Source organism: Dermacentor andersoni, chromosome 8 (assembly GCF_023375885.2).
Source record: "Dermacentor andersoni chromosome 8, qqDerAnde1_hic_scaffold, whole genome shotgun sequence".
Taxonomy (NCBI): domain Eukaryota; kingdom Metazoa; phylum Arthropoda; class Arachnida; order Ixodida; family Ixodidae; genus Dermacentor; species Dermacentor andersoni.
The window spans coordinates 20,981,132-21,042,079 of record NC_092821.1 but is presented as its reverse complement, the minus strand read 5'-3'; the positions used below and the strand labels follow the sequence as shown (position 1 = coordinate 21,042,079).

The window sequence follows — 60,948 nt, the reverse complement described above, 5'->3', positions numbered from 1 at the left end:
TAGATCAAGGGGAGAGGGTACAGCGAAGGCCTTACGTTCTCTAGATGGTGTTGGTACAATGCGGTCTCGGGGGCAGGAGGAGCGCTCGCAAAACGCTTTCCTGCCCTTTCCCTCCCCGGCGGAAGCGAAACGGCTTCGACTGGTTATGCGTGTGGCGTCAGCACGCGCCTATGCAGCCCTAATCCTTGCTAATGACTCACGCTCCGGCACCGGCGCAGCTTCCAACCCATCAAACCGCCCTTTCCCGAAGCTCATTTGCTCTGGGAGCAAACTGAGTTCTCTCTTTTTTTTTTGCGTCCCCACGATAACGCCACCGAAGAGATAGGACTTCAACAAGAGGGGAAACTCGGCAAAAACTGGCAACAAGAAATACGTCACGCTAGTATTAACGACAACCGTTTACTGAGGCGAGTATCGAAACAAAAAAAAATAATGTGAAATGAAGTTAACAAACATTGTTTCATTTTTTTTATTCTTTCCCGGCACAACTGAATATATCTGCGTATAAATTAAATTATACTTCGGGGCTTACTTTTATTCCGTTGCCTAGCAACAGGCGAATGACACGCCAGATGCATGCGTCATTCGTCAGACACGCCGGAGAAGCGAGCGAGACCGGCTGCGCATCTGAGCGTTGGCCTGCTCGGCGACCTGTCTGCCTGTTTTTCTATTCTTGGAATAAGCCTGGTCTGTCGGGCTCCCGGTGAATTCTCGCATTCGTTCTGAGCTTCGACACGGCACCACTGCACTATTGGACTACGGCAAGGTGAGAAATTTTGTTCGACAGTCTACTACGCATTCCAATGACTTCGGCTTACTGCACGGATCTATACTTGTGACGCAGTTAGCGAAAAACAGCTCGGCCATCGTGGCCCAGTTAAGTTGACTTAATGACTCATACTGGGAGAAGCTTGCGACGTTTTTTATGAGCCCCAACATTATTTTAATGTATTTGGATAGTTTTTGGGCACGCTGCGTGGTCGCATAGGGTGCTGTGACGCAGTTTCGCGTGCACTGAATCTTGGTAGGACAAGTTTCGCCGCTTTCACTAACCCCCAACGTTATTGTAACTAATTTCATTGCCTGTTGGGGTACTTTTCAAATGCAGCGGCCGCGCCTGGCGTTGTGGGGCGGTTATCGAAAAGCAGCTCGGGTATGGTGACAAAGATATTTTGGCGCGCACTGAATCTTACTGCGACAAGATTTTGACAATTTTTATGGCCCCGCAACAACTTAAACCTTCTTTCGGTACTCACACTTGTCGAAGACGCCATTGAGCAGTTGCACAGAGTGGTAACACGGGAGTGTGTTGCGCCGGTAGAACGTGCAAAACAACGCCAAGGAGCTGAAACACCAGGAACTTGTAACTCGAAAATTATGTCTTCTGAGCGGCTGAAGACAGGCTTTGCGCTCACGTATTTGTCTTGATTCCGAGTAGAAGGAATTCTGCGAGCGCCCAGCATGGTCTGGTTGAGGGCCTCTGTTGTGGCCACCTCTGTGTATTCGTATCGTACTATCCCGTCGATTGTAGCCAAGTTCATTTGGAAACGCGCAGTAGCCCATGTATTCGTGCTCTTAGAGTGCAGGAAATAATTCCTCGGAAGAGGGGAATGCTTGGAAATGGGATGTTTTCGTTGTATGTATGGTATTGTTTGGGATGAGTCGGGGATTTTCTACGCCATGTATGTAAAAGCGAACTGTCTTTTTTTTTTTTTTTGTAATGTCGCTCATTCGCCACTTTCGCACGTTTCGCCACTACACGCGTTATTCGTATGTGTTATTACCAAAATTACACATTCTTGTAATTTACTTTTTTCAGCTTACATCATCCGGTGGAGATTCGTACGGGAACTACTGCTGCTTACCTGGTGTCACAACGTTAGATGAATGCACAAAAAGCCCGCAAGGGTATTTTATATAGAATAAAATAAACATTTCCTCATTTCACAAGGCGCCTTGCGTCTTTATGAAATTCCACGTGGCACATATTCTATGGAGGCTAGTAAAGATCCTTCGCGATCATTTGTACGTAATGAAATGAGTTCGCACGAAAACCGCGTGCGGTTGAGCTGTAGAAGCAAAAATAACAGAAACGCGTCGGTCAGCGCAGCCGGCGTGACGCGCACCAGCTAGCATTCAAAACGCGCGCGCACAAAACCGAAACCGGAAGTGTGGCGCAGGTGTTAATGCCGGCGGCTTGGTGCGCTGCAGTTGATTCGGCCGCTGAGCTCTATGGGAGTGTCTGCTCTTGTGGAATCCTTTCTCTACGACGCCACTTGTGAGCTAAGATAAGCTTCGCTAGGACATCAGATTGGGACACGTGCGACTGAACCGATTTTCGTCGCTCCAGTTGCAGCACGCGAAACCGGCTTCACGCGCAAGCGTACGGACCCCGCGAACATGCACAGCGAGCATCGCCACGTCGAAGCACAAATAGTAAGAGCGAGCACGCGGACCCTACACGATCTGGATGGTGCAACCCCTGGTGTGCCATAGAGAAAGCACGGCGTATGCCAAGAAGAGACGCCACGAACATGCACAGCGAGCATCGAAGCACACAATGAAAGGACGCCAACGCGGCGATTCTCTTCTCCACCTCGATGCACCTTCCTTCTACGGCGTTCGCTGCTCTCGTGGTCACAAACACAATTTCGCTTAGCGAAAAAATATTTCTGCTGGTAGTCGGTCAATTTGCCACAATACTTTTTTGTCCGTGGTGTGGCAGCAGTGCGTTCGTGATCCCGGAAAACTTTTCCTGCGTTTTTGACAGTCAGGTTATCCAAGCAAAAAGAAGTGTTATGCACTATGGTATCATAAAGCATATGCTATGGATGTATTGAGATATTAGGAAGGTGCGCCACCGGCCTAGCTCATGTCTGTAGCTTCCTTGAACTACAAGGAAGCTACAGACATAAGCTAGGCCTGTAGCAATAACATATACTTATGAAATGTTCTTAGTCTACTGCAGGACTAGTGGCAGCTGGAGAGTTCTATATATTTATAGGCCATCGTAACTTGCGTTATTGCTGAGCATTTCACCGGCAGTATGTTGGGAACTGTGTTTCTAAACATGCAAAGTAGCAGGCTTGAGCGCGCTAGCTCAGGCCAACCTCAGCCTTCATTCAAATATATCCTTACTCTCTCTTCGTTTGCCAACATAAAAGGTGTCTGAAAAAGCGCCCTTCATGACACGTCTTCCTGCGCACGTGACTAGGCTTTACTTTCCAAGCTACCCATTCATTCTTCTGGATATCGCTTGCGTTTATAGCGTCAATTGGTCTCGATCAAGTGATATTGTGATCTTGAGCTAATAATTAGAAATTTATAGACACACTTTTTACACGCTTCGACGGTTCTTCACATCTCTACCGATTTTTTGTATATAAAGAGCTTTGTATCTAAAGAGCCCCTTATAGATCTCCAGGTGGTCAAAATTAATCCGGAGTCCCCAACTACGGCATGCCTCATATTAAAATCGTGCTTTTGGTACGTAGAACTCCAAAATTCATTATTGATGCGATGCATCCTTTGTAATGTAAGAAAATAAATTTCTTTTCATTTGGTGCAAAGCCTGCCACAATAAGCCACTGTCCTCTTATGTTGGTTCTCTTTAATTCTCCCGGCTTCTGCAATCTCGAATATAGTATATATACGGAAGTCCCCGAGTAAAACATTCTGAACACTAACCTAATGTATTTGAAATGTGTCTAAATAGCAACTACCAGCTTTTCAGTGCCCGGTTACCTTCAGTTCGCACGGAAGTCGGCTGCTTGCTCGTGTCCCGAGCGGTGACGTAGTCGCTAGACATCCAGGCCTCCGGTGCGGCCAGTGCTGGCCTCGTCACTACGCGGTTGTCCCGCGCTGAGCCACAGAACCCATTCACCTGCACCGGGATTCTTGCTGCTGTTGATGTCGGTACAACGGGATGCTGGTGACCGCTTTGGTAGCCCAGGTTTGAGGTTCGGCGCTCGTAGTCCTTCATGCTGTTCCCTTCAGCATAACGGAGCTGGTCGTCTGACGACGTGTTGGCAGTGTACGCATGTGTATCTTCATCGGTCGACGACATCGGAACTTGTGTCTGTCTTCTTCTTCATCTACCAGTGAGATGCTTGCAAACTTGACGGCTGGCCATTGTGTAAAAAGTGCGAAATAGATGATTATGAACAATGGTACAATGCAACAAATCAAAATCATATAATTCACAGTCATCATTGGTTACCATAGAAGAAAAGATGAATGATGGACACGGAGAAAGTGAAAAAGAAAACTATAGGCCCGCAATCACCACCGTTTAGAAGGGGCAACTACGGGCCGCTAGATTCAGCCATTCTTTCGTTTGTTTAGCGAGCTCTTTATAGTGACACAACAGAACGACTGGCGACATCTTAGAGACTTGCAAATTTAAGAAGCTGTTTCGCAATTAACTTTCTAGAAGACACCGTGTTATTAAAACGCTACAAAATGGGTGGCCGAAATTCGCTTTACGGAGCTTTAGCTCCCTGACGATTATGAAGCAACGGTGGGCATCACTCTCAGAAGCGATACGTCACGTTTATTTCCGCGGTGGCAAGCATGCTTCGTATTGTGCTCTCAGAAAACGCATGTTCTTCCTTTCTTTATGAAACCATTAGAATAAGCCAACACAGGGGGTGTTGCGGTTAATAGAATATGTAAATCGATGGGCAAGCCTATCGGTAAATTAAATTAACAGAACCTATTGGAATAGATCTTGTAGTGAGGTTTAAAAGGCAGCACGTGAATGTTAGGCCAGGTCAACCCTAGAAACGTGTACATATTGGAGTGACTAAGCACATTTAGGCGAAACAGAACGCAACGCCTTGGTTTCTAAATCTTACTGCACGCAACATCCAAGGTAGATAAAGGGCAGACAACTTAGCATTTGACCTGCATAAGTCTGCGAGCATAACGCGTACGATGCACGCCTCAATGACAGAAAAACCGACCCGTGTTTAACTTTTTTATTATACAGGGAGTTTCACGTAACTTGAGCCAAATAATTTTAAAAAGTGGTTAACCGCAATTGAATGAAACCAACGACTTATGGTGTGCTGTCATTGTGGCGCTTCTCAGGGTACTTTTTATATTGCGCTTAATTAGTTAAGATAAATTATGCGAATTTCCTAAGTATAAACCCCATGCAAGCGATTTTCCACGCGACAGCGGCAAGCGACGCGATGGAGATGGCTGTCGCATTTGCTCGTCGCCTACAAGTCGTACCCAATGCGAGCGATGACTTCGAGCGACGTCTCCCCAGTGTTGGTGATATAAGGGCAGCAATATAGGCGCCGAAACTAGCGTGGCGTGTGCTTTATTAACTTAAGTTGATGTGTTTTACCGTAAAAAGCAGCATAAAATATTTCTGGAGGTCTTCCAGTAGGTTCTTATCTCTGCACTATAAAGATTCAATCGGTAGTAGTTGAGTGATGTGCATCTAGTTCCGGCTTGGCGCTATTGGCTAGTCGCTCATAGCATTTGCGGGAGACAAGCGACGGATTCCAGATTTGCAAAACCGAGCGATCGCGCGACAAGACTGAGCGATCTGTTCAAGCGACGGCCCGATCCGTCGCTCGAAGCCGTCGCTCGTCGCTGTCGCGTACAAAATCGCGCTCATGTGGCAGCATTCATGCGGCAGCATCATGTGGCAGCATCATGTGGCAGCCTCTAATATTCACTGTAGGGCCAAGTGCGTTTCATTACTGTTTTAGGCTTGTAGCGCAGCTCAGGAAGAGCAAAAAAGGAAGGAGGTAGGGGTAGTCAAAGGGAACGGAAAACAGAGTGAGTGCTACTCTGTTTTCCGTTCCCTTTGATTACCCCTACCTCCTTCCTTTTTTGCTCTTCCTGAGCTGCGCTACAAGCCTAAAACAGTCATGACATACCAACTCGCCCAAACTGCTACGCTTTTGACGTTTCATTACGTTGTAGAGGGCATTCAAAAACGACCGATTCAATTTTTTGTGGCAACGTACATGCTTCGCAGCAATTTATTTCCGGCGTTTAAAGAAACCCGCGAAATATGAAACAAAGCCACGTGACTGCGCTCATGCGCTACCGTATTGCAGCGCTCTAAACCGCGCTTCCTACGAAAGAACCATGCGCTTAGACCGTGGCGAAGTGAGCCGCCGCGGCTCTGGACATCGGCTGCGCAGTTCGTCAGCATCTTGGGCGGTGGCTCACGGAAAGGAAGCACCGTCGTTCCTGATAAGCGATAGGCTAGGCGCCCGGTTGAGCGTTTTGCTAAACCGCTTCATTTTTAATCCTTGGTTCAAGTTACGTGAAACGCCCTGTAATACAGCGTATTTTTTTTTTTTGGTTAGCTGTACCAAGTATATAAAATTATAAAGATATAAATCACCGTAACGTTATGTTTATCATTACAGTGTACGGATTGACAGCCTCTACATACAGACCAATTTCCGCCATTCCGTGCGTAATTACCGAAGTTACGGTAATTCACTTTCCAATTATCAACGATACGTGGCTACAGCAAATGAGTACTTTGGGGCCGCCGTCGGCACTACTTATCTACCAACGATTAAATTTTGAATCGCAAATTTCATGTAGAAGCTACGCGAACAATTAGTTTCCCTTGGCAGGCTCCTGGAAACCGAAACTGGCTGGAAAAAGAGCGTATGCATCGTCAATGTCACCGCCCCCCACCCCTCCCCTTCTTCACCGCCTTTCGTCATGTCTCCGAGGTGACCGCCGGTCGCGCCCGCGAGCAGCTTGCGTTATCTCCTTGCTGTGTACGGAGTTGACCTAGCGCTTCAATGCCGGCAGTCCGCCAAGTTTACTTCGTCATTCCGTTGGGCGCCACGTGCCCACTTCCACCGACCAAATGCTGCTTCAGGGGCCCAAGCGAATGACGAAGTAGATTTGGCGGCAGCACAGGCACAAATTCGAGATAATTTTACTAAACTGGTAAATACGTGTAGGAAACGAATTATAGCCGGCAAAAGAAAGAAAAACGACGACGAGAAACCGGCCCGCCGATGCCGCCTCTGTGGAGAGAACCTCAGAGTATGCCACATGCCAGCAGCACTGTGATATGCTGTGGGCAAACGACAGTGCGGTTGTCAGACGCATCGGACGATGAAAACCTGCCCACTTTGTTGCACGCCGGGCGTCCGATGCGGCCCTTCGGCACGGCAAAACACTTCGATTCCGGCTGGCGTTAAGGGCCGTTTATAGTCCGACGTAACGTCCGCGCGCGCGCGCGCGCGCGCACGCTACGTCACGTTGGCGAAAACGACCCCTCTATAGACGTCAGACTCTGCCCAGGCGGCGCTGCGGAAAAACCCGTCATCAGTGCCCCCATCGCAGCCTTGGCGCTGAGTAGTGCAAGGAGAGCTGTCCGCAAGCGAAGGTGCATAGGCCACAATAGACCCTTCTCTTTCGTTTGTGTTGATCGATGCACGGTTTCCTAAATATCAAGGACCTGGAAAGCTTCTTCTGCCCATCCACGCTTCGGAAAGGAAGCTCAGCAGGACGAAGTACGTGTACAAATAAAATAAAGTCTCAAGTGTTATTTCGGCGTGCTGCAACTCGCAAGTACAGAGAGCATCAGGTTTGTCTATAGGCAAATCAGCTTAAAAATTTAAGCATTTCAAATTGGTTCATATTGAATATGTCCTGAACACAAGACTTAAGTGTCTCCTAAATTTTTATGTATTTTATCGTAATGTTTTATCTCGCAATTATTTACAGAGAGTAAATCCTTTCATAGCCTTTTCCAGGGCAGCAAACAGAAAACGTTTTCCAAGGCAGCAAACAGCGTGCCATCATAACGAAAGTAAGCTTCCTACAGTGCCTACGCGCTGCATCTTTCTTTCTCGCAGGCGCTACAGCATCGCCCAGTACCTTAACTTGAACTTTTCGCAGACGCTTCGAGCAACAAGCGCGCACAAATGAATGTAAATAAACGCGACATTTTTTTCTTTCCACACGTGCGTTACTTCGCAATTACTCATCCAGTGCTTCTACCGCAACTTTATTGCTCACATTTGAAAAACACAGTCGAGCAGGCTCAGCACATCGCGAAGCGTGCTTGTTGTATCGGCGCAGGACATACAATATACCGAAAGTAGAAATGAGCTCGCGATACAACGATGCTCTAGAACAGGATTTTGAATTCATAAACGAACCAAAATGTTTTGTTAAGCTGACCTGCCAAATCTCTCCGTTCCACTTGTTGAGTCAAGCGGAGGCGACGTTTGTTAAAAGGTGGATATATCGATGGCACATAAGCAGGATGGTTCGCAACGTTGTTTTTTCTGTTACCAACGAATTCGTGGCTGCAGATTCTTGAGTTCTCGCTTGGTTACCACGGTCCTCCGTCAGGGCTACGCGACACAATTACAGAAGAACAAAAGTGTCGCACTTTCTCATGCGAGCCGCTGTGTTGTGGGGAATGCAAGTAATCCAATTACCCAACAGGTTGAACAGCCCGTATCCAGCGCTCTCTCCTTTCCCCTTCATACGATCGTGATGGAAATCGGTAAAACTGAACGTTGTTGTTCCGTCCTTCACGTTCACGACAATTTACAACACAACAGTAGCGTCGATTGCGGCGTTTTTTCGTAGCGCGACGAGCTATCGCGGTTGCCGTCATTTCCGCCATCAGTCTGAAGAGTGAGCCAGCAAGCGCTTTATGGCAGTTCAGCGGCGCGTCTGACTAGCGTAGAAATGCATAGCTCTCTGTCTGGGTGTTAAATGCGCAAAACACTCGCAATATGTACCAAACTCTAGTTAAGTCGTTGTTTCGCAGTCGCTAGCTGCATAGGCAACTTAGAAAGGGAGTCGGGCTTCGCACTACTCAATTACTGCCTCTTCGCAACGGCAGGTGGCGCCACGCGTCTTGCAAAACTCCAGAGTCTGACGTCCATAGTCGTGCGCACCGGCGCAGCCAACGTAACCGGCGGCTTCCGACGCGCCCCGAGGGGCCCGGCGCCGATATGGCTCCGGAGCCATTCGCGCGTCGAAGTCGGCGGAAATCTGGCACCACAATGCATTGCGCGCGAAGAAAAAGGCGCCAACACAACTCCGCAGACGGCTTTTGCGGACGGCGCGCGACTTGGCGAACCTTCTGCGCATGCTCCGAAGGTAGCAGCCTACGGCGCGCGCGTTGAAGTATAGAGGGGATGGCATCTCGGCTGGCGCAGCGCAACCGACGTAGCGTGACAGACCGCGAACGACGCTCGCCCGCGCGCCGATAACGTCGGACTATAAACGGGCCTTTACGGTGCGTCGGACGCCGGATCGGACACTGAATCGTACCATGTGTCCCTAGCTTTACTCATGGCCGCCTGCCTCGCCCGTTGCAGAGCAGTGACGCCCGTCACATACGCTGGTACCGCGGACTCACCTCAGCAGCTGACGCCGCAGACCACCGCTGCCCTCCACACCCTCCCCTCCGAAACATAGATGACATCACCCACAAGGCGGCGGATGCTGTGTTCGTTGGGAACTCCGCGCACGCGCAGACTCTTAAACTTCGTAAAGTCGCGCCACGCTTTGAAGAATGCCGCGTCCTCCTCGCGCGCTCTGGCCGAGGCCTACGCCGCGTCACTATTGGCCTAATGGCATCCCGTGGGCCCTCGCACCGGCTTCGTTTGTTTACAGTCACGCTTCAGCGCCATTTTCGCTTAGGAAGCGTCTACGCAGAGGCGAGGAGCGCATTATGGCGTCGTTACTGTTCCGGGTTGTTTTGGTTTGCGAACGCCTTGAACTATCTTTTGTGGCAAGTGCGACGTCGCTTCACGACATTTTCTATCACCATAACCTGCTGCGCATTCCTATGCGAATATTTTTTCAGCAAAACCAAGAAGCTCTTCTCGATACCGTTCGGTAAGCGCTACAGGTTAAGAAGAAAGACATGGACGCATTGAAGTGAGAGGGAGAACTTCAGACCAACATTCTTCACACGAGGTAGTTGCGAGTCCCTCATAGTATAGTATGCGTCAGGCCTGCGTAATTTGTTGTGGGCCATAACACCGCGCAGTTCACTGAGGAAGTTGCCATTTGTATACACACTTTAACACGATTCCTACGTAACGTGCACTATATTTATTTAAGCAGTATGTGGCTGCCTTTGGTGCGCTGAATCGTATTGTGCGCCAGCAGGCTTGAATTCACGGACACGCGTGGTTGCCGGCGAAAAGGTGATTACGAACTCTTTAGGATTCAGCGCATTCATTTTGATAAAATTTGAGACTCGAGCATGAAAACTAATCTCAGGAAAGCGAGTCTTCTGCATTTTGTCGTTACTCACCAGCGTTCTTTAGAGCGAGTAGCTTTATTCGACTCTTTTGTTCGTGTTCCTCATTGGCGGTCTCCCGGCGAATTTGCAATACAAAGGAACATTGTGCGCGCTCTCCCGAAATGCGTTCGTCGCCGAATGATGGCATCATAAGTCTTTGAGACGTACGTGCTTTTTCTTAGCTTTAAAGTGTGTGTAGGTTAAGATGCGGCGGTGGAGCACTCGCAAAAAAAAAAAAAAAAAAAAGAAAGAAAGGTGCGGCCGCTCGCTCGTCAACTGACTGGTTGTCGTTCGCTGGTTAGTCGCTTGCTTACTGGTTCGTTCAACTCGTTACCACTAACGTTAGCTCGTTCAACCACTATGCCTCTGAGACACACGTAATGCGACAACGAATGGTGCCTCAGTATCAACGACTGCATCATTTCGCCATATCACAATTTCGGCAGCGTCATAGCGCGGCAATTCTTTTCGCGGTAATTACTTCACTAAAGTCATATCTCAAAAATGTTATTTCGGAGCGAGTGCAACCGTCCTCAGTGCATGCACCTTAGTGCAACTCGTTTCGCGACAAGTACGTCACTTTCTGAACGGACGAGCTAACGCACGATGAAATGTTATTCGTGATGAGTCACTAACCTGAAAAAACAATGCACTTGATTGAGCCTGAACAAAGGGCTCTTCCCGCATTCCCGCATCGCGAACGAATACTGAAAAAAAAACTGATTTCATTTTCTGTACACGTAGAATCCCGACTGGATGATGGGCCGTGCGTATTTCTGTTGACTTTGAGGCGCGAGAAACATATACACCAGCGCCCACTTCTGAGATTTGGCGCATGCTTAGAAGATTGGCAAGCAAGCACGTTGGCGGAACTGTAGCTTATAATAATCTTTCGAACCTCCAGAGCAGCGTTCGTTCGTGCCCCCTGTCGTCCTTCGTACGTCATAGCTGGTACGCGCCGCGAATTCACATGCTAAGGACGCGGATTATTTAGGCTAAAGAGGGCTTGCTGGAGGTCAGGATGTTGGCATTCGATCGTAAATGTGTTATTTACAACCATTCGCAGCAAGATTTTGCGACACGCGCTTGACAAATGTTACGTACTTAATTGTAGCGCACGCGGTACATTCAAAGTCGTCACGGCACAGCGTCTGTGCTAATTAAGGTACTTTAAAAAATAGTTATCAAAACAGGAAAGAAGAAGCTGCCATAACTGGATTTGTATAACCGTCCGTACACAAATTCCTGTACACGAAGTTACTTGGAGCTAGAAAGCCAACGCGAACGCTTAAAGCGCACCGCCTTGCTATGCATGCATTAACTCTACGAAAGGTCGTCGAGCGGTGCAGGCGGCGCTACGGTCTAGGAGGGAGCATAAAAGAGAGGAGAAACGAGGAGGAGTGAAGGCGAAGGAAGAGAGTGTCGCTACTGTATGAAGTTTAAGGGGTTTTAGCGCAGACCGCTTCTCTTCCACTCCTCCTTCACTTTCCGCCTCATGCTTTCACTGTACCCTCCTCCTACCTGCGGTACATTAGTGTGCGGGTCGAGGTACCCTCTCACACTTGCTGTACCCTCCTCCTCCACATTGTTCCTCGCCTGCTCTTCTTTCATTTCCACGCTGCGCTCTGCGTTCACTTTCATATTTTGATGTGCTCGTTCGCTCGGTTACGCTGAGGAACGACGCCGACGATCAACGCAGGGACGTGCGCGTAAGAGCTGCGTTCTAAAAGCTTTCATCTGGCTACATAGCAGCATCTCAACGAAGATTCCCCAATGGAGAAAATGGCTATCGAATGTAATAATAGCAGTCTGATTTGCCTACCCAGACACATGAGAAACCTAACGCTACGGTTATCATTATCATCGTAACCGTAATTGCCCTACTTCAGCAATATTATTGCAGCCAGTACAACGCCAAAAAGAACGGCATCACGGACAACAGACGCAACGTTCGTGACAGAAGTTGTGCATTATGATGACCACCAGCTATCTCAACGCCAAGTTGCGCCTGCACGCTTGTTGTTGACCAGCGTACATCCCTCATACCCACTGTTCCGAAATGGCCAAGAAACAGTTGGCACATTTCTTGCTATAATTTTGTTCGCGTGAGCGCATGTGAATTAGCGAACCAGCGAAGAAGAAGAAATCGACCTTTCCGTGAAATGCGCAGCTGCCCCGCTTTCTTGAAGTCTCCGTATTGCTCTCGACGGCGACCCCCAGTCATCGCAATAACAGCGTGCTTTCGTGCTGGACCGACAAGGCAAGCCTTGAAGAATTCCCCATCCTCCCGAATCGTACGAACGACCGCTTAACCACAGCAAGTGAAATGAGCAACGACGAACGTCTCGTGGACCTATCAAGCAGTGCACGTAGTGGCTCCCCTGCCAAGAAGTCCTCGGAGGTACCAGCCATGACTACAGGCCATACTCTCTACGAGTATAACACGCCGCCTACAAAACCAAAGAAGCACATAGGAAACAAGCGACCGGACCTTGCTGAGCATAGCAAGAGTGCGTTACTGGGCGATCCTTCGATGTCAAAAGCGTTGCCCGAATCCAGGCCCAACTTGGTCGTCTCTAAAAGCGTAGTCTCCGACCAGCGAGGTTTTATAGCCGTCGACCATGAGACGAACCATGCTCTGTCAAAGTCTATTGACCAGACCAAGCCTGCGAATTCGGGCTTGCAGGTAACCCGCGGAACCAAACGAAGCTCTGCAGCAGGTAAGCTCGCGGAGCCCGTTGGAGACAAGCCACTGGCCCTCGGAGATCCTGTCAAGAGGATGCAGCCGGACGGCCTTTCCCGGTGCTACGAACTACCGAGGCCAATATTTTCTACAGGCATTGCCAAGGATGATTCTGCTGACCTTCAAGACATCCTAGCCGGCAAGAAGAAGGGCTTCGTTTGTCCGGCATCTGTCGACCTAGTAGCGCCAATGACTAGTGCTACGCAAGAGTTGCGCGGGACTCAAAGAGATTTGCAAGATCCCGAGTTGTTAGAGCCTGCCACTGACATGTCGCCTGTCCTAGGAGAGCCACTCAAGAATGCGTCGCGGAGCTCTATCTACGGGGACAACGGACTACCAAAGCCCAAGTGTTCTTCCGACATTACCATAAACAATTCTCACCGGCAATCTTTCCTTGACGCCAAAGAGAAGGCCTTAGTTACGCCGGGGTCCATCGACCTCGTGACAACGGCGATCAGTGGCACTCAGCTTTACGGGGGTGAACAAGGCTCGAAAATTCCGATGTTGCAGCCAACTATGGGAGTGCCACCGATAGGAGGGTCTGCCAAGGCCATATCTCCGGTCAGTCTTTTCCAGGGCAAGGGAATACTCAAGCCGGGACGCTCGTCGGGGTTCGCGAAGAACGAGATTCTCCACCATAAGGAGTTCGTGACTTTCACCCAGGACAACGCTGGGTCCTGTGTGAAGCCCGCCAACAATGCCGAACCGGCGCTCCGCGGAAAGCATCAGGTACGCAGCAAAAATGCTACGCCCGTCAAACTAAACCAGAAGGCTAAACAAAACCAAGGCATGCGTTGCCTGCTTTCTCTGAAATGATACGAGAAATATGTTATGCGGGTTACTCGCAACTATTTATCGTGGCTGCTATTGCACAATAACGGACGTCGGAGGCTGACAAATGTGCGAATTGACTAACATCATCGTCTTTGGTTCGCAGCGTAAAGTGTGGAAAACAACTTGCGTTAAAAGATATTTGGAGCCTGTTTGCTGATTTCAGGCTGGTTGTCGAGGTCAGCGAGTTAGTATCTTGCCCGCTAAGTCGCTTTCCAAAGGCGGTGAGAATCAATGTTTGGCTACCTGAAAGATTGGTCGATGCTAATGTTTAAGCACATTGGCTCGGCAACAAGCAAAGGCATGGAAGATTTTTAACTTAAATGTTATGCTAGATTGTGTTTTGAGTAAGTGTTATTTTCAATCGAAAAATGAAAAACATCAGTCATCAACTATGACTGCTGTTGCGTGAACCGTATCTTTCGATTGTCTAAAGTTTATCAAATTAAAGTTCACAAAATATTTTCGTTGTGTTTGCATAGCCTCTGCGTGATTTTCCTTCACGCAACGCTTAACAGAAATCTAACATGAATTTATCCGCTGTGTCCTAAGGGATGTCATATAGAGAACTGTGGCATGCATGTTTTTTTCTCTGTGAAGCTACGGTTAAGAACATAATAATTAGCTCATTTACCTTTTCTATTAGCGCCGTACGTTTTAGAGATACATACAGCAAAATGAGGATATTACTCAGCTGTGAATTCAACTATTCCACCTATTTTATTAGAGACTCCACTGGTAAGACATGTGGCATTAATACTCTTATAAAACAGTGTGTGGTCTGGAGTCGACTGCATATGGGTAGTTATATGTCTATGTTAGGGTGTACAGCATTGAACTTTCCGGCTTTTCAAGCATACGTTTTCACGTCTTTATTCTTGCAATAGCGGCATGTCCTGCTATTTAGTATGCCGTGGCTTTCAATACGATGAGCAATGGGGCCTACTTCAGACATTTTGAATCGATCTATCGATCTATCTGCCTACCTGTCTATCTATCTAGCCTATCACGACAACACAGTGGCCTAACTTATCCACCATCTTGGGCCACTACATGTGTACTCGTGGTCGTGATGCCGTCGTGGTCGTGCCATCATTTCTGATGGTCGTGCCATCATTTTCTGACCCTCGTCATGCTGTCATCGTCATACTTTTTATGCCGGCCTAGTAGAATAAGTTGTCTAATAACTTGATGCGCTATGTAACCATGGGCGTGATGCAATCGAGGCCGCTGCACTGTCTTCCTTCCAGTTTTATCATCTGATGCTCATTATGCTTTCGTCCTCACGTCTTTTACGCCAACCAAATGGCCGATGTTGTCCAATAACTAGGGCCACTAGGTGTGTGCTCGTGGTCGTGATGCAATCATTGTCTTTGCATCGTGGTCATTCTACCTTTGTCATGCGACTCCCTCCATGCTTTCATCGTCACCCTATCGTCGTCATATATTCATATTCTCGTCAGGATGGCGAGGATATGAATCGTATTCAACATGTATTCTTCGTATTCATATTCAATATGAATATGAATATGAAACGACTCATCATCTTCACTCCAGCTCCTTCATCCGACTCTTGTCATGCAGCTGTCGTCACACCATCGTCGTCGCCATGCCTTCTTGCACTTCCCATTGTCCTGTTACCATTGCCATGGCGTCGTAGTCATTGCGTACTCGTCACATACCTGTCACGCATTCGTTGCTATGCACTCGTCCTGAAGGTGTCGTAGCCCTTGCATCGCCACCACTTTAACTTCGTCATTCGACTCCTGTCATGCGGTTGTCGTCACGCCATAGTCGTCATACAGCATGTAGAGGCGCCGACAAAAGTGGTATACTCCACGCAGATCGCTACTGCAGCGGCGTCGCTCGGACTTTTGGCGAGCTGAAGCACGAAACATTAACACGAGTCAAGCGACATGCTTGCAGGTAATAAAGGACACCCATTGGCTGTCTCGATCCCAGATGCTGCCTGTAGATGGCGTTGCGATGCAGTTTGCCGTAGAGTCCCTGGAAAAAATTTCAGAGTACCGCATTGGTTTTCCCCGCGCCGCCGACGCGTTCATTGGCCCAACCGTACCACGTGACTTTGGAGTGCCATATACCTTCCAAGCGCCGGGCGGGCCGGCTGAGTCAGAGCGCAGGCAGCGCAGGTTCCCAACGGTTTTTTTTGTTTTTTTTTGTTTGTGTGTGTGCGTTCCAATTGTCGCGCTCGCGTTTGACTTCAAGGAAATCATGCCTGGCTACTGCGCCTTCGGATGCAGCAACGGAACCGAGTCTGGAAAGACTTTTTACTCGATTCCGACCGGGAAAAATGACCGAGAGCGTCGTTCTGCGTGGTTACATAGAACCGGCCGGGAGAACTTCGAGCCTACAAAAAACACCCGCTTGTGCGAGGTATAAGTACACCTTGCTTGTGCTTTTCAGCACTGTTTTAGAAGATATTTAAGCGAAGTGCACGCGGTGTTAGCGATGCTACGAAAATAGGAGTTCATTGCAGGGATCGTTCGCGTCTTGCACGCTTGACGCAGGTACAAGTGTACGCGTTTGTTGTTCAACACACGCGGTTATTCCGTGGTCGTGGCACGCGAAGGCACATTTTTCGCGCGAGAATTCCGCGTCCTCACGTGCATCAGGTACTCGCATGATTTCTCCGCGCACGTGAGCGCGCTCTCACCTCGAGTCACTCGACCCATATGGCACTTGTTTTTCGCAGATCGTGACGATCGCAGTCAATAAAAACATGGTCAATGCGAGGCCCATGATACTTCCTTTTTTCCACTTATCCATTGCTCATTTATACATACGCATTTCAAGCTTGAAACCAATGGCTGGTCATATTTCACAACATATGCTTCAAATTTTGAGCTTGTAAGCCGAGCACATGCAATGAAACTGAAGTCAGCAAACATATTATGTTTTATGTTGAAATGCTACGGTGCATACCCAAATAATGTTGTGCTGGATGCATAACAAGAAATACAAAAGAACAAAACACCCAGTAGCTTTAGTTTCACTCTGTCACTATGCATGTTACACAAACCGCTCTAAAAGCAAAAAAAATTTAGACATCGTCCATGCAACTTAGAAAAAAAAGTGCTGCGTCACCAGCGGGCCTGCCTGCCTTTTTTTTTTTTTACACAGGCAGCAAATCTTGTCAGTCTAAGAAAACAGTCATAAATAAATTGAGAAGAGTAGCCGCTCATGAACGGACTAGACAGCGCGTTCATAAATCGCAATGTAGCAAACTCTCGCTCATTACCAGTGTACAGAAGTACATATACGCTGCTGTAATCACGCAAATGTCTCATATTGGCCTTCCACAAGATTTAGTGCGCAAAATGGGCATCGAAGTTGGTATTTACGCCTGCTGTGCACAGATCGTCTTACGATCACGGCCAAACACCGGTGCGCACACGGCAGTCGCAGTGTGTCGTGCGTATGCGGCGGACGAAATCGCCCGGCAGAACCGAGAACGCGCGGTATCCGTTTACAAACTAAATTAAATGTATCCGATTTAGCTTGTGAAACTATACAATGAACGTGACACTGTCAGGTGTTAGTTTCGTCCTGCTTGGAAACATTCAATAGAAGCCGACGGCGGTCCACGATGTTCATGCCAAAAAGCACAAGCTTGCCTCATTCCTGCTCGAAGTGACAAAATGTTTCCTTCGTAGCTCGCTCCGCGGAAGGAAAAAAAAAGCGCGTGCATAAGCTTCCGATATCAGCGCTAAGCTGCTGCCCACAATCGTAGCACAGTTCCAGTAGTAAACACGATCGGCGTGCAAAACAACCACCGGCTGCATTACTTCGCACAAAATAACATTTCATTTTCGTTCTTAGCAACCATATCTCCGGGCACAAAGTATTTGTACTTCAGTAAACACTCAACCCGATGTGTCACCGAATATCAAGCTCTTCTAACACTGCGGCCTTCCCGCGACGCAGTCGGCTTGGAAGGTATGTGGCGGTGGCCGCTCAGTGTTGCCAGTCAAATCCCGACCTTTGCGGTGATTTTTTCCAGTGACTCTAGTTTGCCGTTGCTCCGGCTCCCGCAGCGTGGAGTATACGACTTTTGTCGTCGCCTGTACAGTTGTCGTCAGGCCAGCTTCGTCTTTACTCGTCGTCATCCCATTGTCCCCATACCATTGCCATGAAATCGTCCATCATCGTCATTGCGACATCGTCACACAGTTGTCACGCATTCGTTGTCATAGCGTCGCCGTGAAGCTGTCGGGCCCTTCCATCGAACTCATTCTAGCTTCGTCACCCAACTGTTATCACGCAGTTGTCTTCACGCCTTCGTCGTCATTTACGCCTTCGTCGTCAGTTATACCATGCGCGGCACACTGTCGTTTTACCGTCTTTATGACTTCCGAAACGTCGTCTCATTGTCGTATCATTTCCTTTGTCGTTCCAGCGACGTCATTCTTTTTAAGTTATTCTCTCTAATTATGCTGTCGTCATCGAAATATGGTCATGCCGCCGTTCACATGCTACCGTCGTCCTGCCGTAGCGCTTGGGTGCTTCATTATCATTATGCCTTTGAGAACTTGTCGTCACGCAACCGTCTTCATGCACTCGTCGTCAAACCATGGTCCTCGTACCATAATCATCACAATCTCATCGTTATACCGCCGCCATCATTTTAGAATTGTCATTTCGTTGCCATGTCATCGTCTTCATACCGCCTTTGTCGTTCCATGCACGCGATTCCTTCTCTAGCATTTTATCGTGGTCAAGGCACCGTCCTCATGACATCATACTCATGGGCGACTTCAGCAAGCGAGTGTCACAGAAATGTGGCTCGATACCAGAGACAGTGTATATCGCATATAGCTGAAGCAACGAAGGTCTCGGAATGACCAATACAGGTTTTAAATAAAAGTAACTTCAGCAATAAGGTGTGTCGCTTCATTCACTGAATATTAATCACGTTACCTTCGACAGTCGTTGCTCGTTGAGTTGGGTCATAATGATCTCTCCACTTAATTGTTTCACTCAACTAAAATGACATTTGTGTAATGTGCTAGGGGATGCGGAGTTTGGAAGATACGTAAAGGAACCCACGTCATGTGATCGCCATGCCCCTTTTAGCTCCTGTAGCTTTCCTGAAGTCGGTGAAAACCTCAATAGAGTCGTTTCATACTTATGTATGAAAATTCAAGACTAGGCACGCCTTCTTGAAAAAAATTATTATAATTTTAACAAAAAAGCGAGTAGTAGGCCTTGTGAGCCCAGTCGTTCTAGGAAACTGGATTGTTTCGGCGAAATAATGAGCCTCGCTCCTTTACTTACGAACTCTTTGATGGCTTTCTCGATACTGCAGCAAGAAGACAGTCCACGGACCAGCGGCCTGTTACCAACCACTTTCAATGCCTCGCCGTCATTGTTGGTTAGCAAGAGCAAACGAGTTTTCATTGATCCACGCACACCAACAGGGACGCCTTCCGGGCAGATCACACCGCCTCAGAGTGCTTCCTCTCCAGAGTGGAGTTCACCGGCTTCGGAACTGCACAGACAGCTGAGTAAGAAAGTCACCCATACCTATGAATTTTTATGATTTAATACGGCTAGTACTCGTAACATATTGTTACCGGGATGGTGGGAGTACAGAAGATTATATTTACAATATATATACACAATTAGCCTCAGAAGTTAAGATGACTGACCACCAACAACTCGCAGCAGCCAGCGTCTCGCGATCTTCTTCCTCTCTTCGTTCATCCTTCCGTAACAGGACACCCGGTTGGTGAAGCGCTGTCTCGGAGCATGGTAGGCGAAAAACTGCGAGTGAAGTATGGCTTCAGCCGCGAAACGTGCACGACGTCAACAGGTGGCGGACTTTAGGATGTATCAAACTGTAACGGTGCGATCTCGTAATTGACGTCGTTATATGCCCAACCCGTAAAAATCCCGCTGGGATTGACAGTATCTGAAATAAATAAATAAATAAATAAGGCCCTGTGTAGCGAGAGACAAGCTTCTAGGAGAGGCCGACCCGACGACATGGAAACCAAAGCAACACCCAAGCACCTGGGGTGAACTGAACATAGCGATGGCACCGGTCATAACGCTCTTTTTGCAGATGCTGTGAGGCTCATAAACGAGATCGGGCGATTTGATGCGCCTTGTGCGCGCGATCGGTGACTTCGCGAGCAGTAGAGTGGCAACGCGGGGCAAAGAAGCTAGGATGGTGTGAAAGGGCAATGTGGGGTCGCGACCATACAAAAGAAAAAAGGGTGAATATCCTGTGGTGTCATGTCGGAACCAGTTATACGCGAATGTCACGTAGGCCAGCGTGGCGTCCCAGTCGCTGTGATCGTTGGAAACGTACATTGACAGCATCTCTGTGAGTGTTCGGTTGAGGCGTTCCGTGAGACCGTTCGTTTGTGGGTGGTAGGCGGTGCACAGCTTGTGCTCAGTGGCACAGGAGCGGAGGAGGTCGTCCACAACTCGAGACAAGCACAAGCGGCCGCGGTCTGTAAGTAACTGTCGGGGTGCACCGTGCTGGAGAATGACGTCGTGAAGGAGAAAATTGGCGGCGTCTGTCGTGCAACTAGTCGGCGACGCCTTTGTTATCGCGTAGCGTGTCGGGTAATCAGTAGCTACGGCGATCCATTTATTCCCTCTAATCGTCGTCGGAAAAGGGCCAAGCAGGTCAAGGCCTACAAGAAAGAACGGCTCAGAGGGAACTTCAGATGGATATAGTCGTCCGACAGGCGGCAGGGGAGGTTTCTTCCGGCGCTGCCGCGCTGACACAATTCGCAAGTTGCGCCATAACGACGCACGGAGCGGTAGAGACTCGGCTAGAAGAACTCGGCTAGAAGGGCATGGTGGTTTGTAACGACCGAAAACGTGCGGCCGTACAAATATGGCTGGAACTTTACGACAGCCCAAACTAAAGCCAAGCACTTCCGCTCGGTGATGGAGTAATTTCTCTCGGCAGGTGACAGCAGGCGGCTGGCATAAGCTATCACGCACTCAGTACCATTCTGCTGTTGGGCGAGAACAGCGCCGATGCCGTGGCTGCTTGCGTCAGTGTGGACTTCGGTCGGGGCAGATGGATAAAAGTGGGCAAGTATGAGAGGGGTGGTCAGAAACCCGATGAGAGCGGCGAACGCGTGAGCCGGCTCCGGGCCCATGAGAATGACATGTTCTTCTTTAGAAGATCTATAAAGGCCGAGCAACGTCGGCGAATTTTTGACGAAACGGCGAAGGTAAGAACACAGGCCGACGAAGCAGCGCACGTCAGAAGCAGAACGTGGCACAGGAGAACTGCGTACGGCGCGAACTTTTTCCGGGTCTCCTTGTACACCGGATGCATCAACGAGGTTTCCCAACACTGTAATCTGACGGCGCCTGAACTGACACTTCCTGGAGTTCAGTTGAAGGCCGGCTTTTCGGGAGACCGCAAGAATTGCAGCGAGTTGGGTAAGGTGGCTGCCGAATGTGGGAGAAAAAAAATAACGTCGTCAAGGTAACAAACACAGGTGGTCCATTTGTAGCCTCGCAGAACAGAGTCCATCATACGTTCAAATGTAGCAGGAGCATTGCATACGCCATAGGGCATGACTCTGAACTGATATAAGCCACCCGGTGTGATGAAGGCCGTCTTCTCGCGGTCCGTTTCATTAAGTAAAATCTGCGAGTAGCCGGATCAAAGATCGATGGACGAGAAGTATTTAGCTCCGTGCAAGCAGTCCAAGGCGTCATCGATGCGTGGTAGTGGGTAGACGTCTTTGCGCGTGGTCTTCTTTAAGTGGGGATAATCGACGCATCCAGTGTTTATACGGTGGTGAACGACAGATGTTTGGCCAAAGGCCTGTCACCGAAATCAAAGATGTCACTGTACGATTCAAGCAGGTGACGTATCTCCGTGGCCTGTGCAGAGGTGAGGTCAGGTGCAATCATTTTCGTGAAGTCATCCGTTAAGGAACCAGAGCTGTCAGCTGCAATTGGCGCTAATAAGCCACTCTTGGCATTCAGACCCTCAATGTCCACTTCGGAACCACTAGAAACGCTGGCCAAGAACATGCCGGCCCGAATCACTTGAGGGCACAGGCTAAAATTCAGAAGCGGTAGAACGACGTCGTTGTTAGTAACCGTGACTAACGTATGCAGAACAGCAATTTTCTGGTTCAAAAGCACGTCGATGATGGGGCGAAGCACAAATTCACCGTCAGGAACCTGTCCCTGCGCGGTCAAAGTGACGTAAGTAACTGCCTCGGGTGACAGACGCACATCGTGAAGCGAGCACAAGTGCGGTGGGCACAAGTCGGTGCACAAGTGCGGTGAGCACAAGTGCGGTCACAAGCGCGGGCACAAGTGCGGTGAGCACAAGTCCGAGCATCGGCGAGTTGAGGCATTTCCAACGGAAGAACGCCGGTGGCGCAGTCGATGAGAGCAGAATGCGGGGATAAAAAGTCCAATCCAAGGATAATGTCATGATAGCAGTTGTCAATCACAGCAAAGGGAACAGAAGTTGGGCGGCCGGCTATAATTAAACGCGCAGTACACATTCCAAGAACAACCAGCACGCCGCCGTCGGCCACACGAAGCACTCGTACAGCTGCTCGGGTGAGGGCCTTGTTTAAACGTCTAGGTAGGCTAGAACTCATCATAGATGCGTGGGCTCCAGTGTCGACGAGTGCTTGGACAGGTACGCCGTCTATTTTAACGTCAATTACTCTCCTCCTTATGCGCACAGACAGAGGATTTGCTGCGGTAGTATACAATGCAGCCCCACCTCCGAGGGCTGCATTTCTTAGTTTTCCGAAAGGGCCCGGCCAAACGCCACAGGGGACGAATGGCGACGTGGCTGCGGCGAACGGGAAGATGGGCGACGTGTTTGCGGTGAGCGAGACTGGTGTCCGCGCGGCGATGGTAAACGGCTGTACCCCGTTTTCCTAGCAGAGTTGTCGATGCTGTTAGAGTTGGCGGTGGGCGAAACATTGCGGGTATTTTAATAAAAACGGCTCAGGGTGGCCGGCGTGCGAGGTGTTGAGGGCCACGAGTTGCGACAGTATCGGGCGACATGACCAGTGCGGCGAAAAGTGAAACATATCAGCTGGTCGCCCGCAGTTCTCCACTTAGTCGGGTTGAAATAACGTCTAGAGAAGTGTCGGAGTGGAGCGAAAATAGTAGAAGGGCGTTCGTTAGCTCTGGGATGGGCGACAGCACACAGGATGTAAACCAATGTTTTCAAGTTCCTGACGAACGATGGCTTGTACAAGAGGATCTGAAAATGTGGTAGCAACAGGGCTACGCGAACAGAAACCTGCGGGCGCCATCGCATCCAGTTCACATATAACGATTCGCACCACGTCCTTTGATTGCGACGCATGCTGTTGTGCGAATTTATCTTCACACGTCGACGTTGCGGCAGTATTGGCAAGTTTGGCGCTTTTGGCCTGCTCGAATTGTCGGCACTCTTTCATGATTGCATGAACTGTAGAGCAGCTTTTGCACATGAGCAGATTAAACCCGTCGTCAGCAATGCCCTTAAACACGTGCCCGACTAGCTCAGCTTCTGTCATGTCGTGATCGGCCTTAGGACAAAGTGCCAGCACGTCCTGGATGTACGAGACATAGGACTCCGTGGGGGATTGGGCACGGGAGGTCAGTTTCTGCTTTGCGGCAATTTTAGGGCCGGCTGGTTTGCCAAACAACTCTGTCCATTTCTCTTTGCATTGGTCCCAGCCCGTTAGCTCCTCTTCGTGGTTTTCGTACCATACCTTTGCCGTGCCTCTTAGGTAGAACAACAGGTTAGCTAGCATAAGCGTAGGGTCCCATCTGTTGATTCCACTCACAATTTCGTACACGGCCACCCACTCTACAACGTCGGCGTCATCGGTCCCGCAAAAAGTTCCAGGATCCTTGGGTTGCACAATGACAACCGAAGGTGAGAGCGACGTAGCATGCGACAATGGCGTATGAGTATGTGCTCACCGTCATTCATGGTGCGGACGGTGATGCGACGGCCACGGCGGAGCTCCGTTTCCAGCCGTGGTACCCCGCACCTCTCACCAATATGTTAAGGGAATGGCGTCCCGAGGCTGCACCTGCTAACGTGTTCTTCCTCTTCTGGTCACCCGGCTCATGCCGTAGCAATCCCCTGTTGCCAGACGAAGCCCGCTGGGCAAGTCCAAATCACTCGGAAAGCATAGGGTGGAACCGCTTAAGACGGGCAACATGTACTAACTGGGTCCGGCTAGACCGACGACCAGCGGACGTCAAGCGTGCCACCACGTACGTCAAGTTACTCAAGCGATCTACAATGACAAACGGGCCAGTGTACTGGGGTAAAAACGTTTCGCATAAGCCACGTTTACGTTCCGGAGTCCACAACCACACAAAGTCTCCTTTACCGTACGAGACAGACTGGTGTCGGCTGTCATAGCGCTCTTTCGATCGGTGTTGCGATGCCACGGTACGAAGACGAGTGATACGCCGGGCTTCTTCGGCAAGACAAAGCGTCTCGGCAACAGAGTACTCGCTGTGAAAGTCAAACGGTAGGATAGTGTCAATGCAGCTCAGCGGTGAACGTGCGTAAAGGAGATTAAAAGGACTGTAATCGGTCGTCTCATGCTTTGCAGTATTATAAGCATAGGTGATGAAGGGGAGTACATCGTCCCAGTCCTTGTGATCGGAAGATACGTACATGGCCAGCATGTTAGTTAGAGTTCTGTTCGTACATTCTACAAGCCCATTTGTCTCAGGGTGATAAGGCGTTGAATGACGGAACTGCGAACTGCAGAGACGAAGCAGTGCTACGGCGTGCGCAACGAACTCACGACTGCGATCGCTAATGATGACACGGGGGGGACCACGTCGAAGAATAATGAATCGAAGCAAAAACGTTGCAACGGACGCAGCTGTTGAAGATGGTACGGCCGCCGTTTCCGTGTAACGGGTCAGATAGTCGACACATACGATCACCCATCGGTTATCGTTAGATGATGGGGGAAATGGGCCCAGAAGATCGATACCCACTTGTTCAAATGGCAGGCGAGGCGGCGGCAGAGGTTGGAGAAGACCTGGCAGAGTGGTCGTAGGGCGCTTGTAGCGTTGACATTGTTTGCAACTGGCGACGTAGTGATTGACTGTTTCCCGCATTCTGGGCCAGTAAAAACGCTCCTTTGTCCAGTTCAAAGTTCTGATGAATCCTAGATGGTCAGATGTCACATCGTCGTGCATGGCTCTCAGTATGTCCGTTCGCAGACTCTGCGGCACCACCAGAAGGAAGCGTGCGCGTTTAGCCGAATAATTTTTCTTGTAAAGCAGGCCGTCACGGACACAAAGTCGACCAGTGGCTCGAGGACGCCATGCGGCTACAAATAGAGATTCCAAACTAATATCATTTTCCAGCTCTGCATTGAAAGTCACCGAGTCTGGGAATGTAGAAGAAATGGGAGCAAAACAGTCATCAAAATTGCCTTCTTCACACTCCATCGTCTTCAGAGGAAGGCGGGAGAGACAGTCCGCATCTGCGTGGCGACGCCCGGACTTGTAGGAAATAACGAAGTCGTACTCCTGCAGTCGAAGAGCCCAACGTGCCAGTCGTCCACTCGGGTCACGGAGATTCACCAACCAGCATAACGCGGGGTGGTCAGTAACGACAGTGAACGGACGTCCGTAGATACAGGGCCGAAATTTGTGGACAGCGAAAACAGCTGCCAAGCATTCTTGCTCGGTGACAGTGTAATTGCGTTCCACCTTAGTGAAAGAGCGACTAGCATAAGCCACAACGTGTTCAGCTCCTTATGACGTTGCACTAGTACGGCACCGATGCCGATGCCACTGGCATCAGCGTGCACTTCCATAGGTGCGGATGCATCGAAGTGACGCAGTATAGGTCCTGACGTTAGCAGAAATTTTAGCTGGCGGAACGCGTCGTCGCAAGCCGATGTCCAATTGAAAGGAACGGCTTTCTGGAGAAGACAGGTTAGGGGCTACACCGCGTCGGCGAATCTTGGGACGAAGCGACGAAAATACGAGCACAGGCCCAAGAGACTCCTCAATTCCCGCACTGAGTTCGGTGCTTCGAAGGAGCTGACTGCCTCAATCTTCTATGGATCTGGCCGCACATCGTTTTTGTCGACCAGATGCCCAAGTACTAACGTCTCGGTTTCCCCGAAACGACATTTCTTGGAATTTAGGATCAAGCCGGCTTGCTTCACACAATCCAGAACAAGAAGACTGAGACGGCTGTTATGGTCACACAATGTGCTGCCAAATATCACCACATCATCGAAGTAGCACAAACAAATTTCCCATTTAAGTCCTCGGAGGATAGTATCCATGAATCGTTGGAATGTTGCTGGCGCGTTACAAAGGCCGAACGGCATAAGGTTAAATTCATAGAGACCATCTGGTGCCCCGAAGGCCGTTTTCTCCTTATCGTCTGGGTGCATGGGTATCTGCCAATATCCTGATCGCAAATCCAGTGATGAAAAGTAGGCAGCGGAATGTAGACAATCAATGACATCATAAATTCTAGGAAGTGGATACACATCCTTTTTGGTGACCGCATTCAATTTCCTGTAATCAACGCAAAATCGCCACGATTCACCCTTCTTCTTTACTGAGATTACTGGTGCTTCCCACGGACTAGAGGACTCTTGAACAACACTTTTCAGCAGCATGTCTTTCACCTATTCAGCAATAACTGTCCTCTCTGTTGAAGAAATGCGGTAAGGCTTTTGCCGAATGGGGTGCGCAGATCCGGTGTCAATTCTGTGGTGAGCACGAGAACGCAGGAATGAAGCCTGCTTGTCGCCTTGTGTGAAATCGAACGCAGAAAGATGTGCGCACAAAACTTCTGCGAGAGCGTGGCGCTCATGTGAGGGCAGAGCCTGGTTGATCATCCATAGGATCTGCTCTTCAGAAGGGCTTCGGTGAGGATCGCTAGTATGAGACTGCTCCTCCTCGCTTAGAACTCTAATGGAGCTGTAAGTAATCTCGTCAAATTCAGCGAGCTTCATATCAAATCAAATCAAATCATGTTTATTCAAGGTCAATCAAGCTCACGCGGAGGAACAGCAGGGACGAAAAAACAATTGAAAGTCCACAAATTTCAGGCGCCATTCACTACTTTCACGACAGAGGGTGGCACAAGTACATCTTTCTTTGCGCAACTTGCCGTAAGTGGCTGGACTGGCGCGTCAAACGATGAAAGGTCGGCAGCAGCGAAATTGACAGGGTTACGTGACAGCGACCAAGGCGGTATCATCATCATCATCATCATCAGCAGCAGCAGCAGCAGCAGCAGCAGCAGCAGCAGCAGCAGCAGCAGCAGCAGCAGCAGCAGCAGCAGCAGCAGCAGCCTGGTTACGCCCACTGCAGGGCAAAGACCTCTCCCATACTTCTCCAACAAACCCGGTCATGTACTAATTGTGGTCATGTCGTCCCTGCAAAATTCTTAATCTCATCCGCCCACCTAACTTTCTGCTGCCCCCTGCTACGCTTCCCTTCCCTTGGAATCCAGTCCGTAACCCTTAATGACCATCGGTTATCTTCCCTCCTCATTACATGTCCTGCCCTTGCCCATTTCTTTTTCTTGATTTCAACTAACATGTCATTAACTCGCGTTTGTTCCCTCACCCAATCTGCTCTTTTCTTATCCCTTAACGTTACACCTATCATTCTTCTTTCCATAGCTCGTTGCGTCGTCCTCAATTTAAGGAGAACCCTTTTCGTAAGCCTCCAGGTTTCTGCCCCGTAGGTGAGTACTGGTAAGACACAGCTATTATACACTTTTCTCTTGAGGGATAATGGCAACCTGCTGTTCATGATCTGAGAATGCCTGCCAAACGCACCCCAGCCCATTCTTATTCTTCTGATTATTTCCGTCTCATGATCCGGATCCGCCGTCACTACCTGCCCTAAGTAGATGTATTCCCTTACCACATCCAGTTCCTCGCTACCTATTGTAAATTGCTGTTCTCTTCGGAGACTGTTAAACATTACTTTAGTGTCCGCAGATTCATTTTTAGACCCACTCTTCTGCTTTGCCTCTCCAGGTCAGTGAGCATGCATTGCAATTGGTGCCCTGAGTTACTAAGCAAGGCAATATCATCAGCGAATCGCAAGTTACTAAGGTATTCTCCATTAACTGTTATCCCCAATTCTTCCCAATCCAGGTCTCTGAATCCTCCTGTAAACACGCTGTGAATAGCATTGGAGAGATCGTATCTCCCTGCCTGACGCCTTTCTTTATTGGGATTTTGCTGCTTTCATTATGGAGCACTACGGTGGCTGTGGAGCCACTATAGGCCGCGTGCACCGCCTATAGAGGCGCCACTGATAGCCACCTAGCGGGCGCTTCCAACAATACGCGTGGGAGCAGTAGCAGACGACAACGCTTTGCAGCAAGGGTGACTGAAGTTCGCGGCTGCGATTTGTCCTTGGTTCGGGCGCCAGACTGCTTCTTCTGCGGTGACAGCTGTAGGGAAGACGCAGACCTCTGTGGGAGCGGGTATGAACAAGGTGTTACCGGTGTTTGGGGCAACATGGTCCGCATACGCGCCAGGTGCGTCCCGCAGACAAACGCCATGAAGACCATTTACATGAAGTGGAGCTCATGTAAACTAGCCGACAAATTTTGTTGACTAATGCGATGTCTCGACCGTTTTTTTTCTTTCTTTAATTCTACCCTTGCCGTAATGCTGCTTCTGTACCTCAATAATAAGCACCCGTCCTTAGTGCAGACTTAGATAACAAATCCGCACGGTGCGATGTCTGCATATACCGTTGTGATTTTTCTGCCGATGAAAACATGTGACGCCGCCGAATAAGTGTAGTGAAAGTCGCCTGAAGTAGAATAATTGCGAATTTATTGATAGAAACGCGTACACTATAGTCAACGAAGCCACCAAACACACGGGTTAATAAAAGCGCGTGTTAGCGCTGTACCGCCGATGAACTGCCGTTCGCACTGCAGTTTTTGCAATTTTAAATTCCCTAAGGGAACTGCTTGGAAACGTACAAAGCTATAGTGTGACTAACATTGCAGTACTTTTTTTAAATGTTACTAGAGAGAATGGCCACATGATATATTTAAAGGCAGAGCAGCGCCAGTCAAATTAGATACAGCGCTGGCGGCAAGGCCGGGTTTAGTCCTATGCGGCGTAATCATAATAAGAAATAATTCAGCTGAGTGCAAAATTCACTTGCAAGAAGCGACTACGTTGTGAAACAAACAAATCACTCGGCGTGTTAAGTCTGCTCAGACAGCATCAAGGTATGATGATGTGACGCGAACTACTCAGCGAAAAATGGATCAGCGAAAAATAGAACAAAAATACCATATGCAGTAACTATTAGCAATTCTCGCCCTGAGCTACCTATTTTCTAAACACATTTCCCAAAAAAACACAATATCTAAGGTGCCCTCGGGCGAAATGAATAAAGCTGTTAAAGAAGCACTTGCTTGGTGTCATTCCGATAAGACACAGCGTGATTTATACCCTTTACAAACGAGGCAGGGTGAAAACCTCGCAGCTCAAAAGAATCGGGAGTTATGCATGAAGCAACTAGCAACAGTTAAACATGGGCGAAGCCACGCATAAAATAAATGTAAAAACATGAAGTGCGCGACAGCTGGTGCGAGGATTTACCGGGCCACATAAAACTAACAATTTCAGTTCTTGCAAACTTCTGTAGCTTTAACATGCAAAACAATGCGCTCATGCAGTCGTGCTGCCTAGCTAGCCCAACGCGGTAAAGAAGCGGAAAACAATATAAGCGGCAAACGGCATTCCGAACTTTAGCGAAATGCCTTTCAACCGCAGGTTGCACTGCAGACGAACTTCGTCGCTTACCCGTCTAACTACAATTGAGTAAAAAAATAATAATAAAAAAGAAAAAACACCGGAGCGACAAAGGAAAGGATGAGAACAAGAAATTTCGCGCCGAAGCTACGATCCATTGCCACCGTTGCTCCTGCTGATGAGGCTTTGCGGGGAATAATTAGAACCGTATCACCGGCACGTTTTCGCCGGTATTTGAGCCCCCCCACCCTGCAACAATTCTTCTTCGACATTCTTCGGAAGCTTTGGCCATCCCACACATGCGAAGAGTGTTGCTTATTTTGCTCTGAAAACACAAATAAGATGGAGAAGCACTATCAACGACGCAACAAACTACGGCGTGCTACGGCGCGCGGCTCGCTCCTCTCCCATGCGTTCTGCGCAAGGCCGCCACCAGTGGCGCGGCCATCGGCGTGCACGCCGCGTATAGATATCTTTCAGTATTTTTACATACGGCTCGTCTACGCCCTGATTCCGTAATGCCTCTATGACTGCTGAGGCTTCGACAGAGTCAAACGCTTTCTCGTAATCAATGAAAGCTATATATAAAGGTTGGTTATATTCCACACATTTCTCTATCACCTAATTGATAATGTGAATATGGTGTATTGCTGAGTAGCCTTTACGGAATCCTGCCTGGTCCTTTGCTTGACAAAAGTCTAAGGTGCTCCTGATTCTATTTGCGATTACCTTAGTAAATAGTTTGTGGGCAACTGGCAGTAAGCTGCTCGGTCTGTAATTTTTCACGTCTTTGGCTTCCCCTTTCTTATGGATTAGGATTATGTATGCGCTCTTCCAAGATTCCGGTACGCTCGAAATCATAAGGCATTGCGTATACAGGGTGAGCAGTTTTTCTAGAACAATCTTCCCACCATCCTTCAACAAATCTGCTGTTACCTGATCCTCCCAGCTCCTTCCCCCTTTGCATAGCTCCCAAGGCTTTCTTTACTTCTTCCGGAGTTACCTGTGGGATTTAGAATTCCTCTAGGCTATTCTTTCTTCCATTATCGTCGTGGGTGCCACTGGTACTGTATAAATCTCTATAGAACCAGCAGCAAATCGTTCGAAACAACACAATACTTTTTCACTGGTAAGGATGTGTCGGCAAGGCTGGCGACAGTAATTTCGCCTGTGCCACAGTAAACGGATGCACCACAACCCTGAAGAAAGTCAATCCCGAGAATCACATCATGAGTGCACCGCGGTAGTACGAGAAATTCTGTTTTAAGATCTTCTCCTCCGAACAAAACACTTGCAGTACAAATACCAAGGGGAACGAGGCACTCTCCACTGACACCACGAAACGTCACACCACCGTTCCACGGTAACATAACTTTCCGACCCAGCCTCTCTTTGAAAGTTACACTCATGACGGAAACGGTAGCACCAGTATCCACTAATGCTGTTGCAGGTACACTATCAATTAACACACGCACTTTGTTCTTCAACATCATAATAGGCAGAGGAGTATTTCGCATAGACGCAGACTGTCCGGCGACCTTACCTCCATCGGCCGCGCCGGTTGTTTCCCAACGGCGCTGGTGACGTAGCACGTCACCGTGGTGACGGTGAGAGATAGAGATTCTTGTTTGGGAAGGAAAAACATGGGGTAAAGTGCAGCGCAGTAACTGTCTCTCAGATGAGGACACCTCAACCGAGCTGCACAGGGGGGAAGGGATAGAAAAGAGTGGTGGAAGAAAGAGGGAAGGAGCAGCAGCGGTCGAACCGCCGTAGGCGCGGGGAGGGGGCTCAGAGGCGATCAGCTAGGGCAATGTCCTCGGCGAACACCAGAATCGCTCGGAAGAGGCGCTTCTGGCTTGATATGCAGCCCGAGGGGTGCAGTAGATTGTCCACCGTTGCACAGGGAAGGTTGTGTGTACGGTAGACTTTTGCGAGGGCCGCGCGCGCGTTCGAGAAAGTCGGGCACTCACACAGCAAGTGTTCTAACGTAGAACACTACGGCGTTGGCGACTGATCGGGGGCGTCAGGCTGCGGTCTGAAGGTGGTGAGGCACTCCTTCTACTATATTGACGGAAGGTATTCCGGGGTGGCGCGCCTGTGTTGTTTGCAGTACCAGGGTACGTCGGCCAACAGTCGTCATAACTGTCACGTTCAAAATTAGGCCAAGTTGGTGGTGGGCCATACGTTGTTGTCTGTCGGCGCCGGCGACAAAAACGAGCAATGTCTCCTCAGGCGCCACAGCTGTAACACACAGGCGATGCGCGACCGACGTTGTAAGCCTCGGGGTCAACCCTGGGACGCTGCGAATAATAAACGCGATCTTCCGAATTCCGATTCGTGGTGGTAGCTCGACGAGTTCGTTGATCGTGCGTCATATCGTCGGGAAAGGTACGTCGGTGCTGTCGCAGCTGATCCACTCGACAGTCTGCAACGCCTGGCATGGCAGACAATGCGGACACAGCAGATGCATGTTCTTGAGGTTGGTTGGAATTGCAGCCAAGCTGTTCGACATTCGCCCCTTTGGTGCGTCGTTCAAGTTCTTGGCGGACAAATTGCCTTATAGTTGCCGCAAGGTCAAATTGAAAACTGTAGTTGTCATTTTCGTCAACGCTTGCCACCGTTGTGACATTTGCTAACCTGCCGAACTTTGGCGTGATACGGCGCAGCTTCAAGGCCTCAAATGTGCGGCAATGCTTGATGAGGTCGGCGACTGAGGCGAGACTCTCCTTTCCGATTAAATAATTGTAAACATTTTCGGCTATGCCTTCGAGAAGGCGTCCAATCTTGTCCTCTTCGGACATTCAAGGATTGACCGTTCTGAAAAGCTTCAGGATTGCCTCTATGTACTACGTAGTACAGGTCTCACCTGGGACTTGAGCGCGCTGAAGCAATGTCTGCTCCGCCCGCTTCCTTTTCGTGGTGGAATCGCCGAAGCACTCTGTGAGGTGAGTAACGAAGCTGTCCCACGTTGTGCAGGTGTCTGCATGGTTCTCGAAGCAAACTAGCGCAGCGCCTGTGAGGAACAGGACCACATTGTCGAGCTGAGCCGTGGAGTTCCAGCCATTGTACTTGCTCACAAGCTTGTAGTGGGTGAGCCATACCTCCACGTTCTCGCCGAATTTTCCTGAGAAAAGGCGGAGCTCCATCTGATGCATCCAGGCGCCGGTTGTTCGCACTGGAGCAGCCAGAAAAGGCTCTTGGTCGCCGCTGTGGGACATCGGGATCTCAAGTGGTGTTGGAGGCAGTCGAGCGAGGCGTCTGCTCTGGCGTGGCACTTACTGCAGCAGCTCCATCGTCCTGGTCGAAGTACCCCGCACCTCCACCACAAAACTGTTACGGTTAATGTTAAACCGGCTTTATTTGACTGACGAGATTGGTGGTGAAGTCAAGGTGGCATCCCGAGGCTGCACCAGCTAACGTCTTCTTCCTCTTCTGCTCGCCCGGCTCATGCCGTAGCAATATATATATATATATATATATATATATATATATATATATATATATATATATATATATATATATATATTTATATATATATATATATATATACACACACACACACGAGATGAGTCTGAGAAGTTAAGATGGCTGACCACCAACAACCCGCAGCAGCCAGCGTCTCGCGATCTTCTTCTTCCTCTCTTCGTTCATCCTTCCGTAACAATATTTTACCCACTTATCTATCTATCTATCTATCTATCTATCTAAACGGTTTCTCACACACTTCTTTCATTGGGTGGTCCATGCTTTAATGGGTGCATCGGGCTGCATCACTGAAGCAAGCGATTTAGAGACCAACCATCGTAGCAATTTTAGTGTAGGAGTGTGTGCCGTCAATCAACAAACCTCTTTCATGTCATCTTGGGTGGCTGGGTACGTTCCGCTGTTCAATATCAAAAATAGTGCTGCACCGTCTGCCTAACAAAAAAATACGAAACGATGTCTAATAAGGTGAAAAATTCACCGACGATTACGGAATTCCCTAATGAGAAATTTGAGGGCAGCTCTATACGTGTTTTAATTTCACGATATATTGGCTGGCACGGACAATCTGTCCCATGTGGCACGTAGCAAACGGAGCGAAGTGTGAAGCGGCTGCCTCATTAATCGGGAGATGGCTACAGGCAGAGCGTGGCCAATGCGTGGGCGCGATTCACACCAGCCGCCTCAGACAGAGCTTCGCTGATCCAGCGCGTTGTTTTCATACATGGTGTCGTGCGATGCTCTCGCCGCATGCCTACGGTGAACAGACGACAGCGTAGACGGTGTTAAAGCACCTTGATAATTTGAAAGTAGAGACACTCTCCTCCTCACGGCACTTTGCTCCTCGATTCTCCTCGCCCGCCGGCTGCGCACGGCTCGCTTTTCCTCCTGGGCTCCCGCGGATGGGCCGCAGGATTCTATGGAGGCGTGTTATTTCTGGCCTGTTGCGCGCCCCAGTGGGGTTGAAAATTTTTAGAAATGCTATTAGCAGCATCGATAATGCTGGAAGCAACGTTTAAGAGAAGGTTGGTTTTTTCTTAAAGCCATATGGGAACGGGGTATACCGATGTAAAGGGAGCTTTCAGGCGAGTTTTATACTCCAGACAATTTTTCTGCCACATCAGATGCTTTACTTCGTGCGTCTGATCTAGTATTGCTTGTGACACATCTCTTTGTGCGTGGCTTATTAAGCAAAAACCTTAGACCTCTGTTTCAAGGTCCCGTTGTGAGCTACAGAAAATATCACGTGACCGAAGGAAGGCGGGAAGCGAACCAAAGCATGTGCAGCCGCGTATAAGAGATGATTAATGATTAGCAAAGTAATGATTGATTAGTGATCCGATTAAGATGAATTCGGGTGTATTAAGGAGGATTAAGGTGGATTAAAGTCGATGAAGGTGCATTAGGGTGAATCAAGGTGGATTAAGGTGCATAAAGGAGGACTAGGTTGGATTAAGGTCGATGAAGTGGATTAGGGTGGATGGAGGTGCGTTTAGGTGCAGTAAGGACGAACATAGTGGATTAGGGTGGATTAAAGTACATGAAGAAGGATAAGGGTGGATTAAGAAGGATTAAGGTGCATTAAGTGGGATTATGGTGGGCTAGGGTGAATTAAAGTGAATGAAAGAGGATTAATCTTAATCCTTCTTAATGCACTCTAATCAACATTATTTCTTTAATGTGCTCTAATCAACCTTAATCCTCCCTAATCTACAATATGTCATCACTAATGATTAATTAACTTGGGTAATCATTCTCTTATGCAGGGGTGGACATGCTTTGGGACACCTCTGGCATTCCTTGGGCCACGTGAGACTTCCAGTTTACAACGCGACCTTGAAACATAGAGATCTAAAGGCTTTCGCCTTCAAACTTAAAAAAAAAGCTCAATGTTGACTAGCTAACGCTCATCACCTGCAATACCACGGGTATACTTGCCACTATTTTTTTTTTCAGGGCGCAAAGCAGAATCTATAATGCTGCACTTCCGACTGAATAAGAACAGTTACCGACGTGCGAGGTGATGGAGTCACCCCGGAATATTAAGCATACTGAGCACAACCGCCACAAAAACGGTAGTGAGCAGGCCGGAAGAATGAAAAAAAAAAATGCAGCATTACGCGATGCTTTGCTACGAGCTATAAGAAAGACGCCTCACCTCGCAAACAACGCTGTTTTTGGTCGGCACAAAGTTCTTTCGGCCAATGTCATGCAGCCACTGCTTGCTGCGCAAGCCGTCACGCTTTCGCTCTGGTATCATAAAAACGGCATAACCATGTTCAGGCATGTTGCTGCAGTTATATGCGCAAGAGCCCGGCATAGCGCTAGCACATAGAGCAGGAAAGACAGTGTACAACGTTCGCTACGCCCACCTAAAGCGCCGAGCCAGCCGTGCTCAGGAGGAAAATGGCGCGAACGAAAAAGAAAAACACAAGCAAAACTCAAGATCCGCGCGTTTCCAAGGGCAACGGCAGGGAGGCCAATCGCCGTGTAGAAAAACGGGGCAAAATTGGTTGCCGCGGGGGAACGCACAATGGGCGAGGAGGAGGCGAGGAGGTCACGCGGCGGCGGCAGAGTTCCAAAGAGTGTCGCTACTTTCAAATTATCAAGGGATTTTAGACGGTGTTAAAGCCCCTGATAATTTGAAAGTTGCGACACTCTCCTCCTCACGGCGCTTTCCTCCTCGATTCTCCTCGCCCGCCGGCTGCGCACGGCGCGCTTTTCCTCCTGGGCTCCCGCGGACGGGCCGCAGGATTCTATGGTGGCGTGTTATTTTGGGTCAGTTGCGCGCCCCAGTGGGGTTGAAAATTTTGAGAAATGCTAATAACAGCATCGATTTTTCTTAAAGCCGTAAGAACGGGCTATACCGATGTAAAGGGTGCTTTGAGGCGAGTTCTGTACTCCGGACAATTTTTCTGCCACGTGATCTGATGCTTTACTTCGTGCGTCTGATCTAGTATTGCTTCTGACACATCCCTTCGTGTGTGGCTTATTCAGCGAAAGCCTTAGACCTCTGTTTCAAGGTCCCGTTGTGAGCTACAGAAAAATCACGTGACCGAAGGAAGGCGGGAAGCGAACCAAACCATGTGCAGCCGCGTATAAGAGATGATTAATGATTAGCAAAGTAATGATTGATTAGTGATTGAATTAAGATGAATTCGGGTGTATTAAGGTGGATTAAAGTCGATGAAGGTGCATTAAGGTGAATGAAGGTGAATTAAGGTGCATAAAGGAAGACTGGGTTGGACTAAGGTCGATGAAGGTGGATTGGGGTGGATGAAGGTGCGTTTAGGCGCATTAAGGACGATTATAGTGGATTAGGGTGGATTAAAGTGCATGAAGAAGGATAAGGGTGGATTAAGAAGGTATAAGGTACATTAAGGAGGTGAATTAAAGTGAATGAATGAGGATTAGGGTGTAATAAGGAAGATTAGGGTGGACTAAGGTAGATGAATGCGGATTCGGGTGGATTAAGGAGAATTAAGGACGGTTATAGCCGGTTAGGGTAGATTAAAGTGAATGAGGAAGCATTAGGGTTGATTAAGAAGGATTAACGTGCATTAAGGAGGCTTAGAGTAGATTAAGGTCGAAGAAGCTGGATTAGGGTGCATTAAGGAAGTCTCTCGTGGATTATGGTGGATTAAAGCGAATGAAGGAGGATTAAGGTCGATGAACGTGGGTTCGGTGGATTAATGTGCATTAGGAGGATTATGGTAGACTAATCGGTATTAACACTCAATGAACCCTAATACACCTTAGTCCACCCTAATCCACCTAAATCCTCCTTCATCCACCTTAATCCTTATTCATGCACCTTAATACAACTGAATCCTGCTTAATAGTCCCAATCTACATTAATACGCCCTAATCCACCTCTATCAGACCTACTCGCACTCCATGGTCCCTAATCCACCTTAATCTACACTAATCCATCTTAATCGGTCTTAAACCTCCTATATCAACCATAATTCACCTTAATCCAGATGAATAGACCTTTCTTCCTTTATCCATCTTAATCCCCCTAATCCTTGTTCGTGCACCCTAATCGGTCTTAATACCCTTTCATCAGCCCTTCACTTTAATCCACCATAATCTGCCTTAATCCTCCTCCACCCACCTTAATCTTTATTCATGCATCTTAATACTTCTTAATGCACTCTAATCCACCTTCATCTTCTTTAATACACTCTAATCAACCTTAATCCTCCCTAATCTACAATATGTCATCACTAATGATTAATTAACTTGGGTAATCATTCTCTTATGCAGGGGTGGACATGCTTTGGGACACCTCTGGCCTTCCTTGGCTCACGTGATACTTCCAGTTTACAACGCGACCTTGAAACATAGAGATCTAAAGGCTTTCGCCTTAAAACTTCAAAGAAAAAAAATCAATGTTGACTAGCTAACGCTCATCACCTGCAATACCACGGGTATACTTGCCACTAATTCTTTCAGGGCGCAAAGCAGAATCTATAATGCTGCACTTCCGACTGAAGAACAACAGTTAGCGACGTGCGAAGTGATGGAGCCGCCCCAGAATATTAAGCATACTGAGGACAACCGCAACAAAAACGTTGGTGAGCAGGCCGGAAGAATGAAAAAAATGCAGCATTGCGGAATGCTTTGCTACGAGCTATAAGAAAGACGCCTCACCTCGCAAACAACGCTGTTTTTTGTCGGCACAAAGTTCTTTCGGCCAATGTCATGCAGCCACTGCTTCCTGCGCAAGCCGTCACGCTTTCGCTCTGGTATCATAAAAACGGCATAACCATGTTCAGGCATGTTGCTGCAGTTATATGCGCAAGAGCCCGGCATAGCGCTAGCACATAGAGCAGGAAAGACAGTGTACAACGTTCGCTGCGCCCACCTAAAGCGCCGAGCCAGCCGTGCTCAGGAGGAAAATGGCGCGAACGAAAAAGAAAAACACAAGCAAAACTCAAGATCCGCGCGTTTCCAAGGGCAACGGCAGGGAGGCCAATCGTCGTGTAGAAAAACGGGGCAAAATTGGTTGCCGCGGGGGAACGCACAATGGGCGAGGAGGAGGCGAGGAGGTCACGCGGCGGCGGCAGAGTTCAAAGAGTCTCGCTACTGTCAAATCAAGGGACTTTAGAAGGTGTGCTCCTCTGGCGCCATCTCGTAGCGGTCGTTGCAAGTCTTGCGCGGTGCCACCCTTTTCTTCTCACGCTGCACTTCACGTTCGGTTCAATTTCCTCTGCTCGTTCGCTTCGTTACGCCGAAGGAAAACGCCGCCGCTCGTCTCAGAAACGGGCGCCTAAGAACTGCGCTATAGATAAATCATGAGCCATTCCACTCTGTGAAGGGTGGTTGACCCGCGAAGCTATTTAGCACACGACACGGAGGTGACACATAATTTTGAACGAAGATACCAACTTATTGATTGCCTTGATGGGCAGTCATCGTGACAAAAGGTACGCACACTCATTTATTGCGTTGATCGGTGGTCATTATTTCACTTGCAACTGCAATCACATTCTTTCTGACATTCTGGGTGGTCGGTTGGGCAGGATCGGTGTGGCACCGCAAGAGATATGTCTAGAACACGGAACGCGTAAAGCGCTCTCTTTTCGGTACCGACACATCCACATTTAAGTCACCGGCAATGACAACAGGGGTAGTGTCGTCGCAGCTAATTCACGCGAAATGAGTAACCATGAACCTTACGGGACTATGAGTCATTGCATTTTTGCTTGCTTACGGAGATATAAGCCATTGCTCACGGGGTATGAGCCATTGATGATTACATGTTCTCGACATGCTGTTCTGTATGTTGTATGCGTGATTAGAAAGAATTGAAGCACTGTTCGCTTCACTTCGATGAGTGCTTGAAGCTTCTGCCGTACGGTGCTATGAGACATTGCATTTTTTGCTTGCTTAAGGGAGCATGAATGCTTACGGGGGTGTGAGCCATTGATGATGATAGTTTTTGTTCATGGGTAACAAACATTCATGGAACCACCTAGCCATATAGAGCTTCGCTGTAAATCTCAACATTTATCTGGTGCTAGGTGGAATCGAACCCGCTGAATATTTGTTCAGACAAACTTGTCTGAACTTATAATGACAGTTGTATTTGTTTGTTTGTTTTCCATGACAGCCCACCAGCTAATAATTGTTGATTGAATCTGTTGCTTAATGGCGCAAGTGCCAATTATGACCAAAGAGCGCCAGGTCAGGGCTAATAAATGTTAAAGGTTATCGAATGGCGCGAGACGCACCTGCATCTATCAGAACATTCTCGATTCTTGCAACCAATTTCACCTGATGTCTGTGTTTTCTCCGAACCTTCTGTAATCATATAGAATTCGGGACGCGACTGGTGTTCTATACATCGGCCACAACGGACGGCCAGTCGATGACCAGTTCAGAAAGTATGCGCTAAATGCTAAGAAAAAAACTGACACACTCCTATCGCTCCGGAGCACTCGCGTACGTAATGCATTGAAAAGACCGTATTTCAATGACGTCATCCGCACTTTGCCTACGCAGCACCCATTAAGTGGCCCCTTCTTTCACCAAACATGAACAAGATGTCTCATCCAGTTCACGGAGGACACCTGGTGAAAGCTATATAACGTCCGGAAAAAGAAATGACAGTCACAAAGGTATCCTTGTGTAAGATCAAGAAGAAGAAGGGTTAACCGAGGGCCCGATTTTTATTAATCATATCATGAGAACATACGAGCAAGGCCTACACCGACAAGCGCCTCAAGTTCCCCAATAATGATAATCGTATTAAAGCGATCAGAGTGAGTGTCCGAAAAGCTCAGATCACACAAAAAGAACGAACAATCAGGTACACGAAATGTATTGTACGAGGTAAAAGTAATGCACGCAGTACTTAAAGCAGGAAGTAGTACGTGCTCTATAGCTAAAGAACTGTCCAAACATTTCAGTGCGCGTGCTCAAATACGAAGACGCACATTAATGATCTGTACTGCATCATTCTGGCTTTAGCAGACATCAAGACATCAATTTAGTCATTTATTTTGTATACATCTTTGTGCACGTATATGTGAATGTGTTGTCTAATGTTAAGTCTGCAGAGAGACTGCACTCCGCCGTCTGCTGTATCGCTTATGTCATGCAAGGAAACAAATGGACCAATCACTTGTCCTTATACTTCTCATTACTGAACTTCAACCAGTATCGAGTGGGGCATTAAGAGAAGCAAAAGATTTTGCTGAACAAATAATGTTTATCGGTCGGTCGGTCGGTCGGTCGGTCGGTCGGTCGGTCGGTCGGTCGGTCGGTCGGTCGGTCGGTCGGTCGGTCGGTCGGTCGGTCGGTCGGTCGGTCGGTCGGTCGGTCGGTCGGTCGGTCGGTCGGTAGGTCGGTCTGTAGGTCGGTCGGTCGGTCAGAACTATGATTTGTTTTATGCAGGCGATACGCATACAAAAGCCTCTTCGATCCAGCCACAGTTCTCGTCAGGTATGAGCATCGGGTACGACCAGAACCCTGCAGCCCTCGACTCTACGAGCGAGCCATGGATTAGGCGACAGGCACTGGCAGTCCAAAGAGCTATCATGTCGCGCCCCCCTTGGAACTCCTCGGACAGACGAAACTTTGGTGATGCTCCGCGGATCGTAAGTGTCCTTGCTGTACCTACGGCAAAAAAAAAAAATGCTAGGCTGATAACGCCAGAGCTGCGACCGGCTTAAACCTTTCTACCGCATTTCTAACACTGAAGAGAGGCATAACCCCGCACAACCCCAAACGAACTTCGACTTGGAGCACTTACTTCACTCCGCCGGCTTGGGCAAAGCACCGCCCTGCTGCTGAAGACGTACGCTACGCTTCTCAAGAATTGCTCCTATGTCCTTTGCCGCAGTTCATGCATTGTCGCCAGTAACGGTAATCAATACGAAACTCTTCAGTGTCGTTGCAAAAGTGCGAGTTTGCTTAGCCTACAGAAATTATTATTAGGCGGTGGAGTATCTCCGCCAACAAAGTCAGCCAAGGGACATAGTTGCAGCCAGCTGACTGCTTTGACAATTTAGGATCTGCATTTAAGTTAGCTACATTATCGCCACTTGTATGGAGCTCTAAGTAGCTCAGAACTTGAATTCTCGGTGTGCGACTCGCTGCCTCCTTGAAATGTTGCAGACTAGTATATTTTCGCGACTAGGTAAAGTATCTAACATTATTGGAGTTTCCAGAAGCTTGCAAACCAACGTGCTTATGGAAGTGTGCGTGCCAGCTGCCCAAGATATTTTATTTAGCACGAAGTATCACTTCATAAACGTCATCGACATTCTTTAATCCGTGTTATCACAATGTTCACTAAATGATATTTGCCACAATTCATAAGTGACATGCAAGGCAGTAGGTCTGGTGCACAGCACGAGAAGACTGTCTAACCCTGTAAGTGGCCACTTCACATTCTTGTAGAGTGTCATCGTGCACCGCCTACAGGATATGTTTCACAGAAAAACTTTGACAAGGTCAATGCGCATTCTTGAGAAAGCATCTCAATGCACGTGAAAAAAGTCACAGGCCTGCTCGGCACACGCAGCACACGGAGAAAAAATAGGAGCGCTCGAGCAACTGATATTTATGGCAAATTTCCGTCTTTATATATATATAAACTAGCAGACAGGGGGTTTACCGAGGGGCCCAATTTGTATTAATCATTTCATAGGAAGCCAACAAACAAAAACACCAAGGACAACACAGGGGAAATTACTTGTGCCCACTATTTGAAATAAAGAAATTATAAATAATAGAGTTAAAAGTGAATGAAAAAAAACTGATTTCCGCAACTGGGGAACGATCCCACGTCCTTCGCATTACGCGTGCGTTCAGTTCTATTAATTTACAATTTCTTTATGTGAATTAGTGAGTACAAGCAATTTCCCCTGTGTGTTCCGTGCTGTCTTTCTTTGATGCCTTCTTCTGATACATATTGACACGTGTACTTATATTTATCGGGCGACCACGTTTCGCCGCCTAACAAATCTTATCGCACAGCGCGGGACGCGCTTGCATGTATCCGAAGTTTCTGGAAAGTTATCGATGCTTCTATCCGCAGTCTGTTGTCGCCGAACCTTGTGTTATCTGATTTATTCGCCTGACGCGAACGGTGTAGAATTTTGTGGAAGGCACGCGGGTCCCAACGATTAGTCTGGAACATTCGACGATTCTGTATAGAAGCCGACGCGCTTGACCCGCTGATCAATTTCCGACGATCGCCGACTGTATTCGCCGCTTTCGTTGTGCTGTAAGTGTAGCCTATTTTGTGGGCACAAGTTCGCCCAATAAAAGTTAGTTTTCTCGTTCACAGTATTGCTACTGTGTTCTTCTACGTCACCACCACGTGACATCTGGTGGAGGTGCTGCGTACGTTCATGTACCGGACGCCCCCGACAAGCCGTAATTCAAGCCCGGACCGCAAAGAGAACACCAACGTACTCCCGAACCATCGAGCAAGCCGCCGTCTTCAACAGCTGCCTCCGGAGCACGGACTTCTACCTGAGAAGACCAAGAAGATTGTGGCCAAGGCAACCCCAATGGCAGCCCCAGCGTCCCCCATCGTGCTGCAGCAGCCCAGGGAACCACCGACGTTCCGCGGTTCCACATTTGAGGACCCGGAAAGCTGGCTGGAAACGTATGAGAGGGTCGCTACGTTTAACAACTGGGCAAGCGACGACAAGCTACGACATGTCTATTTTGCATTGGAGGACGCCGCTAGGACGTGGTTCGAGAATCGAGAAGCCACCTTGACGACGTGGGACCTCTTCCGAAGCGGCTTCCTGCAAACATTTACAAGCGTCGTGCGAAAAGAGCGAGCCCAAGCTCTACTGGAGACCAGAACGCAGCTGCCAAATGAGACGATCGCGATCTTCACTGAGGAAATGAGCCGTCTGTTCCCCCACGCAGACCCAGAAATGTCCGAGGAGAAGAAAGTACGCCTACTGATGCATGGTGTAAAGGAGGAACTTTTCGCCGGAATGGTAAGAAGCCCACCGAAGACCGTCGACGAGTTTCTTCGTGAGGCGACGAGCATCGAGAAGACACTGGAATTGCGGAACCGGCAATTCGACCGACGCACCAAGCCGACAAGCTACGCCGGAATTCAATCACTGGCCACGCACGATCTGCGCGAGACCATCAGGGCCATTGTGCGCGAAGAACTGCGCAAGGTCTTGCCATCGTCGCAGCCTCAAGTGGCCTCGATCGCCGACATCGTGAAAGAAGAGGTGCACCGATCGCTTGGTGTTGCTGAGGTGCAACCACAAGTACCGCAGCCCCAGCCAGAAGCGATGACTTACGCCGCCGTCGCCCGCCGTCAGGGTCCGCCTCCACGACCGCGCCAGGGCCCCGTAACGCCGCAATTCCGTCGACCACCACCGCCGCCGCCAGCACGCCCACCCGTCGGCCAGCGCACCTACGCGAGGAAGACAGACGTTTGGCGTGCTCCTGACCACCGCCCGCTCTGCTACCACTGCGGAGAAGCGGGTCACGTCTACCGACGATGCCCTTACCGGGAGATGGGACTGCGAGGTTTCGCCGTCAACGCTCCGCGCCCGCAGCAAGGTGAACGCCCTCGCGATATCGCCGACTACCTCGCCGCTACTCAGTGGAGCTCTCGACGACCGTCGCGTTCGCCATCACCAGGCCGCTACCTGTCGCCGTAGCGCCGACCATACACTGGCCCAGCCCGGGGCCGGTCAGCGAGCCCATATCCGGAAAACTAAAAGCAGCAACCGATGGAGGTGCGATTGCTGTTCGTCGAACTGACGAAGATCCTCCGCCGCCGACGAAGACGCCGAACAAACCACCTCGACGACATAACGACACGCCGCCGTCCCAACGAAGTCTGGAAGCAAAGAATACGGCGACGAAAGACGACCTGACGACGCGACGTTCCAGCTTCAGTTCAACACGACGCAGCCGTGATCCGACGCCAAGACCTAACTGTAACGCAAGACAAAGAACCACCGACCTCGACGTGCTTCTCGACGGCCACGCAGTCACCGCCTTAGTAGACACAGGAGCCGATTACTCCGTCATGAGTGGACCCATCGCCGCCCAGTTGAGGAAAGTTAAGACTGCATGGCAAGGCTCTCAAATTCGGACCGCTGGAGGACACCTGATTACGCCGACTGGGATCTGCACGGCAAGAATTACCGTTCATGACCGGACTTACCCTGCTACCTTCGTTATCCTCCAACAGTGTTCACGAGACGTCATTCTCGGCATGGACTTCCTGAATCAACATGGCGCAGTCATCGACCTGAAGTCGAAATCGATAACGCTGTCGCAAGATCAAGCGATACCGCCGGAGAGCTGTCGTAGTCACCACGCCTTGAGTGTGCTCGAAGATCAAGTGAGCATCCCGCCGCGCTGCAGCATTATTTCCGTCGGCACCCAAACACCCGCTGACGTAGAAGGCGTCATCGAGGGCGACCAACATCTGCTGCTCGACCGTGAAATTTGCGTCGCAAGAGGGATCGCTCGACTGCATGGAGGGAAAACTGAAGTGTTGCTGACAAACTTCAGCCAGGAGTTCAAGCACATCAACAAGGGCACGACGATCGCATACATCGAGTAAATTCAGGAAACCAGCAATGCCTTTGTCCTCTCGGATTCTGTTGCATCTACCCCGACGACCGTAGTTCCCGAGCCAGTCTGCGACATAAATCCAAGTCTCCCCGTGATTAAGCAGCAACAGTTCAGAAGTCTGCTTCGACGATACAAAGACTGCTTTTCGACGTCATCGAGGATTCGACAAATACCTGTCGCAAAGCATCGCATAATAACCGAAGAGTGCGCTCGACCACTACGCCAGAGCCCTTACCGAGTTTCGACGCGAGAACGCGAATCTATAAGACAACTCGACGAAATGCTGCGCGACGACATCATCCAGCCGTCGAAAAGCCCGTGGGCGTCTCCAGTTGTTTTAGTGAAGAAAAAGGACGGAACCCTACGTTTCTGCGTCGATTATCGTCGACTGAACAAAATCACGAAGAAAGACGTATACCCCCTCCCACGGATAGACGACGCCTTGGATCGGCTCTGCAATGCTAAATACTTCTCATCGATGGACCTCAAGTCTGGCTATTGGCAAATAGAAGTCGACGAAAGGGATCGCGAAAAGACCGCCTTCATCACCCCAGACGGCCTCTATGAATTCAAGGTTATGCCATTTGGACTGTGCTCGGCGCCTGCAACGTTTCAGCGCGTGATGGACACGGTTTTAGCAGGATTGAAGTGGCAGACCTGTCTTGTTTACTTGGATGACGTCGTCGTCTTCGCCGGAAATTTCGGCGATCACCTTAAGCGGCTTGCGACAGTATTAGAGGCCATCAAGTCATCAGGGCTCACTCTGAAGCCGGAAAAGTGTCGCTTCGCTTACGATGAGCTTCTATTCCTAGGCCACGTCATCAGCAAATCTGGAGTACGCCCCGACCCGCAGAAGACAGCTGCCATCGCAAAGTTCCCGCAGCCAATCGACAAGAAGGCAGTGCGCAGATTCCTTGGCATGTGTGCCTACTATAGGCGCTTTGTCAAGGACTTTTCACGCATCGCGGAGCCGCTAACACATCTAACGAAATGTGGTGTCGAGTTCAAGTGGGAAACGCCGCAGGCCGACGCATTTCAAGAACTCAAACGACGCATGCAGTCGCCGCCGGTACTTGCACACTTCGACGAGGACGCCGATACTGAAATCCACACTGACGCCAGTAGCCTAGGCCTCGGTGCCGTCCTAGTCCAGAGGAAAGACGGACTTGAACGGGTGATATCGTATGCTAGTCAGTCGCTGTCAAAAGCGGAAGGTAATTATTCTACGACTGAAAAGGAATGCCTCGCCATCATTGGGGCTACAGCAAAATTCCGCCCTTACCTCTATGGCAGGCCATTCAAAGTCGTCAGCGACCATCACGCGTTGTGTTGGCTAGCTAACTTAAAGGACCCTTCAGGACGGCTGGCCCGGTGGAGCCTCAGACTACAAGAATATGACGTCACGGTAATATACAAGTCCGGAAGAAAACACTCCGACGCCGACTGCTTATCACGTGCCCCCATCGATCCCCCGCCGCAAGACGACGAGGACGACGACGCCTTCCTTGGAATAATAAGCGCGGAAGACTTCACTAAACAGCAGCGAACAGACCCGGAGTTAAAAGGCCTCGTCGAGTACTTGGAAGGGAACACCGACGTTTTCCCTAGGGCATTTAAGCGCGGGTTGTCTTCGTTCACGCTACAAAACAACCTGCTCGTGAAGAAGAACTTCTCACCAGTCCGCGCCAGCTACCTTCTTGTTGTACCGTCAACGCTGCGTCCAGAAGTACTGCACGCCCTACACGACGACCCAACCACTGGGCACCTCGGATTCTCCCGGTCACTGTCGAGGATACAGGAAAAGTATTACTGGCCGCGTCTCACCGCCGACGTCGCCCGTTACGTCAAGACATGCCGAGACTGTCAGCGGCGCAAGACACCACCGACAAGGCCAGCAGGATTACTACAGCCGATCGAACCTCCTCGTCGACCATTCCAGCAGATTGGGATGGATTTGTTGGGGCCGTTTCCGACGTCAACATCCGGGAATAAGTGGATCGTCGTGGCGACGGACTACCTCACCCGCTTCGCTGAAACTAAAGCTCTACCAAAAGGCAGCGCAGCCGAAGTGGCGAAATTTTTCGTCGAGCACATCCTGCTGCGACATGGCGCCCCAGAAGTCCTCATCACCGACAGAGGAACGGCTTTTACAGCAGAGCTCACCCAAGCCATTCTGCAATACAGCCAGACAAGTCACAGGAGGACAACTGCCTACCATCCGCAGACGAATGGTCTCACGGAGCGCCTGAACAAAACCCTCGCCGACATGCTAGCAATGTACGTCGACGTCGAACACAAGACCGGGGATGCCGTCCTGCCGTACGTAACATTCGCTTACAACACGGCGGTGCAAGAAACAACACAGATCACGCCGTTTAAGCTGGTTTACGGCAGGAATCCGACGACGACGCTCGACGCCATGCTGCCGCACGTCACTGACGAGGAAAATCTTGACGTCGCTAGCTATCTCCAGCGCGCCGAAGAAGCCCGACAGCTCGCCCGCCTGCGGATCAAGAACCAGCAGAGGACCGACAGCCGACGCTACAACCTCCGACGACGCTTTATCGAGTACCAGCCCGGTGACCGTGTTTGGGTTTGGACCCCTATACGCCGACGAGGACTGAGCGAGAAGCTCTTGCGTCGCTATTTCGGACCGTACAAGATCATCCGACGTATTGGCGCACTGGACTATGAGGTCGTGCCAGACGGCATTTCGCTGTCACAGCGGCGTCGCTCACGACCTGAAATTGTCCACGTTGTGCGACTCAAGCCGTACCACCAGCGTTGACGAACTTTGGGACTTCGCGTAGCTGACCTTTGGACTTGATTTCCTTTCGTTGTTTTGTTACTTATGTTTAATAAGTGTCCTTTTGTGTTTCGCTCTCTTATATTTGTAGCATCGGGACGATGCTTTTTAAGAGGGGGGTATTGACACGTGTACTTATATTTATCGGGCGACCACGTTTCGCCGCCTAACAAATCTTATCGCACAGCGCGGGACGCGCTTGCATGTATCCGAAGTTTCTGGAAAGTTATCGATGCTTCTATCCGCAGTCTGTTGTCGCCGAACCTTGTGTTATCTGATTTATTCGCCCGACGCGAACGGTGTAGAATTTTGTGGAAGGCACGCGGGTCCCAACGATTAGTCTGGAACATTCGACGATTCTGTATAAAAGCCGACGCGCTTGACCCGCTGATCAGATTTCCGACGATCGCCGACTGTGTTCGCCGCTTTCGTTGTGCTATAAGTGTAGCCTATTTTGTGGGCACAAGTTCGCCCAATAAAAGTTAGTTTTCTCGTTCACAGTATTTCTACTGTGTTCTTCTACGTCACCACCACGTGACAATATATATGTATTAGCTAACAGCCGCATCACGCTTTCTATCGCACGAGCTAATTCAAGAAAATTTGTTCATCTGATAAGACAATCGGCTTTGTACTGTCAATTTGCCCCTTCGCTGATTAGCGCTTTTGCCTCTATAATTTTCCGCGCACAGTTACCTTTGTGGTAGCTGGTTACGTGACAGTTTGAATATAATAGTGAGAAACCAGTCATTGAAATGTGTGGACACGAAGCACAGAAACAGCTTGTAGCGACCGTTCGTCACTTTGTTGTCCCCGCCGGAGGGGTCATAGCCCCTTGCTCCGGAAATCCAGTTTCTTTCATTGTGGGGGCCATTGCCGCCTGCTCGAACAGAAGCGGCTGCCACTACCGCTCGGCAAACCTGTTTTACGGTTCAATGAAGTGAATCTCCTCACCGTTCTCAACCTGTCAAAACGTGTATTACTTGCCTCTACTTAATCGAGCTCCCAATAAGTGGTGACCCAGGACATTTACTTTTTTTTTTCGAACACTGGCCTTGGGCAACGCTGCTCCTACTCCTGCTGACAGAGACGACACCACGATTCAGTCTACTGTCATAGCCGCAGAGCTTCTGTTTCCCAGATTTTGGTCCAATAATCCTCGAGTTTGGTTCATGCAAGTATAGGCCCGTTTTCAACTCCGGCGCATCATTCCATAGACATCAAGGTACCTGCACGTCGTCGGTGTGCTACCCTCCGATATGGCCGTTGCTATAGGTGACTTGCTAGCTGGTACGCCTTCGGCCACAGCATACGACGACCTGAAACGCACGTTTCTGCAGCGTTTCTCGAGTCATTGCATCAAAGTAGGCTCCAACAGCTCCTCCCTGATGAACTCGGCGACCAACGACAGTCAACTCCTGCACCGGTTGCGTCAGTTGCTAGGTGGCCGCTCCGCAAAAGTGAGCCAGCTTCTAATTTTGAGCGAGCTGTTCTTGTGACGCTTCCCACAGTCCGCACGGGTGGTGCTGGCGGGTTCCGAAGAAGACGAGTCTTAATCGGCTAGCTGCACTCACTGACCCCATGCGAGACTGTCAGCCTCCGGGACTGCTACCCGTCGCCGCTGCGAGGGTCTCAGAGCCAGGAGACCGACTCTCGCGCCTGGAGGAAACAGGCAGCAATGCACTGGAGAAGCTGACGATGGACGGCAACATTGGCCAGACCAACTTTGGCGCAACCATTTTCCTTCACAGTCTTGCAGCGCACCTGCGGACTCGCCGCGGCAGTTGTGCTGATATCACCGTCAATTTCGCGAGCAAGCAAGTCGCTGCACCCAGCCCTGTTCGTGGACGAGTAACGCACCGCGCAGTCGCTAACGGCGGCATGCGACATCGGCGCTCAAGCAAACCGCCTATTCTTCGTAGTCGACCGCCTCACGGGCGCCCACCACCTCGTCGATACCAGGGCCGAGCTGTCTATCGTTCTTCCCACGGCTGCAGATCGCCAACGCGGCAAGTCCACACCCACGGTCCACGCTGTGAACAACACGGCTATCGCGTCATATGGGCTCCGGTCAATAACGCTAGACATCGGACTCCGGCGATTGCACAGATGATTGTTTGTGATCGCCGTCGTTAGCATCGCCACACTGGGATATGACATTCTCACCATTTCAACCTAGATGTCAGTGTTCGCAGTCGGCGCGTAAAGGATAGCGTCACATTACTCGAGGTACTTGGCCTGCAGTCCAAGCTCACATCATCTGACATCTGTACATATCGGCCGGTCTCAACGTACGACAAGCTATTTTCCGAGTACTCGCAACTCGCGAAGCCCCGGAACGATGCGCTGCCCGTGAAACACATGATGACGCGTCATGTCACCACCATCGGCCCACTTGCCGCCACGCGGCCACGGAGGTTCGCTGGATGGAGATTGCAACTCGCCCACCATGAGTTCGAACACATGCTTCAGCTCGGCGCTTTTCGTCTTTCCTCCAGCAATTTGTCTTCACCTCTCCATCTGGTTCCAAAGCAGGACAGTGGTGACTGGCGGCCTTGTGGTGATTACCGAGCCTTGAATGCCGTCACAACTCCGGATCAATATTGTCACGTGGTAGTGACGGTGACGAAAGGAAAACTATGAATGGCGAAACTTGCGTTTTATTCGGCGAACTTTTGTCATAGAGAAAGACATTCAACAAAAGCGGGTATTGCCATGGACGTCAGACTCTGGAGTTTTGCAAGAAGCGTGGCGCCACCTGCCGTTGCGAAGAGGCAGTAATTGAGTAGTGCGAAGCCCGACTCCCTTGCTAAGTTGCCCATGCAGCTAGCGACTGCGAAACGACGATTTAACTAGATTTTGGTCCATATTGCGACTGTTTTGCGCATTTAACACCCAGACAGAGAGCTATGGATTTCTACGCTAGTCGGACGCGCCGCTGAACTGCCATAAAGCGCTTGCTGGCTCACTCTTCAGTCTGATGGCGGAAACGACTGCAACGGCGATATCTCGTCACGCTACGAAGAAACGCCGCAATCGACGCTACTGTTGTGTTGTAAATTGCCATGAACGTGAAGGACGGAACAACAACGTTCAGTTTTACCGATTTCCATCGCGATCGTATGAAGGGAAAAGGAGAGAGCGCTGGATACGGGCTGTTCAACCTGTTGGGTAATCGGATTACTTACATTCCCCACAAAACAGCGTCTCGCATGAGAAAGCGCGACGATTTTGTTCTTCTGTAATTGTGTTGCGTAGCCCTGACGGAGGACCGTGGTAACCAAGCGAAAACTCAAGAACCTGCAGCCGCGAATTCGTTGGTAACAAAAAAAAAAACAACGTTGCGAACCATCCTGCTTATGCGCCATCGATATCTCCACCTTTTAACAAACGTCCGCCTCCGCTTGACTCAACAAGTGGAACGGAGAGATTTGGCAGGTCAGCTTATCAAAACATTTTGGTTCGTTCATGAATTCAAAATCCTGTTCTAGAGCATCGTTGTATCGCGAGCTCATTTCTACTTTCGGTATATTGTATGTCCTGCGCCGATACAACAAGCACGCTTCGCGATGTGCTGAGCCTGCGCGACTCCGTTTTCCAAATGTGAGCAATAAAGTTGCTGTAGAGCACAGGATGAGTAATTGCGAAGTAACGCACGTGTGTAAAGAAAAAAAAATATCGCGCTTATTTACATTTATTTGTGCGCGCTTGTTGCTCGAAGCGTCTGCGAAAAGTTCAAATTAAAGTACTGATCGAGCGATGCTGTAGCTCCTGCGAGAAAGAAAGATGCAGCGTGTAGGCACTGTAGGAAGCTTACTTTCGTTATGATCGCACGCTGTTTGCTGCCTTGGAAAACGTTTTCGGTTTGCTGCCCTGGAAAAAGGCTATGAAAGGATTTACCCTCTATAAATAATTGCGAGACAAAACATTACGATAAAATACATAAAAATATAGGAGATCCTTAAGTCTTGCGTTGAGGACATATTTAATATGAACCAATTTGAAATGCTTAGTTTTTTATGCTGATATGCCTGTAGACAAACCTGATGCTCTCTGTACTTACGAGTTGCAGCACGCCGAAATAACACTTGAGACTATTTTATATTGTACACGTACTTCGTCCTGCTGAGCTTCCTTTCCGAAGCGTGGATGGGCAGAAGCAGCTTTCCAGGTCCTTGATTTTTAGGAAACCGTGCCTCAACACAAACGAAAGAGAAGGGTCTATTGTGGCCTATGCACCTTCGCTTGCGGACAGCTCTCCTTGCACTACTCAGTTAGCGCCAAGGCTGCGACGGGGGCGCTGATGACGGGTTTTTCCGCAGCGCCACCTGGGCAGAGTCTGAGGTCTATAGAGCCCAGCGGCCGAATTAACTGCAGCGCACCAAGCGGATGGGATGAACTCCTTCCGGGTTCGGTTTTGGGCGCGCGCGTTTTGAACGCTGGCTGGCACGCGCTACGCCATCTGCGCAACTCAGCGCTTTTTTTGCGTGTGTTTCTGTCGCTCAACCGTGCGTCGGCTTAGTGGGGAATCATGCATTTGACTAAAATGAATGCGAACGATCTTTAGAAGCCTCCATCGAATCTGTGCCTCGTGCAATTTCATAAAGTAGACTCAAAACGCCTTGTAAACGAGGAAATGTTTATTTCGATCTGTATAAATGCTCGTTCCGGGCCTTTTGTGCTTTCATCAAACATTGTGGCACCAGGTAAGCAGCAGTAGTTCTCGTACGAAGCTCCACCGGACCGGCATCACCTGAAAAAAAGTTAATTGCCAGCATGTGTCGTTTTGGCATTTAGACCTCATAGGAATACTGCGTATAGAGGCGAAACGTGCGAACGTGATAAATGGGCGACATTACTAACAAAAGCAATTCGCTTTTACATACATGGTGTCGTGAATACCCGACCCATTGCAAGCCGTTATGTTAAGTTATGAAGAAAACATCTTATTTCCAAGCATTCCCCATTACCAGGCATTATTCCCTGCACTTTAAGAGCACAACTGCACGGACGACTGCGCGTTTTGAAAGCAACTAGGCCTCAGCCAAAGTGATAGTACGCTACATACACAGAACTCCCACAACACAGGCTCTCAGCCAGATCATGCTAAATGCTCGCAGAATGCATTCTACTCGCACTCAAGAGAAATGCGTAGGTGCAAAGCCTGTTTGTATTCTTTGAGGAGACATAATTTTCGGGTTCTTGGTTTTTGAGCTCCTCGGCGTTATGGTTTGCGTGTTCTGCCGGCGCAAACAGCACACTCCAGTGTTATCACTCTTGGCAAAGGCTCGTCGCGTCTTCGACAAGCGTGAGTAGCGAATGAACGTATATGTAGCGGCGCCGTAGAAAGCGTCACAAATTGTCTCACTAAGATTCAGTACACGCCAAATATTCACCACGACCGGCTTGCTTATTTTGCTGCGTCACAACCACAGGCGTGCCTCAAATGTATCCCAAAAATTAACGAAATTAATTACAATAGTATACGCGAAACTAGCACACGCGAAACACTGCATCACACGGCCGAGCTGCTTTTCGCTATCTGCGTCACAACGCCGGGTGCGCGAGCGTGCAAAAAACTACCGAAATAAGTTATAATAATGTTGGGGCTCATAGAAAGCATTGCAAGCGTCTCCCAGTACGAGTCATCAACTCAATTTAATTACGCCAGGATGGCCGAGCTGTTTTTCGCTAACTGCGCCAAAAGTCTCGTTTCTATGCCGTAAAAGCAAAAATTGCTTGAAATGAGTCGCAGAATGTCAAACAAAATTTCTCACCTTCTCCTTGTTCAATAGTGCAGTGGTGCCGTGTCGATGTGAAAAAGGAACGCAAGAATACGCCGGCAGCCCAACAAACACGCTGCATCCAAAAGAGAGGAGTCGCTGAACAGGCGAACTTCACATGCGCAACCGGACTCGCCGGCTTCGGTGGCCTGTCTGGCGTATGACACATGCATTTGTCACGCCTGGCCTTCCGTTAGCTTGTTGCTAGGTGACGCAAGAAATATAGGTCGCGAAGTATGAGATCATTTATACCCAAACTTTTTAGTTTTAGCGGGAAATAATAAAAAGTCATAAAACGCTGTCTGTAAGTTCATTTCAAATTCTTTTTCCCGATGCTCGCGTCATCTATCGAATGGGACTAACACTAGCGGTGACGTGTTTCCTGTTGCCTGTTTTCGCCGAGCCTCCCTTCTTGTTGACTTTATTTCGCTATGCTTGTGCCCACGAAAACAAGCCTGACTCAAAGCACAGCAAAAGCGGCGAACATAGTCGGCGGTCGTCGAAATCTGATCTGCCGGTCAAGTGCGTCGGCTTTTATACGCGGTTGAGTGATCAAAGGTTCCAGAGTAATCGCTGGTGCCCGTGTGTCTTCCAGAAAGTTCTACACCATTCGCGGCATGTATGTAGGATTTCGTACATGAAATCCTTCAGATTTCATGTATGAACTGGTGATAACAGTAAATAAGGATTGGTGACATGTAAGGATCGGTAACAGACAGCGGATAGAACCATCTATAACAATCAAGAAACTGCCAAAACCTGCGGGCGCGTCCTGCGCTGTGCGATAACATTTGTTAGGTGGTGAAAAGCGGTCACCCGAAAAAGCTAAAGACGTGCACGTGTCAACCCCCTTTGAAAAAATCTCCTTCGAAAGAAGGCTTTGAGAATTGCCTTCAGCCTACCTTATGATCACCCCTGCGCAGACCTCTTCGACAACAGCAATATACCGCGAATATTCAGTCTTTTCGATATACGTCTGTGCTTACGCTACAAACAGGAAATTCGGGACAACGTTTCAACTCTGTCTGAGTTGGCATACCCGTTACGCCATCCAAGGCACTACACTCTTAACACACCACGGACTCACTATGGCCAACAGACGCTGAAATATTATCTTCCAGCATTACTGAACCGCCTCTATGATGCGTCCCTTGATATTAACAGGTGCAGCAGTGCCGACCTCCGAGCGTTCTTTCGATAAGTGTTTTTCTCATTTTGTTAAGGTTCAGCTGATCCTTGCGGAAGTACCCGTTAAAAGTGAAATATGTAGCTTGCGGAAATATGTAGCGAAACCTTCCTGTAAGTAAACATCATATATTGATTATTGGTGCTCGCATTCTTTTGCTTCATACTGTTTCAGTAGGTAAACATCGTATCTTGATAATGTGTCCTTACAACTCGGGCTGCATTGAAATGCAGGATGAGTTGGGAGCGTCTCGTTAGGCTTTTGTATGCCGTCTCTGTTTTTTACACTTGTGTATATAAAACCTTGCCATCGCTTCTTTTCTTTTTACCTAACCTTACATCCAATGTATTTGCTACAATAAAATTAGCGCCGTTATCCCTGTATATATTCTTCTAAAGTGGCGTTCTTCAAGCCTTTAATTTTGTATTTCATTAGTTTTTGTGTGTATATCATATACTGCTGTCCTACTTGGTGTTTTTTGTTTACTAATGCAGAAGTACTCTGTTTTTTTAATAGAGTCAAGTTTCATCTTCCTGTATCCTATCTTTGCACCACATGCTCGATGGTGTCATTGTCGACGAACCTTGTGGCCCTCGAGAGCTTCTCAAGCTACAGCTTTATTTCCCGAGGTCTACTGCGCTTTCAAGCAGGAAATAAAATGAAATGAAATGAAAATCCCCTTCCTCACATACATGACTTCGGCGTTCGTCTTTCAGGAACCAAAATATAGAGCAAGATCGATTTGGTCAGCGCGTACCACCAAATTCCTGTCGAACCCAGCGACACTACGAAGAAAGCAATAACAACTCCATTTGGCCTACTTGAGTATGTCCGTACGCCTTACGGTTTGAAGAATGCGGCGCAAACTTTGCGAAGGTTCATGGACAAGGTCACGCGCGGACTCCCGTTCATTTTCATCTACCTTATGACATTCTCATTGGAAGTCGCACAGACGAAGAGCACAAAGAGCACCTTCGGCTTGTATTTGAGGGATTAAATGAACACGGCCTGGTCCTGAAGCCCGATAAATGCATTTTCGGATTTGAAGCCCGGGATTTTCTCGGCTATCGCATTTCACCCCAAGGCATAAAGCCACTGGAATCACGGGTGCGGGCACTCGAGGACTTCCCATCCACAATGACCTTCCGAAAGTTGCGAGATTTTCTGGGACTCATAAATTTTCCGAGGCGCTTCATACCATCCTGTGAGCAAGTTCCTCAGCAGCTTACCGACCCACCGCGTGACGACTCCCCAAAAAGAAACGCGTACCTTTTGCTGGTCCTCAGAGCACAAACACTCCTTGCAGAAAGCCAAAACGCGTTTGGCAACTGCAGTGTTGCTGATTCGTCCGCTGCCCGACGCGCCAACTCGCCTTATGGTAGACACGTCGAACACAGCAGTGGGTGCAGTACTGCAGCAGCACGATGGCACAGACAGAAAGCCGCTGCGCTTCTTTTTAAAGCGCCTCAAACCTACAAAAGCTCGCTACAGCACCTTCAAATCTGGATAGAGAGGATGACCGTCTATTGCGCTGTCAAGCATTTCGCTTTTTTTTTTTTTTTGTGAAGGCTGCAGCATTTACATTCTGATGTACCACAAGCCGTTCACCTTCGTTTTCAAGTACGACAGTTCCTCGTACTCAGAACGTGAGCTTCGGCAACTTTCCTTTATCTACGAATTTCGACGGACACCCGCCATATCTCTGGGCCTGAAAATCGGGCAGCTGACGCACTCTCGCGGATCGGCGCTGTGCCTGCTGACCCTGTGGATTTCCAATCTCTGGCATTCGTCCAGCAAAACTACTCCGAGCTGCGGCCAATTGCGGAAAAAAGGGCTCGTTGCTCCAGCTTGCGGAGGTGCCGCTTCCCTACAAAGCAACCGTAGACACGTGCGACACATCGCGTGCAGCTGCTCGCCCATTTGTGTTAAACGGCAACTCCTGCGGTTTTTCCACTGATCGTCATAAAATTTTGAATATACGTTCTCTTTTGCACCCTGATTATCTGTGCCAAGCAATATGGCTGCAATTCATGTAGTTTTCTTGAAAATGAATTTTAAAGATTACTTGCATTCCCGACTCAAGACTCTGATGTCACCCTGTTTGTGTGACATCAGAGACTACACCGCCATCGTCGCCGAAATCGTCGCTGAAATCACCGCTGTCTAGTTTGGAAAACCTGCAAAAGCTCCCCGTGTCGTCAGGAGACATCACCAGCTTTGCTTATTCGGCGTTAGCGTCATGTATACTGCGTGATTAGCACTCTTTCTGCGTGTTTACAGTATGGTAGTGTTAGACCTGATGTCATCGACTCATCGTGACGTCACACGCTGCAGCTACCCGTTTTGGTTTTGGTATCTCGTTTATTATTTAAAATTATCAATTAATTTCTAAGCAAATTGAACCACCCTTCCGGTAACACGACTGTCAATGCCATTTGAAAATGACAATATCCTAATATGGTTAATAAAACGCCGGAGTTGCCCTTTAGATCAGTTTCGGAAGCTAAGCCACCCCGACATGAGAGGAACACAGGGGCTCATCACAGACCGCTTCGTCTGGCCAGGGATCAAGGAAGATGTTCGAAGCTGGCCAAGAACCTGCCAAGCTTGTCAAGCCGTGAAAGTGACCTGGCACACGCGTTCAGCGGTGCAGCAGGTCGACCACTAGAGAGCCGTTTCGATCACGTGCATTTAGACTTGATGGGGCCACTGCCGCCCTGCCAAGGTTTCAGGTAGCTCCTCACGTGTGTCGACCTGTGCTCAAAGTGGCCTGCGGCGATGCCTCTACAAGAGCTCACGGCGGAAACAGCGGTGGAAGCACTTGCTGCTGCGTGGGTGTCGCGGTACGGTTGCCCTTAGCGCATAACTACTGACCGAGAGCGACAATTTCAAAGCTCGCTTTTTCCTGCCCTGGCGAGATTCCTCGGCATGCGCCTTCAAAACACCATGGCTTACCGCCCGGAGAGCAACGGCATGGTGGAGCGTCTCCACCGACAACTGAAGGCGTCATTGACTGGCACGCTCGACAGACAGCACTGCGTGGGAGGGCTACCCTAGTACTACTGAGGCTGCGAGCGACAATCAAGGATGACCTCGGAGTCAGAGCAGCCGAGATGCTCTATGGGTCATCAATCCGCGTTCCTGGCCAATTTTGGGGCAGCGATCAAGATAATCTGCCAGCGGCTGCGCAGCACTTATGCTACATTCCTGACTGACTCGACCAGCTTCGACCTATACCCCCACGTATCACCCGCGGGCAGCTTGTGTTTAGGTTCCCGACAATATTTATCTATTTATTTATTTATTTATTTATTTATTTTATGGTTCCCGACAATATTTATTTATTTATTTATTTATTTATTTATTTATTTATTTATTTATTTATTTATTTATTTATTTTATTTACCCTCAGGGCGTTTCGGCATTAGACAGGGGAGTGAGTTATACAACAAATAAGAAGGAAATAAATTACGAGCTTATACATAATATTTGATAATTATACAATGTTAGCTAAAAGTATGATAAATACAGTAATAGAACATAATATATAAAAGTAAATTAAACAAGAAAAAATGAAAACACCAACATTAGTTCACACAAATGTTTGCTATTATACAGTGTTAGCTAGTGCTTTCCGAAAATTATCATTGTTATTATTGGAAACAATGTCAAAAGGAAGTTCATTCCAATCTTTCGACGTGCGTGGCAAAAATGAGTGTAAGAAATATGTCGCGTTACATGCACCAATCCCAACTTTATGCTAATGATCAGTACGGTGAGATAAGTAATATAGTCGCGACATGAATTTTGTATGAAGTCTATGATGGTGATACAGCTTATGAAAAAATGAAAGGCAGGAAATTTTTCAACGTGTTGCTAGCGGTTGAAGACCCAGATTCGATTTCGTTGAAGATACGCTCGAACTACAGTTGCAGTTCCAAAGAATAAAACAAGCGGCGTTGTTTTGGATTAGTTCATGGGAATGTATTAGGTTTTCGTGGAAAGCGTCCCATATAGCTGCAGCGTATTCTAATTTTGGCCGAAGCAGTGTTTTATGAAGTAGTAATTTTAAGGAGAGGGAGCATGAGAAAAGTTACGGCGTAAGTATTCCAGCAAGCGGTTGGCTTGGTTAATTATATATCCGACGTGATGATTCCACGTGAATTTAGATGTTATATGCAGGCCAAAGTACTTATATGAACTTGTCGATTCTAAAGCAATGTTATTCAAGTAGTACACAGGCAGGTTATCATTAGATCGGGATACTCCCCGAAATTGGTAGACACTATAGACATAACCACGCACGTCTTTCAGCGGCGCGATTGCATCAAGACCCAATTGACTCCTTCCAATGAAGGCCCCTTTCGTGCCGTTTCACGTTCAAAGAAAACCTTGAAGGTTGACGTTCGCGCCAAACAAAAGACAGTGTCGTGTGACCGCGTGAAAAAGTTGGAAGTCAGCGCTCCGTTCCTTTATCTGGCCGGCTCGGCTTGTTTCTTCCTTTGTATGTTGCGCTGTATCAGTTCTAGAATGCAATACCAACTCGCCCAATCCTCAACCCTAGTGAAATCAGCCTATCCTGAACATTAGCTCTTCATTCCTTCCGTTATGCACACCTAAGCCTACGGCATTCTAGGAGTGTTGCAATCGCACCGCTGGCACGAGTTGTTGCAAATGGGTCGCAAGCCGCAAGGGTAGCGTTGGCCTGGCGGCCTGGGGCACAACTGGAAGCATCCGAAGGTCCCGGCAAAACATGAGTCGACTGCTAACAGAACAACTTGTTTATTCTAGCATCGCAAAAGAGCGGCCGGTCAGGTCGACCGAAGTGGAGAGACAGGAGAGCACGTAACTCGACGGAAGAAATCGGAGCCTCCCTCCTGGCGTCCGGGGGCAGCTGCTTTTATACTCTCGGAGTCGCGGGCAAGAAGGAACGTCTCTGGATGAGGCCACGTGAAGGCGGCGCTCGGGCACGTCGAGACTAGAAGGTGACGCATCCGCCGGGCCGGCGCCGGTCAGACCTCCTCGCTTCACACTTGGGGAGCTCCTCTCCCCGGCTGCCGCGCCTTGACAAGCGTGGGCACCAACATGCACACACACACACACACGCACACACGAATACACTTGGCATTGAAACATGCCTGGACGCGCTTGGCGGGGAGGCGTTGCGGCAGCGCTGAACGGGCCAAAATGTCCGCCGCTTTGAACGAAGCCCCGGCGTCCGTTGCATCCGCGCCGGCTATACCGCGCGTCGTAGGCGAAACGTAACAGGGGGAAGGGGAGCCCTTGTAGCGATCGTCCGTCACTTCGTTGTCCCCGCCGTGCAGGTCACTGGTCCCTGCTTGAACCGTAGCGGCTGATCGACTGGGTTCCCACCACTGCCATACCGCAAGCCTGCTTTTACGTTTGAATAAAGCCAGTCGACTCTCAGTTCAGAATCTGTCGAAACATGTATTACTTCCCTCCGCTAAGGCGAGCTCCCAGCAACCTTAAGGTGGAGGAGCGGCTCCATACAAAACCATCGTAAACTGCTTGAAAACGGCAACTGAAAGTACTTATTACAATGAAAGCAATTTTAATTTGTACACATCTGTTGAAACACTGTCAGTTGTGCTTTATGATCTGCGAAGTAGGTCGCGAAGGACGTGCAACGGGGCGCTACGGGCACATTGCGGTAGTGTGCCTGACGCGCTCATACCGCGGGTTCTTCTCGCCTACGATGTCGGACTACGTTTTAGGCAGCATGCACCTGTGGTTCATCTCGGCGATTTATCGTTACCAGGTTTTCACTTTCCCTCATATGAGTATCTCGTCGGTGAAGTTGCCTAGACAAGCTCTCCTATGCCGGTATGAAGCTTCCGCTTTGAAGCTTCCGGGCCTCATTTTTGGCTGCTCGCACGTGTGGGTTTTCGCGAAGAAGCTGTCGTGCCTGATTTTCGGCAGCACGAATTTGAGGGTCTTCGGGCTGAAGTCTGCGTCATTTTCCTGAGAACGAACTGAATTGTTTGCCCGGCGTGAACGGCGAGCTACGGTTTGTGGTGCTCTCTGCACAGCGGTCTGCTGAGCCTGACGGTGCCTGGTTGCAGTCACGCGCGTAGCTGTACGATTCACTTCCTCAGGCGTGGTCCGTACCTTGCGAGGAGGCTCCACAACGTGTACCAAAGAGGTACACGTTATGGTATGGTACAAGAGGTGTCGACTCTATGCGGCGCGCATCTCACTACGTGTGGCGAATGGCGCGATACAATGCAACTGGTAAATGGCGTGCCCCCTGGTCCAATAATATGCAACTGCAATACAATGTTTGCATGTATCGACGCTACACTGCGCGCATTTCGCATCGCGTAAATCTTCGCGCGCTAGGGCAGCTGTAAAGGGCATGTTTCCGCAGCAAGTGCTGGCGTGGCGCAGTGGTAGAGTAGCAACTCCCGCAAAGGGCGCCGGTTCCATCCCGGAACACGCTGGGAATTTGTTCTCATTCCTGGCG

General features: G+C 49.2%; 1 long non-coding RNA gene across 1 annotated transcript; it reads left to right on the top strand.

Moving 5' to 3' along the window:
• The first annotated feature begins 605 nt into the window (after nucleotides 1-605).
• LOC129383639 (uncharacterized) lies at nucleotides 606-40,877 on the top strand. Its single transcript, XR_008611497.1, has 3 exons — nucleotides 606-766; nucleotides 19,177-19,375; nucleotides 40,508-40,877. It is a non-coding gene; the product is annotated as an uncharacterized lncRNA (long non-coding RNA).
• Nucleotides 40,878-60,948: the final 20,071 nt, after the last annotated feature.